Here is a 71,348-nt window from a genome sequence, read left to right as displayed (position 1 = left end):
AGAAATCTGCATATAACTTTTGACTCCCCAAAACCTCAACTACTAATAGCCTGTGTTGACCAGACGCCTTACATAAACAGTCGATTAATATGTAGTTTGCATGTTGTATGTATTATATACTGTAGTCTTAAAATAAAATAGAGAAAAGAAAATGCCATTAAGAAAATCATGAGGAAGAGAAAATGCATTTATAGTACTGTACTGTCCATTGGAAAAAACCGCATATAAGTGGACCCAAGCAGTTCAAGCCATGTTGTTTCAAGAATCAACTGTATTGGGGCGCCTGGGTGGCTCAGTCCTTAATTAAGCGTCTGCCTTCAGCTCGGGTCGTGGTCCCAGGATTCTGGGATCGAGCCCCACATTGGGCTCCCCGCTCAGTGGGAAGCCTGCTTCCCCCTCTCCCACTCCCCCTGCTTGTGTTCCTGCTCTTGCTATCTCTGTCTCTGTCAAATAAATAAATAAAATCTTAAAAAAAAAAAAGAATCAACTGTATTAACTTTATTCTTTGATAACAAATTTTAGACTTCAAGGTCAACGAATTATTATCAAATGTTTACTAAAAAGTCTATTATTTATGATATTTCTGACTGCTCTCATAAAAGGCTCTGAAGGGGCGCCTGGGTGGCTCAGTCGTTAAGTGTCTGCCTTCGGCTCGGGTCATGATCCCAGGGTCCTGGGATCGAGTCCCACATCCGGCTCCCTGCTCAGCGGGAAGCCTGCTTCTCCCTCTCCCACTCCCCCTGCTTGTGTTCCCTCTCTTGCTGTGTCTCTCTCTGTCAAATAAATAAAATCTTAATAAATAAATAAATAAATAAAAGGCTCTGAAAAAGGAACAGAAAAAAGATGAGCTCACTCACCTATATATGCACACGTGTTCTCACACCCGCACACACATTCATATACACTTCTATATAGATATTAGAACAGACTGTTTACTTGGGCTATTTTTAACAATTATCTTGAAAGAAGCAAGCGATCTACTGTGGACTTCTGAGGGGGTCCTACCTAACTGAGCTGCTCTCCTTCAGAGAAACATTCTGCATTATGAAAAACAGTTGAATATTGCATTAACAGTTCATGTAGTGGATATTCTCAAAATTTAGTCCTGACTTACAGTTTTTAGGAGCTGAGAGAATGCCCAAACATACTGGAAAGAGCATGCACTCTAAAGCCAGCCACTGGGTAGCATAAAGCTGTCTTCATTGCCCACCGTGTGGCGTTAGAGGCTGGGGATGTGCCCAGCAGCCCCTGGGGGTGGGGGGACCCGGCCCCTTGAGCTCATTCCACCCACCCATCACGTCCTCCCTAGAAAGACTGCATCTGCGTGCGCTGGGCCGAGGGGCCCACATGCATTGTCCAGGAGGCAGCTCGCACACGGAAGCTTGCCCTGTCTTTGAATACGAGTCCCATAATGGTAGCTCTCCCTTATACAGAAGCGTTTACAAGTCAATTAAAAAAGTCTCAACTCAGGCAAACAGGACCAAGTGTCCTCCTTCCCCCAGAGTAGAGGGAGAAAAGAGGGCTCCTACTGGCCTGGCCTTAGGGCCCAGCCCTGCACTCTCTGCTAGCCCCCCTTCCTCATTCTTAGGGAGCCTGTCCCTCCTTGACACCACCCCTCCTCAGCTTTCCAAGTCCCCTCCCAGATCCACGGCCATATGGAATGCTCCTGTATAGCTTTTCCCGCTCTTCTCCAGTCTTTAAGCGTTTATAGCAGAAGACAAACCAAAATCTAACTAAAATGTGATGGCACTTTGTATTCAAAAGTGGCCTTGGCGTTCTTCCCAGCCCAGAGACTCTTCCAGAACCTTACCCTGCTGTATGGAAATATGGAGACCCCCCCGTCCCCATGAACCTGGATGGGACTGCTGACCCCGACAGATAACAGGGGGCAGAAGGGACTCCGGGTGGCTTCTGAGGTCACGTGGTCACCATGGCTTTGTCCCTCTGTCCTAGGGTGCTCACTGTGAGGAGGCCACCAGCAGGGCCGCGGGGAAGCGCAGGTTCGCCCAGGCAAAGGGACGCCCGGAAAGGCCTGTCTGGGCAGGAGCTGAGAGCCAGCAGCAGCCGCCGGCCGAGGACCTGGGCCCCCGGGGCCGTGGCCGATCCCCGCTGAGGCCCGCCCTCATCCAGAAGCACAGCCTGGTCATCCTGCTGTGGGGCCTGTCTGAATGGATGACCCACAAAGCTAGTGAGTCTAATAAATGGTTGTGCAGGCCACTAAGCTTTGTGTCTTTTGTTGCACAGCCTTAGAAACTGGGACAAATGGGCCTCAGCGGAGGGAACAAAGGAAGGAGACTCTGAGAGCGATTGCCTTGCAGATTTAACTTCAGAACAGTGTACATGTGACATAATTGTGCAACACAAGTTAATTCTTAGAAAGGCAGCCCCTAAGAACTGAAAGCAAAGTGGAAGAAATGGGTGTAGGTAGGGAATGGGTGGCATAACCACACAGTCCAGAATTCTGTGAAGTTACCCTAAACCCTGTAATTTGACTGTACTGCTCAGTAGGACACATCCTACTGGCAGAAAGAACTGGAAAGGGACTGAGCTGTGTCCACTGTCCATTTTGTTAGCAAGTGCCCAGCGTTAAGAAAATAAATCAACGAAACAAGTAAGGAATGAGATGAAAGCCACTAGGGATGTTTTAAGAATGAGAGAAAGCCATTGCCAACCTAAAAATTAAAGAAAATGAAGAAATGTACTACAGGGCGCCTGGGTGGCTCAGCTGGTTAAGCAGCTGCCTTCGGCTCAGGTCATGATCCTGGAGTCCCGGGATCGAGTCCCGCATCGGGCTCCCTGCTCGGCGGGGAGCCTGCTTCTCCCTCTGACCCTCCCCCATCTCGTGCTCTCTCTCTCTGTCTCATTCTCTCTCTCAAATAAATAAATAAAATCTTTTAAAAAAAAAAGAAATATACTACAAATTAAGTGGAAGTTCTGTCAGGCTCAGTTTGAATTGCGAACCTCATTACAAACCCGTGATCTATTTTCTGTAAAAAGGAGACACAGAGCCAGCCAAACAGAAACCTTGTTTCTGAAACCTCTCCACTGAAAAGTCCCGGTAGCAGTGAGCGGCTGGCACCAACAAGCACCGGGGCTGTGGTCTCTACAGGCAGGTTCTCACCGGGGGGACCAGGGCTTCTGGGGAATGGCTGCTCCCAGGCTGGAGGGGTCACCACACCCCGCAAGCCAGAGCATGGCAGGAAGAGGAACGCTGTCCAACACGGCCAGGCCGTGCCACGCAGCTCAGGAGTGTACCTGAGGGGCTCCTGTTGGCAAAAGTCACATTTTTTTGAGCATCACACACACAAAAAAGATAACTATAACTGCAATGGATTGAAACTCATCAAATACATTAAAATCTGTGAATGCTTAATGGCACCTCCCTCACAGGGAACGAGCCTCAGTGGTCCTTTGAGGACCAAGTCTAATTCTGAACACCTGTGACTAACGAGTAAGAATCACTCGTCCACTCTTCCCTGATGAAGTGCACATCAATCAAATCATTGATCAGGAAAGTTCTTCTGCATAGAGTTCCAGCCAAAACATGAAGAAGGAATAAAGGTATTACAATATTGCCATTTTGCAACCCCAAGTAAAATAATGGATCTTGGTGATGATCGTCAACAGAAGCCAAACCATTGGAGGAGAAGCAGAGGGAAATTTACAGGGGGCAGATGGGTGTGGTGACCCCCGCAGCCATGGTCCATGCTAACATCACGGGAGACAAGCAGACGGGGTCTCCTCTGGGCTCGAGGTGACAGGGCGCACACCACACCGCCCACGCCACATTCTCGCCATGGTCTTGCATTTCTGTGTATTTTGCTTTGAGTTGTTTGGTGCTACAACTTCACGTTTTCTTTATAAAACTCCCAGTTATCATTAGGAATGTTTCCCTATTTCTATTGTATTTGCCTCAAATTCCACATCAGTTAATACACATTTTGCTACTCCTGCCTTTCTTTGTTGAAAGGCACTCTGGATCCTTCTAGGTGGAAATCTGTATTCAGAGACCACAGTCCTGGGGTGAGCCATGGTTTTCCAGGCCTTGCAAAGGCCCAAGCCTAGGAGATAAGTTTTGTGTGTCCATTTGTTTGGGTTTTGTTTTGAAGAAAATGCATCGTGGGTTCATTGGTGAGTCAAATCTAGGATGGAAGGGCTGATTTTCTTATTTTGATACATCTTTGTGTTTCCCTTTCATCCCTTTCAAGCATTTATTTGGCCACAGATGAAAAAGGGGACTCTTTAGTCTAAGTGTTATCTTGTTCCTCCTTCAACACATAGCTAGTCATTAATGCAATTTGCCCTTTCCTTTGGGGCTGATTTGGCCTGGAAGCTGCTCCACACAATAGTTTACCTGGACCAGATTAAGATGGTGACTCATAATTTGTCATAACTAGCTTAAAGTAAACAAGAGCTCATCATAATTTGGCTTTCATCATTGTCTTAAAAAATCTGTGTCATGGGGGAGTCATTTGGCTCATCATTAATTAACCCTCTGTATCTGTGCATAAACACAGCGTCGAACGCAGCAGGCGCAGCAGGGAAAGCGAAGAGTTAGGGCGGCCGGGAGGAGAGGAGGCTGCTTCCTGCCAGGCCAGCAGCAGGCCTGGGGCCTCCAAGTGCACCAGATGTGTGGGCTCAGAAACCAAAATCATGCTCTTTCCCGCTTGGTTTTAACCGTTCTTAACTGTAGCATCTCTGCTGGGAGCCGCTCCCCCTCTGCTTCAAATCCCGTCCATTCAAAATGTACGGCATGGAGGCCACAGTTAGTCACTCCCTATTGCCTCTTTGAAAGTTACTAAGAGAGTAGATCTTAAAGGTTCTCATCCCAAGAAAAAGAACTGTGTAACTCTGTGGTCCCAGATGTTAACTAGACTTACTCCCATGGTCCTTCACAATGTACACAAATGTCACATCATTGCCTCGTACACTGGAAGCTAATATAATGTTACCTGTCAATTATATCCCAATAAAAAAGGAAACAAATCCTGCCATTCATCAAAACTCAAATCAAGTTTCATCTTTTTCCTTGAAACTTGGCCCCTTCATGGAATCCTTCCAATTCCTTAACCGAATTCGAATTTCTTTTAGCCTAAAGCCACTGAAAATATACTCTCAGATATGGACGTTGCTACTCACTCTCTGACACGAAATTATGAACTCCCCAGGACAGAGCTGTGTCTGGTGATTCTTGTACGTGCTGTGCTGTGGCTAGGGGAGGCAATTAACAGACACTTGCTAATTAATAAATTCAGCCCTGCTTCACCCACTCAGCCAAAAGCTAAATTGTTCCCCTATTTATGCTTATAAACAAGACAAAACAAATAACCTCCATTTACATAGCAACATCTGGATTCGAAAGCATTTTACTCTAATTATTTAGTCTCTGACAATCCAATAGGTAGACAAGCAGGTGTTTGCGTCCATTTCTCAGAGGAGGGGCCTGGGGCCGTGAGAAGGTCAGCAGGTGTAGAAGGAGATGGGTCCTTGCTGGGGGAGCCCAGTGTCCTGAGTCCTCAGAGACTGTTCTCCCTCCTACACCATAGACGTTCTGGAAAATATTTAAGAAATGTTACCTAAGACTTGGAAATAATGCAGAAAACATCATTACAGGCCCTTGCAATGTCATCCTGGAGCATCATTTTACAGGCCTGCCCAAGGATTACTTTATTCTCGAAGACAGCATTTCTTTTCTTTTCTTTTTTTTTTAAATTTTTTTATTGTTATGTTAATCCCCATACATTACATCATTAGTTTTAGATGTAGTGTTCCATGATTCATTGTTTGTGCATAACACCCAGTGCTCCATGCAGAACGTGCCCTCTTTAATACCCATCACCAGGCTAACGCATTCTCCCACTCCCTCCCCTCTAGAACCCTCAGTTTGTTTTTCAGAGTCCATCGTCTCTCATGGTTCGTCTCCCCCTCCGATTTCCCCCCCTTCATTCTTCCCCTCCTGCTATCTTCTTCTTTTTTTTTTCTTAACATATATTGCATTATTTGTTTCAGAGGTACAGATCTGAGATTCAACAGTCTTGCACAATTCACAGCGCTTACCAGAGCACATACCCTCCCCAGTAAGATAGCATTTCTCAGACTTTTTGGTCTCAGGATCCCTGACATCCTTACAATTATTGAGGACTCCAAGGGACTTTTGTTTCTATGTGTTGCATTTAATATTTACCTTATTTGAAGTTAAAACTGAGAACATTCTAAACATTTATTAATTTAAAAATAATGATAAGCCCTTTATGCATTACCATAAATAACATATTTTTAATACAAATTACAATGTTTTTCAAAACAAAAGCAATTTACTGGGAAGACTGGCATTGTTTTTACATTTTTGCAAATCTCCTCAATGTCTGGTTTGATGAAAGAAAATTGGATTCTTTTGTTTCTGCATTCACTCCGTTGCAGTGGGTTGCTTGGTTAAAGTTTATAAAGAATATCCAGGCCCACTCACATATGTAGCTGGAAAGGGTGGGAGTATTTTTAATAGCCTTTTAGATACTGGACAAAAATTCTAGAACATAAAATTTAGAAAAGATTAGCTGCAATGCAGGATTTGAAACTACGTCAATGAACTTTGTGCCCCGTTTCCTTAGGATCCATTGCTCTACTCAGAATTCTGAATACATCATTCATCATGTGTGGTAGGCAGAATAATGGTCCCTGGAAGGCATCCACGTCCTATTTCCCTGAACCTGGAAGTATGTTACCTGACTTTGCAAAAGGGACATTGGCTGATGTGGTGGTTGGGGACGTTGAGAGGGTGATGTCAGGATGGAAGAGTCAGGGGAATGTGACATGGAAAGGACTCAACCCAGTGTTGCTAGCTTTGAAGATGGAAGACGAATTCCATGAGCTGGGAACGCAAGCCTGAGAGGCTGGAAAGACAAGGGGACAGATCCTCCCCTGGCACCTCCAGAAAAGACCTCAGTCCAACATGGTACCTCGGTCTCAGCCAGGGAGACTCAGTCACACTATAGTCCAGTTCTTCCTGCCCCAACTTTGCCTGTCACGGCAGCAGTGGGAAACCCCTGCACCACGCAGGACTCTGGAGAGTTGTGTACTGGGAATTTGGAAAGTAATGGCTCACTGGGTTACATGTAGATTTCCCCAGTGTTGACGTGTCTCATGATACCATATCAAAGAATCATCTTCATTAATGTCACACTGACCTCTGCAGAAAGCTCTTTAAACATTAGGAAGCTTTCAAGCAGCCATGGCCAATCCTAGCTTTCCAAAGTTTTCACTTGAAAACTCCAATGTTATCATTGAGGACAAACATGGTCAGCTGTTTGGCTTGAAGGAAGAGCCTAAACTTCATTCATTTTGGGAAAAAAAAAAAAAGTCTTCCAAATATTGAAGTCTGAATAAGCATCGTATCTGCCCATTGTTCCTTCAAATAAGAATGTATTTCAGTTGGCAGTTTGGCCAGCAGCCCGGGCTTCAGGTTTCGCAGGGAGGTAACCTCATGCTGCCCAGGGCGGGGAAGTGCTCTGCGCCCTCTCCCCGGTTTATGTCACAGAACTCTAGGACACTCACACAGGAGGGGCAAGAGTGAATAAAGTTAATACGTTAATCCTCATCAAGGTCACTAGTATGGGAACTGACTTGTCTTGAAATTCATTGTTGTAGTTTAAATTTTAATTCTATTTCATAAAATTGTTTTTTATTGAACTTTAAAATGGTACTTCAAATAGCTTAGTATTGAATAAACTTGACCTTCGGGATCAGGGTTCATTCTCAGCGCTCTTGACACTTTGGGTCAGATGATCCTTGGATGTGCAGGGGTGGAGGCTATATCAGATGGAGCAGCATTGCTGGCTCCTCCCTCTACTGATGCTCGGAGCAACCCCTCGGGTGGGGCAACCTAAAGTGTCTCCAGACACTGGAAATGCACCCAAGGGGCAAAGTCACCTCCAGTTGAGAACAGAGCTCTAGATCCTCTGACTTCAAACACCTCTGACACCTGCCACTGACCCAATTTAAGAAACCATCCCAACCAGGGCTAGCATTTCACTGTGATGTGGGGACTTCAAAGGGTTTTGCTCTCAAACTTTTAAAATAGTTTTGAAAGCCTACAAACCCATTTGCAAGTTTACACGTAAACATTATCATAAATTCAAATCATTATAAAAACATATTTTCTGGTGTATTATATATTTATATATTGTATATATCATCTGTTGCATGTTTAAATATATTTTATTCAGAACCTTAAACCTACGAAGAACTTATTATATTTGAGAGTGTCAGCTGGAAACCCAATCCTGTCCTCAGAGTCAAACCCATCAGTCAACTCAGGCTTACTCTTGATTTGAGAAAAGCTTACCTTTCTAATTCAAGGGAGCATGTTGGGTTCTCACTATCTCTTCTAGTTCTGTGGAGCAGATTGATTGGGAGCCTCAGGAGGAAGAGTCTTTGCTCTCTGGGAAACTCCCTCAGGAGCGGTCCTCTTGAACTGCCCCTTAGTTGCCCTAGAGGGTTTGACACCCCAAGACAGTGCCCCACAGAGAGGGGCTCCATGGGTGGAGGGAACATCTTTTTTTCTCTAGAGCAGGAGAAGCCTTCCTCTTCGGAAGACTCCTTTTCAAGAAGTTCAGGATTAGGAAGAAGAATCCTTGGAAGTTGGGCACACAGATATCAATCATTTTTTTTTCTTAAGATTTTATTTATTTACTTGACAGAGAGAGACAGCGAGAGAGGGAACACAAGCAGGGGGAGTGGGAGAGGGAGAAGCAGACGCCCCGCCGAGCAGGGAGTCCAATGCGGGGCTCTGTCCCAGGACCCTGGGATCATGACCTGAGCCGAAGGCAGACGCCCAATGACTGAGCCACCCAGGCGCCCCGCAGATACCAGTCTTAACTCTCTGGCCCTCCCGACATGGCATCTGGATCCCCTAGGCTGTGAGCATCGTCCAGAGGCTCTGCTTCACAGCTGGAGCGTTCCTGGAGGATGACCTCACACAACGTTTCTAGCCACGTTTATTATTGGCTATTTACTAATTTTATTAAGAGGTCTCTGGTAGAAACGAGGGCTCAGTGTCCGCACAGTGGTAGCAGCAGCAGTGGGACCGGGAACAGTCTCCGTCCACAGTCACGAATGTCCCTTTGATAAGGGAAGCCATGGTTGTGCTCTCTGGGCCATAATTCACTCAAGTTCCAACGCCTGCAGCTGTGTACGGATAACACAGAGCATGAACCTCGGAAGTGAGACGCTTGTGTTAGGAGATCAAAGAAAACTGCTTATTTCCTATCTTCTTGCAGGTGGCAGGTATGGAAGGCCAACCACCAGTTCTTACCCCAGGAAAACTGACTGAAGGTGGCTCCTGCCATGACACTGAGCATTTGGATCTCACCACAAAGGGCAGCTGGGTGTTTGTATTCAATGAGTCCTGCAGAAGAACCAGCAGCTGTGTCTGGGGGTCGGGGCTAAGAACCTACCACCTAACCTGTTCATGCTCCTCCAGTCTGAGGGATCCATTGACAGAAATAATGAATGGTTATTTACTGTTATTAAATACAAATCCATGTGTGTCGCATGAATTGTCTGCAAACCTAAGAGCAAGGAGTGTTGTAGGGTGGAGAAAGAGGTCGAAGTTCTGCACCCAGCTGTGCCCCACACTAGCCCCGGGCTCTTGAGCAGGTGGCTTAGTCCAGGGATGCAGTCCCCTGCTTGCTGCCAGCCCTGTGGCGCTCGTCCATCTGTGGATATGAGCAAATGAAGTCACGCATGGAAAAGTACCGGGTAAATGCAAGTTAGAAGAAAAAGATGGTCTCAGTCATAGGCACCACCGCTTTCCTAAGCCAAAAATCTACGAATTGGCCTAATGCCCTCACAAACAGCTGCCCTGCCATCTTTGGACACATACCTCCAATGCCGTCTAAGAAATACCCCTCGTTCTGTCTTCTCTCCAGGCCCAGGACCATGTCCTAGTGTTTGTGTCACTTTGCTGGGTAGGACCCCATGCTTTGCAGCGTGAGCCAACAATGATCTTATCGTGCCCACAGACTGAGGGGAAGGCCCGTTTGGGATAGCTGTCGCTGAGGCCTCTGGTGGGAAGACTCAGGCCCGTTTCAGTTTGCTCCCGTGGCTGGGCCCTGAGGCGGCTGGAGCCGGAGGGCGCACTAATTATGGAATATTGTTCAGTCATCAAAAAGAATGAAATCTTGCCATTTGCAACCACATGGATGGAGCTGGAGAGTATAATGCTGAGCAAAATAAATCAGTCAGAAAAAGACAAATACCGTATGATGTCACTCATATGTGGAATTTAAGAAACAAAAAATGAGCAAAGGGAAAAAAAGAGAGACAAACCAAGAAACAGACTCTTCTTAAAAATTTTTTTATTGTTATGTTAATCACCATACATCACATCGTTAGCTTTTGATGTAGTGTTCCATGATTCATTGTTTGCGTATAACACCCAGTGCCCCATGCAGAACGTGCCCTCCTCAGTACCCATCACCGGGCCAACCCAACCTCCCACCCCCCTCCCCTCTCGAACCCTCAGTTTGTTTCTCAGAGTCCATCGTCTCAAGAAACAGACTCTTAACTCTAGAGAACACACTGACGGTTACAGAGCGGAGGTGGGTGGGGGGATGGGGGACACAGGTGATGGGGATGAAGGGATGCACTTGGGATGCGCACCAGGTGATGTATGGAAGTGCTGAATCTCTATATTGTACACCGGACGCTAACACAGCACTGTATGTTAACTAACTGGAATTTAAATAAAAAGTTTTTAAAAAAGAATGCTTGTTTTGTCTTAAGCAGCTGATATAAACATTTATGTGTGTATATGTGTGTATATTGACAAAACCCTGAAAACATTTTCCTTGTATTTATTTTATCTTCACTTGTTTTATAATGACTACATGCTACTTTTGTAAACAGCAATCTAATTTTTAAAAATTAAAATCTAGACATACAAACCTGTATTTTCTGGTTTCTTCATGTCCATCCAAGTAAAGTCACACATCTTAGCTATTCTAGAATGTTGGGCCCATAAAAGGATAAGACTTGCTTACCAGTCAAAATCAGGCATGGGGCGCCTGGGTGGCTCAACTCTTGGTTTCAGTTCAGGTCGTGATCTCATGGGTTGTGGGCTGGAGCCCAGAATTGTTCTCCACTCCGTGGGGAGTCTGCTGGAAAATTCTCTCCCTCTGCTCTCCCCCCCCCCCGCCCATTCGTGCACATGCACAAACACACACATTCTCTCTCTCTCTCAAATAAATAAATAAATCTTAAAAAAAAATCAGACATAGAATTCTGATCCAAAGTGGGACAAAGTATACAGAAAAATGTTAACTCCAACCCCCAAGTTAAATTCTTTCTAGGTGCATGAAATGACTATCAGAGTAATTTAGCCTCTGTCATGACATTTGGAAGTCAGTGACCTTGCCACAGGAAAATGACTATAAAATATATATTAAACACAGGAAGTTAGCAAATTGAAAAGTGCAAACTATAATATTATTTCACTTGTTACAATATTTTCACCCACGAAAATATTTTTTTAGGGGCACCGGGGTAGCTCAGTGGGTTAAGTGTCCGACTCTTGATCTCAGCCCAGGTCTTGATCTCAAGGTCATGAGTCCAAGCCCTGCATTGGGCTCCATGCTGGGCATGGAGCCTACTTGAAAAAAAATAAAAAATAAATAAAATAAATACTTCTAAAGAGAAACAAAAGTTTTATATGGAGAGATAAAAGTGGGGCACACTTTGTGTCTGATATTTAAAATACTAATTTCTTGTATTAGGCTTTTAGTTCTGTTAAATGTTTACTTGGGTGAATCAGGAAGAGTTCTGAGGCACACACTGCCGTCCCCAGCCTTCTGACTGCTCACTCTTAGACTTTCCCCGCATCACTTGGAGGCATCCCAGTGAGGGAAGACAAGGATTTAATGGCATATTTAAATCATCTCCCCCGATTCTCCTCTTTCTTTCCAGGCAGTAAGAGTTAAAACAGTATTAATTATTTACCTCATGTGAAAATGTAAGTAGTTTTTCCTGTTGAGACTAGTTGAATACTATGATTATATTTATTACTCTCTTGCATAATTCTTGCTTTTCCTAGAGGTAATCATTGTTAACTATGGGGCATTCTATCATTGCTTCTTAGGCTCTCCAAAGGGATATGTAAGAATAAAAGAGCCTAATTGCTATCTTCCAAAGGGCCAAGTATATCATCAGAGGAGTTGGTTCTTATTCCTTTAGGCTCATTCAGGGATAGTCTTGCTGCTCCGCTCCAGCTGAGACAGGTTTCTCCAGAAACCTCTGCACACCTGTCCTCTCAAGACTCGCATTTACCTCTCACTTCTGACGTGCGTGCATCTCATCACTACAGCCAGGAAGAATACTCCACCCTGCTGGACCATGTCAGCAGCCCGGGCTCACCTACACACCCCGGACAATCTCTCCACCTCCACTCCCTCTGCCGTCTGGAGAAAAAACACACAGGATCTGGACATCTCTGGGCACCCGTCCTTCTGGCCACCGCACAGCTCTTTTCATCTTCTCTTAATGCATTGTCAGTTCTCTTTATTGGCTTTTATGTTATTTCTCCTCGTTTCTGAAAAAATTTTTTTAAATTCTTATTTAAATTCAATTAACATATAATGTACTATTGGTTTCAGAGGTAGAGGTCAGTGATTCATCAGTCTTATATAACACCCAGTACTCATTACATCACATGGCCTCCTTAACATCCATCACCCAGTTACTCCATCCCCCCACCCCCCTCCCCTCCAGCGACCCTGTTTGTTTCCTAGAGTTAAGAGTCTCTTATGGTTTGTCTCCCTCTCTGATTTTGTCTTGTTTTATTTTTTTCCTCTCTTACCCTATGATCCTCTGTTTTGTTTCTTAAATTCCACATATGAGTGGAAATCATACAATAATTGTCTTTCTCTGATTGACTTATTTCACTTAGCATAATACTCTCTAGTTCCATTCATATCAATGCAAATGGCAAGATTGCATTTTTTGATGGCTGCCTAATATTCCATATATATATGGAATATTATATATATTATATATATAATAATATATATATATATTACATCTTCTTTATTCATTCATCTGTTAATGGACATCTGGGCTCTTTCCATAGTTTGGCTATTGTGGATATTGCTGCTATAAACATTGGGGTGCAGATGCCCTTTCAGATCACCACATTTGTATCTTTGGGGTAAATACTCAGTAGTGCAATGGCTGGGTCATAGGGTAGTTCTATTTTCAACCTTTTGAGGAACCTCCATACTGTTTTCCAGAATGGTTGCACCAGCTTGCATTCCCACCAACAGTGTAGGAGGGTTCCCCTTTCTCTGGATCCCCGCCAACATCTGTCATTTCCTGACTTGTTCATTTTAGCCATTCTGACTGGTGTGAGGTGGTATCTCATCGTGGTTTTGATTTGTATTTCCTTGATCCCACGGGATGTTGAGCATTTTTTCATGTGTCTGTTGGCCATTTGTATGTCTTCTTGGAGAAATGTCTGTTTATGTCTTCCATTTCTGAAATAATTTTTTTTTTAAATTTTAATTATTTCCTGAGTTTCCCACGTCCTTTCTGGCTTTTCCTTAAATCTGAAGTGTCACTTTTTCATATCTTACACCATTTTTATGTCTGCTAACTTATTTTAATTTTTTAAGAAGGATATTTTTTATTGTGGTACAAGTCACTTAAAAATATTATAGTGTTCTTCTGTTTGGAGACAGGACTTTCTTGCATGATTTGTTACCCACAGGGTTGTTTTTTATCTTCTTTTTTTCTTATAAGGACTTTGGGATTTGACCTTAATCCTCTTCTGTTGGTCATCTTTGTATAACACTAGTTTTCTTGAACATGTGGAAGGGAAGACTTATTTAGGGTGGTTTTTCTAATTTCATGGTTCTGTTCTCTCTTCTGTTGTCCATTCACCATTTGTGAAAAATTAATGAAAGGAAATCTTGTTTAGAATGGAGAGGGAGGCCAGTAGGGGGAGCTCTCAGGCCCTACCCCTTGTCAGCAATTGCAGACCCAATGGGAAGAGACCACCTTGCAAGTCCATACCAACTTAGCTATTAATTTATTATCCCAGCAGAGGAAGAAAAGCTTCCTCCTCACCATAGCAACTGCCAGCCAATGAGAGGTGGTCACAGGTCAGCCAATGAGAAATGACGATCCTTCAAACTCTCAGTTTCATCCAATCCACTTTTTGTTTATAACAGGCCCTCCCACAGGCCCTTTCCTCTGGGAAATCAGGCACTTCTTTGTTCTCTGGACCAGCTTGTGGTTTTGCCATAGCTTGGGCGTCCTGGATTGCAGTTCTCTGCTCTTCCTGAATATGCCCTTTTTTTTTGCTAGTAAAATAACTAACAGTTTTTTATTTTTAAGGTTAACGCTCAGACCCGGTCAAAATCCATAAGTGTTTTCGAGGATATCGATACACTAATTTAACATCTGGATGAGTAGCCACAGCATTCCTAAAAGTGAATAAAGTGGAAGATAGCCTTATTGTACCTCAAAACATATTATACCGTTCTAATAATTTAACTGTGTTATTGGTGCAGTTATAGACCAACATAAAACTGGAACAGAATAGAGACCCCAGGGGAAAGCTCACAGATGTTTGGAACTGTGATTTACGTTAGAGACCACATTGCAGGTAAATAGGGAAAGAGGGGCCCCTTCAATATAAACAATGCTGGGATAATTGGTTGTGTATGTGGAAAAATGAAATTTGATCCCTCCTGCACTCCATACACAAAAAATAATTTCAGAGATATTACGGATTTAAATATGAAAAGCAAAACTTTAAAACTTTTAGAAGAACACATAGAATACTTTATTTCTAATCTCGAGTTACTCAAGATTTTTAGAAAATGAAGTCCATAAAGTAGTAACCATAAAAAAGATGGCAAATATAACTACATTAAAATTTAAAATTTCTGACAACATAAAGAAATTGAAGAGATAAGCCATAATCTGCAACACACATTGTTGAAAAAGGATTGGTAACCATAATATATAAGGAACCTCTAGAAATCAATAAGCAAAAGACAACCTACTATGAAAATGGGCAAACAAGAATCTCAGAAGATTAAAAACATACAACTAATAAACAGATGAAAAGACACGCAATCTCAATAGTCATCGGGGAAATGCAAATTTAAAACACAAGTCAAAGGCAAAAAGAGGAGTTTGGTACATGTATATATGCAAATATATATGAAAGACATTTTAAGAGGCTAAGGGGTTCTTTCAATGGATATATCCTGATCTTTGTGTGTTGTGTGTATTTTAATCTTCACAGGTATTTTTTAGATTCACCAATTAAATCAGCATAATTCTTACATCATTTAGATGGAGGTTGCTATGATTTGTCCTGCATAACTGACCACCCCAACCTGCACGTAGGCAGGCAGGTTAAGGAATGTTGTGTGTGAGACTTTTGCTGCATAAGTGACCTCGGGAGCCTGGTTAGTGACATTAGCTGGCCCCCGGGTCAGAACAAAGCCTTCTGGTCTGGACACCAAGAACTTGCCTTGCATCCCCTCTGGCTCCAGGCCGGGCTGGCCCCCTGGAATGGAATCCAGGAGGGGAGGCAAACACACCTAGCCCAGGCTTCTTGAGTATGCAAAAACACGAAAACTTAGGAATGCAGCTCCCTCCGAACTGCATGTAGGCAAACAAATGTTTAACTTCAGACCCATCATTTGCCCAGTAAATATGGCCCTTATGGAGATGGTTAGTTAGAAGTCTCACCTGAGGGGAGGACACTCCACCCAGACCTCTTCACCGGGACTCTAGACTGGCTGTCTCCACAGGCTTCCCCAGATGCTGAGTTTGGATGTTTTAAGCACCCGATTTGATGTGTCTTACTCTCCTTTACTGCTTACTACTGCTCTCATCTATACACAGATTTCCCTTTTCTTCTTTCTGTCTCTATTAGATTTTTATCCTATCAATGAAGTGTTTCTTCCCCTTCAAAACTGAGAGTATGGCTACTGTGAATCTTTTCTTTAGAACAATCTTCTATTTCACTCACATTGTAGAGAATGGATTCACATCCATTTGGGAATTAAAATAGTACTGGCATTTAATGTTTTTTTTTTTTTTAAAGATTTTATTTATTTATTTGAGAGAGAGAGGGGGAGAGGGAGCGCACAAGCTGGGGGAGGAGCAGAGAGAGAGAGAATCAGACTCCCCACTGAGCGCAGAGCCTGCCGTGGGGCCCCATACAGGGCTCAATCCCACAACCCTCACATCATGACCTGAGCTGAAATCAAGTGTCAGATGCTCAACCGACTGAGCCACCCAGGTGCCTCCTAATGGTTTTAATTAATTTATTTTGGTAGAATTCTGAGCTTCAATGTCAAAGATATTTAACTAATGGATGAAAATAGTGAATTATAAATAACAATTCACAGTAATTTTTAAAAATCCCAATTCTTCAAGTATGAGTAGTGTATAGAAAGCTTCTGCAGCACAGAGAATGTGCATTTCCAAGGTCTGAATGTACCATATACTGATCTGGTCCTAAAGCTATGGCTTTGGTACCAATCAATTATGTGTACACATGCACTTTGCAACAAGGTAATTAAATTCATAAAGTGGAGGGGTGCCTGCCTGGCTCAGTCCGTGGAGCGTGAGACTCTTGATCTCAGAGTTTTGGGTTCAAGCCCCATGCTGGATGTGGAGATTACTTTTAAAAATTTTTTTAAAAATTGAGGAGGGCACTTTCTGCATGGAGCACTGGGTGTTATGCACAAACAATGAATCATGGAACACTACATCTAAAACTAATGATGTAATGTGTGGGGATTAACATAACAATAAAAAAATTAAAAAAAAATTTTTTTAAAAGGTCTATAAAAAATCAATTCATAAAGAGGGCTATGCACTGTAAAGCTAAATAAATAAATACTCAGAAGTAGCAGAAAGGAGAAAAAACGTTAATATTGTTCCAGGTATTGAAGAATACCTAATTTAAATGCATCAGTTAACTAGAGGGTCCACGAACTGATATCAGCGGCCATCAGCTTCCCCATCGTATCTTGGAACAGTTAATGAAACTACTGAGCAAGGGGCCCTCGGCTCTTGTCCTTGCGCGCACTGCCCTCTGGTGGCTTTGATCATGTCTTTGGACATGACATTTGTGGAAACCCCTAGGCCACAGAGAACCTCATTCATTCCCCACTTCTGTCTAAACGCCCCCGAGCCTCACAAGCACAGGATGGCTGGCCTCAAGGGAGAAAGCACCACCATTCCTGAGTACAGACTCAGAGACTACTCCACGCGCACTACACACTTTCAGTTCTGGGACCTGAAAGAATCAGGGCTCTTCTTTGCCAAGGACAGTGTGTGTGTGGGGGGGTGTCCGAAGGAATTTCCTTATGGTAGCCTCCAGAATTCACTCTCAGAATGTAGGGAAAGAGTCTGCTTCTGTGGCTCATTCCTGTCTCTCAAACCACCTTCCACACCCCTTCACTTCTGCAGCCTGAGTCCAGACCCTTCTTTTCTTGGAAGGCAAGTTGTCTGCATTTGTTGGTGTCAATCACAACCACATTAAATAAATATACGCTTACACAAAAACTTGACTTTGTGTTGACAGCAGCGGTATTCATGATAGCCCAAGCTAGAAAAAGACCGAAGTGTCCGTCAACCGATAAATAGACACATAAATAAGTGTATCCACCCAATGGAGCAGTACTCTGTAGTAACAGTAACACATTCTCCTTAGTGAGAAACCAAGTACAGCGCTGATGGCCCTTGACAACATGATGCTAAGTGACAGAGGCCAGTCACAGGAGACCCCATGTGACAAGAAGTCCCTGTATAGGGATAGACCAGAAGAGGCAAAATTACAGAGACCTAAAATATATTAGTGGCTGCCTAGGGCTTCTGCAACTGCTAATGGGTGTGGGTTCCTTGTAGTGAGGACAAAAAAATTCTAAAATTAGAGTGTGGTGATGTTGCACAACTCTGTAAATATACTAGAATCATTAAATTGTACACTTTATTTGTATTTATTTATTTATTTTTAGAGACAGGGGAGGGAGGGGCTGAGGGAGACGGAGAGAGAGAATCCCAAGCAGGCTCCATGCCCAGTGCAGGGCCTGACAGTGGGGCTCGATCCCAGGACCCTGAGATCATGACCTGAGCTGAAATCAAGAATCAGACGCTTACCTGACTGAGCCACCCAGGTGCCCCAAATTGTACACTTTAAATGAATGAATGCATGATGTGTGAATTATTCTTCAATGAAGCTGTGAAAAACAGAGCAATTTATTGAGTAGCTTGGATAAAGCATAATTACCAGCTGTGCAGTTGTTTCTTCTTCCTAGTGTTCTCCAATCAAACACGGAGACTAAATTAGTGAATACAACAAGCTAGATGGGAAACAGATAATTAGTCACATTTAAGAGCATCTTTTTCACTGTTTCACTTTAAATATTTTTTAACCTTTAATCCCTCAGCTTTGGTGAGATATGAAGATTAATGCATTATTACCTCTCTTACCTCCCTAGACAATCAGTGAAACGTTTTCCACGTCTTTCTCCTTAATGTAAAGCTTCTTTGGGAATTCTTTGAATTCAGGAGTATGTTTCAATTACTAAGTAGATTTTAAGCAACAGTATTAAAAATCTCACATTTATGAATGTACAGATAGTGACATCTTCAGCCTCAAGTTCCTCAAGGAAATGAGTGTTTTTGGACAGAGCTTCTACTTTACTGTCTTCATGACAGGAAACACACACATTTTAGGGTAAATTCCCCCATTGTCAACTGCTTTCTGGGAGTAGGTAAGGAGTTACATGAACTCTTATGATAAAGAAGTCATTGAAAGAATACCCTAGTGACTTAGAAAGTTATCTTCTAAAGCTGCTAAAAGAAACAAAATGGAGAATTGTGGTTTAGCTGAAAGAGGAACTCTAGTTGTAGACCTAGAAAAGGCTGAATAAAACCTGGCTTCTCCTGGTTAGCTGGTCAGAGCAGTCCCCCTCCCCATCCCCAGCGTCTATCCTCCCCTCCCCCACCACTTCCTCCCTGCCCCTCCCCCACCCCACCACTTCTATTCTCCCCTCCCCCACCACATCCTCCCTCACCTCTCTCTCCTTTCTTCCCACCCCTCCCTCTCCTTTCTTCCCTCTCCCACCACTCTTCCTCTCCCTCCCCTGCCCCATCACTCCCCTCTCCCCTCCCCCTCCCCACCACTTCCTCCCTGCCCCTCCCCCTCCCCTATCACTTCCTTCCCCATCACTCCCTCCCTCCCTTGCTTATTTATTTCTCTCTGCTATGAACACAGTCACTGAGCCCCCGCCATATGCTGAGCACACATTCCTCATGCCCCTCATGCCTCCCTTCTCATTACTTAGCATATTTACTTAGCTCCTGTAACATCCAGCTACTGATGGGCCAGGGTGTCAGGCACAGCTCCTCTCCTCTTTCCCTAATTCCAGTCTGCCAACTTGGTACAGGAAATGGGCTGCATCATTTCATTCCTTCGCTTTCTGAGTACAGATTTAATCTCAGGTACACCTTTCTGAGTCCCAGCTGAGTCACTGTAGTAATAGTAATAGTAACGATAATACACAGGGTTCCTGGGTATCTTGCAGACAGAGTTTACTAATTTCATTTATGGAGCTTAGATCATGGCTCATTGTAGATGTAAATGACAATTTTTTAATGAAGACCCTCCATATACACCCTGGGTATGTGGGTAATAACAGTTCATAAAAGAAATGTATATTGCAGTCTCCAACTGACTTTTAGAAAATTATATTCTTTTTTTAAAGATTTTATTTATTTATTTATTATTATTTATTTTTATTTATGTGTGTGTGTGTGTGTGAGAGAGAGAGAGAGAGAGCACAAGCAGGGGAGGGGCAGAGGGAGAAGGAGAAGCAGATTCTCCATTGAGCAGGGAGCCCAATGCGGGGCTCGATCCCAAGACCCTGGGATCATGACCTGAGCTGAAGGCAGACTCTTAACCTACTGAGCCACCCAGGTGCCCTTATATTCTTTTCTTAAAACAATTTAGAATAATTTAATTTTATTACTTCTTTTATTACGTGGCATGTTCGAAGGATTTTGAGCTCTTTCATACAGAATGAAATTAGGGAGTTTTTCTCCTTGATAGCCAACGAAATAGTGGAACTTACACAGCAAATTTTGGCAAAGTTTGTTTAGAATTCCTGATCATTAGCCTTCTCTTCTGAGTGGAGTTCAGGCCCCCTCTTAGATCCTGGACTAATTCCCTTGCCTCCAGTGTCACTATGTCCAGCCTACCGGCTTTCTCCTACTCTGGACACTTTATAAAATCCAAATGGAATAATACCATATTCCTTTTAAAACTATGTTTAGCACACTATTTCGTACCCTCAAGATAGAAGTTGAGCCCATTTTGTGGGTGGATGAAGCCTTTGGTTACCCAGTGACTTCTACCTCCAGCCTGGCCTCCCCCCTGCCCTCCCTCCAGCCTGGTCTCCCCCTCCCTCCCTCCAGCCTGGCCTCCCCGCTGCCCTCCTTCCACCCTGGCCTCCCCCCTCCCTCCCTGCAGCCTGGCCACCCCCCTGCTCTCCCTGATACCACCCTGCACTCTGGGCCCTGGTGTTCTGGTCTGTTTGGCTCCGTCCAACTGGAAGGCCCCTCAGGGACCCTCCTGGTGTAATCCTGTTGTGTCTCACCGTGAGTGCCCTGAGTGCTGCCTGCTTGGGGAAGCCAACACTGCCCTCTCCCCGACAGAGCCCTCATCCGAGTCTTCATAGGGGTCAGGAGAGTTTGTCATCTCTCTGGATGTCTGTGCCTGCCAGCTCCTTGACTGAAGGAACCTGACCTTGTCTTACCACCTTCCACAGCCAGGGTTCAACGTCAGGTGCTGACAAGTGAGTTTCATACTGCCTTCCAGATATCCAAACCTAGGTTCATCTTCCTTCCCCAAATAACCCACCATTATCTGTGTGGAACCCGCTCCCCCTGTGCTTCTGCCACTGATACGAACTTCGGTTCCATTCCTCAGTTTCCCTTGCCTGCAGCTCTTGGCTTTCCCCCACCTGAAGTCTACGGATAGTCATTTCCTCCCATTTTCCCTCATGTGTGCTGATTCTGACAGATCAGATCCTGCATTTGCCAACGTGGGCCCTACTTCCCAGCCCCTTCTCTTACTCATGTTCACTTTCATAGTTGGAATGACCTTTATTTCTGATTTAATGGCTCTCCTTAAGGCCAATCTCAGAAGCCAACTTTTCATTAAGTCTTTTCTTGATATCAGGAAATAGATGTGATTTCCAGCAAACTGCCTTATTTTATATTACAAAACTCTGTGAGATAGGTGAATACTTCACAGCTAAGGGGTCTGAAGCTTAGAGAGGTCTAGAGGGTTTGCGAATGAACCAACAGTATAAATCCTCGGGTTCAGGAAGCCTAGTGAATGCAAAGGTGTGCTAGTAAATACTTAACTGGCCCTCTGTTAAAAAAAAGAACCCTAATTTGTAACATTTGCTCATCTCCATAGAGTTTCACATTGTGGGGGATTTCTAGCTGCAGATGTGGTATCCTGGGAGTTTCTGGCTCATAAGAGTGGTTTCTACACCATGCCCTAGGTTGCGAGTTGGCTGACTTGAACCTGTCATCTTCTTCCTTAAAACACAAACAAACAAAAAAACCTGACTCCAGAATCTTTAAAATGGCCACTGTGCTCATCTCTGATGCTAGAGAGATGGCCCAAGCTAGCGCCCCCCTTCCGCGCATCCTCCCCTGCTTAGTCCTCCCAGCAAGCTGCTGCGCTGCGTGCCGGGATTGTGGCCACCCCACGTACAGGGGCAGTGGCTCCTTGCTGCCATCTGGCTGGTGGGCCATCCAGTTCCAGAGCCTCATCCCTGGGGAATGAGTCTGGACTGACTGTCTTGCTTCGAGTGCCCCAGAAGTAGACCACGAGATAAGGATTTGAGTGTGGACAGTGTATTCGAGGGGGAGGCCTGGGAAACAGGGGAGGGGGAGTGGGGGCAATGGGACAGGGCAGGTAGGAAACCAGTAAAGGCTGCGCTATCCAGTAGATTTCCAGGTAACGGGAACTCAGACCTGAACCATGGAGGCTAGCAGAGAACCCCGTCCCACTGGGGAGCGAGCTGGGCGGGCGTCCTCATGCACTCGTGGCCTGAGGTGCCCTCAGGAGAGGGTGTTTCCCTGGCGCTTCAGGCCTTCCCCAAACGCAGACAGAGCAGGCTCCGGTGGCCAGAAAAGCCAGCAGGCAAATCATCTCAGGTGCTGGCAGTTGGAGGTGGGCCCATGGTACAGGAAAAAGTCCATTTCAAAGGCATAGCTGATGTGTAGAATGGATAAATGATGATACAGATAGACAATTGAAAGTCACAAAATCCTCACCAGTAAAATTAAAAGTAACATAATTTTAAGAAATAGAAGTTGGATGATAAATTTTCATTCTTTGGAAGGCACCGTTCATGGTTGATGAGTGAAGATGTGGGAGTATAACATTCAGAGTTATAATGAAAAGAAGCAGAAGAACGAAAACAAACTTAATGGTGGGTGGGTCTAGAGTGTGGGACTGGGTGAGGGGTAGGTGAGCAGGAAAGATGTGGACACCGTTATTTTCTTTTAATATTTTCCCATTTTGTTTGGATTATTTTGATAGATTCCTCAAAAATATTTTATAAATACTTAATGATAAATAGTCTGAGTGTTAGGACAACAGATTAAAAAAAATTTTTATTTTAATTCCAGTTGGTTAACATACAGTGTTGTCTTAGTTTCAGGTGTACAACATAGTGATTCAACACTTCCATACATCACCCGATGCTCATCACAAGTGCATTTTGTTCAGATTTTTTTTTTTTTAAAGATTTTATTTGACAGAGAGAAACACAGCGAGAGAAGGAACACAAGCCGGGGGAGTGGGAGAGGGAGAAGCAGGCTTCCCGCCGAGCAGGGAGCCCGATGCGGGACTCGATCCCAGGACCCTGAGATCATGACCTGAGCTGAAGGCAGACGCTTAACGACTGAGCCACCCAGGCGCCCCATTTTGTTCGGATTTTTAACCATCAGTATGCACTACTTGCACAACAAACAGAACCGATGCAAACAAACCCTAATGCAATTACAAAAACTCGTATTTGGAGTACCCCTCAACAGAATACTACACAGGAGTTAAAGAGGAGGTAGAATCTGTGTGTACAAATATCAAAAGGTGGTCAGGATTTGTTAAGTGAATTTGGTAAATTAAAAAGTAAGCCTAGGATGCAAATTATGCAAGGGGAGAACTACGGGTGTATGGAACAGATTTCTATATAAGGTTGTCTGGAAAGACATATACCAATTTTAACAGATGCTGCTAGTGGGGAGAAGAGCCTGGTGAGGCGGAAAATCTCCACTTCTGCTTTCTTCCTTTACACAGCTATCTGCAGACCCCTCCCCCACCACTGGCATTATGGTCACCTGGGGTTTTAAAAAGATTCCTAGGACCTACTGCAGACCCAGGGAGGGTGCCTAGGGTAGGGTTCCAGAATCTGCACTTTTTCTTAATTAGCTTCCTCATACTTTGGGGTTCCCTCACTTTCCCAGCATGTTACTGCAAAACTAAGGAAACACGCGGAGTGTAAAGAAGAGTACAATAGCATGTTGCACATCCATATGTAATCTGCATTGTACTCCAGTGTAAACATGCATGCTTTCTGTGTGCACATGGTCACACACACACCCATGTATTGTTAACATCAAAAATAGAAGTCAGTTTTTTTTTTTACCATCAAAAATGGGTTTATTTGGGAATAACAGAGAACTGCAATTTAGGACATGCAAGCTATGGCAAAACCATGGGCAAGTCCCCCAAACAAAGGAGAGGAACATTATTTTATGGAGAAGGAGGAAATTGGAAGGGGTTGTTTTGAACCAAAGTTGGAGAAAAGGGAGAGTTCAGGGTGGGGATGATTTCTCATTGGCTGAATTGCAGCTGTGGTGGATTTTTTGTAGGAGGTGCAGTGTACGGTTTTCCTTGTTGGGGCCTGTAATTGATGATTCGGTCCTGTGGACCTCTATTCTCCTGAGATCTGTAACTGACTGTAACTGTTCCTGTAACTGACAGTGAGTAGGAAAGCTCCCTCTACCCACTTCAGGCGTACCCAGTACATGCTCCCGGGGCTCTGTGTGAGCGCGTGCACACACACACGCGCACGCGCACGCACGCACGTACGTACGGGCTCTCTCGGTGAGCGTGTGCGCACACACGCATGCGTGTACAGGCTGTCTCTCGGTGAGCGCGTGCACACACACGCATGTCTGCACAGGCTCTCTCTTGATGCGCACATTTACATATACGCATGCATGCCTGTGTGTGCAGGCTCTAGCGCGGTGAGCGGTGCGCACACACACACACCCGCGTGTATGTGCACACATTTCGGCAGCACGGCGGAAACGAGGCCCACATCAGGACTTTCCCAGCTGCAGCGTGCCTGCCCGGGTATCCCGCGCGGCCCGCGGACACAAATCCTCCGCCTGCCCGGTCCCGCCCCGTCCCGCCCCGTCCCGCCCCGTCCCGCCCGGGGCTAGCTGAGCAGGACAGGGCGTCCCTTTCTTTTCTTTTTTTTTTTTTTAAAGATTTTATTTATTTATTTGAGAGAGAGAATGAGATAGAGAGAGCATGAGAGGGGGAGGGTCAGAGGGAGAAGCAGACTCCCTACCGAGCAGGGAGCCCGATGCGGGACTCGATCCCGGGACTCCAGGATCATGACCTGAGCCGAAGGCAGTCGCTTAACCGACTGAGCCACCCAGGCGCCCTAGGGCGTCCCTTTCAACCTGTGCGAACGCGTCTAACGTTCACAGCACACAATTTATTTATGCGTGCGATGCAATACGATTTTAATGACGAGGCACCGCAGTGCTGCGTGGCCACTCTCACCACCGCCCTGGAAGCTCGCAGTCAGCAGAGGCCAGCCACAGACACACGGCCCCGCCCCCGCCGCAGGCCACGCCCTCCACGGACACCGGGGCCCCGCCCCTCTGCGTTTCCCCTCGGCCCCGCCCCCGACGCGAGGGCGGGCTTCGCGCCGGGGCGGGGGGGCGTGGTCTCGGCCGCGTCGCCGCGCGGCGTGCGGAATCTGCGGCGGCCGTTGGCCGTTGGCGCGGCTTGGGCGGTTGTCTTGGAGAAGCAAGATGGCGGCGACGGCGGCCGCGGTGGTGCCGGAGGAGGACACGGAGCTGCGAGACCTGCTGGTGCAGACGCTGGAGAACAGCGGGGTCCTGAACCGCATCAAGGTGGAGCGGGCCGGGCCGCGGGGACGCCGGCTGCGCCCGCGGGCCGCAGGGCCTGTGCGGACGGCGGGCGTCACAAAGGGTCGCGCGGGGTCGCGTCTGGGCCGCGGGCGGGGGGCGGCTCCTTGCGGAGCCGGGCCGGGTCTCGGGGGGCGGGCCGCGCGGAGGCCGAGGGTGCGCTCGCGGCGTGCGGGACGGGAGGCCGGCTCGCGCCGCAGCTGCCGGGCGGTGGCTGGCGTGGCGTCGCGGCCGCGAAAGCGGGGCTGAGCGGCCGGGGCGGGCGCTGGGAGCGGGCCGGGCGGGGAGCGGGGGCTTTCTGCGGGAGGGCGTCTCGCGGTGCATCCTGACCTCTCTGCACCTGCCCGCTAGGCGTTGCTGTCTCGTTAGTTTTCGCTTTTTGGCTTTTAGATGGTGGGGATGGTGCCTGTGGGACTTACGTTGTATACACCTCTTGTCATGAAAATTGCCTTGAAACAATTTTTGTCCCTTTACCCTTGTTTTTTAAAAAAAGGCTGAACTCCGAGCAGCTGTGTTTTTAGCACTAGAAGAGCAAGAAAAAGTAGAGGTATGAAATCGACAGATTTTAACATTACCGTATTCGTTTATGTTTAATTTCTAATGACTTAAACGTTATTCTAAAATACTACATACGTCAGGGTGTAGCCAAGGATGATTTTGAAGTACTAAGGATTACATTTTTTTACTATTGGAAGAGAGGCAACCTTACTCTCTTTTTGTCTATATTTTAGAATTTTGGAGTAGCCTAAAGAAAGTCAAGGTACAATAGTAAGTCTGGGGCCAGTAGTAAATCTTTGGTGGTGCAGATGCCTTTCCATAGGGGAAATCTGAAAAACAAGGTCAGAGGAGCTCCGTGAAGAAAGGGCTCCATTGTCAATGAGTTTGCTGCAGGATCCTGCAGAACCTGTAATATGTCAGTATGTATATATTGTGAATGCCCACAGGTGGGGGAATATAGTATGTAACTTTTCTCAACTATCTGACCACCCAGTTATTTTAAAATCATGTGCTCTTTGTCACTGTCAAAGGTCCAACCACTTCTTTATGTAAGTGCATATAGTTTTTTTTCTCTACCTCAAGTCTTCCCACCACTCTGAATAAATATCCTGGAACTTGTCAGCAAGAATTACTCCATAATCAGGGTCTTCACCTTGCTCCTGTGACAAATCCGTCTAATCTCCTCCTCACTTTAGACTTAGGTGTCTGCTCCTCTTTAACTTCATGAAGTGCTTCAATTCTTGGCTCTTCTGTGTTTGTCCAGGTGTCAGTTTTCTCTCGGCTGCCCTCTGTTCTTGACTTGTCTGGACTCTATGGTCCATGTTTAAGAAACCCCAGCTTCCTTGCCTTCCAGCCATACTTGCTCTGGGAAAAACCGCAAACGTCATTTAATTGAGCAACCTAACTCCCCTCCCTGCTTTTGCCGTGTCCGTCCTAGAGCAGTCACCCAGCACTGGGCTGCTGCTGTGACTAGCTGGCGGGTGCGTGCCTCAGCGCGGGTCTGAGCGGGCCGGGAGTCCTCTTTACTCAGAACTCTCACTTAGCTGCACTCTAGCCTTCCACCTCTCCTGTTTGCTGCACTCTTAGCAGCTGGCTATAGGGGCATCAGGTCCTGACTTTCTGTGTCTTCCCCTGCAGATCTGTCACTCAGCTCAGAAAAAGCTGCCCTGCATCTGTATGTACCTCTACCCCTTCCTTCCTGCTTTGGTGGAGGATTCTCTGTCTTGTCCAAGAATAGTCACTTTCTCTGGGTTTTGCCTTCCAGGTACTCTCAGCTCCTCAACGATTTGCTGTGTCTTTGGCCTCTCCCTTGCTGTTGGTTCTTCTCTTGAGCATAGAAACATGTTTGTATCTCTCTCAAGGAGAAAACTGTTTTCCTTAACTCATGTTCTCCTTTTAATACCACTCAATTTCTTCCCCTCACAGTCGAATTTTGAAAGAATGTGTATGTCTTATTTCTTATGTTCCAGGCACCCTTTAATACATTAACATCTTAAATCCACTTAAGTTCGCCTTAAATCTTCTACATCTAAGGACTTCCCTTTGCTGGGGTCAAGAAGAATCTCTTTATATTGAGTATATTTTAGTTCTTACCTGTGTTAGTTCTAACTTAGTTGTTCTTTGTGGCATTTGACATTCTTAATTCTTCCCTTCCTTCCTGAAAATCTCCCTTGAGTTTTGGGACTTTTTTCTGTTCTCTTCTTTTTTCCTTTTGAGCACTCCTTGGTTTCTTTAGCGTGATCTTTTTCCTCTACACCTGACTTAAATCCTTGGTGTATTTTCCAGTAGCTCTCATTCTGTGCTCTCTCCCTGGATGACCTTAATTATACCAGTAACTTCAGCCCTATATCCTTGATCCATATCGTGAGCTTCAGACCCATATGTGACCCTGCCTGCTGCACTGATCTTGCTTATGGGGACTGCTTTTTATCTAAGCAAGAAATCGGAGAGTTGCCTGGACCTTGCTCCTCTTTCTCTGCATCCATTCGCTCGCCTGGTTCTGTCTGGCAGCTCTGTAGCTGAGATGTCTAAGGAGGTTCTCTGCTGCCCTCTTACTCTATGCTGAGCTATTTATTTTGCAGGTTGCTTTACCCCTTTCTTCTCTCCAGTCTCCCTTTTGCTTTTGTCCCTCACCATCTTCCTGAAGTCCTTTTTCTGCAGTGCTCCTAGCTTGGCTGTTTATAATACACATCTGCTCTTGTTCCTCCATTTTCTTTAAATATTTCAGTTGACTCAGTGTCTTAAAATTTCCTAGACCAACCTACTAAGGACCTTTGTGATCTTTGCCTTCCTTGTCTTTTTTGGGTTTTTTAAAAAACTTTATTGAGGTGCAATTGACCTGCAGTAAATTCAATATACTTAAATGTATGGTGTGTTACATTTTAACACATTTATGCAACCTTGAAACAGTCAAGATAGTGCACATATCCTTGACCCTTGAAAGCTTTTTCAAGCCCCTTTGTACCACCCTCCCCCACCACACACCCCAGGGCCACCCATGTATTTAAGAGCCATACATGTGGGATCCTACCGCACAGACTCTCTTTTCTTCTTTGATCTGGCTGCATTCATTCAGCATAATGCATTTGAGATTTGTTCATATTGTCCTTTGTATTAATGGTTCATTCTGCCTTTCCCTGTGTAGTGTCTATTGTATGGATATGTGACAGTTTGTTTAGTCATTCATCTGTTGATGAGCATTTGGCTTGTTTCCAGTTTCTAGTATTATAAATAGGGCTTCTGTGAACATTCAAGTACATGTCTTGGCTCGGATCTGTGCTTTTATTTTGAGAAAATGCCTACAGATGGGTCATATGGTAGGGGTACTAACTCTTTAAAACTTTACTGGACTACTTTCCAAAGTGATTGCACCATTTATAATTCCATCAGTAGAATATGAGACTGTCGTTACACCTATAATTCATTCAGTCTGCTTAAAGAAGCTTGAGTGAGCTAGAAGTGTTTTTTCTGTATTTATTCAAATAAACGTCTAATGGCAAAAATAAGTTGGCCTATGCACTACACAAAATCATGTCACATACTGCTGATGAGCTGCTAATAACAAGTGTGTAATTTGAGTCCTTGCTCACAGTAAGCATGCTATAAATGGTAGATATCTATGATGACAAAATGTCAACATGTACTTAGAATAATAAACAGTTGTTTTTGTAAGTAAATGTATTGCCATTTCACATGAGTATCTGAAGATCTAGCTTCTAAAGTAGTTTAATAAACAATTTGTGGCATATTTAAAAATTAAAAATAAATACAAATTCTCATGTGTGGTTTCATTTTATTAGCTTTGAGATATTAAATAGCATGAAAGAATTCCTTTAGTAATCAATAGTTGTGGAGTGGGTTTAACCGTAATTTTATGAGTGACCGTATTTTACTTATATCTCTGCCAAAAAATTAAACTTTAAACCACATTTTGTAGTTGTTTTTAGGATAAATGCATGACATAATATTTCATTTTTTAACAGAACAAAACTCCTCTAGTCAATGAGAGCCTGAGAAAGTTTTTAAATACGAAAGATGGTAAGATGTTCAGTTTGTTCTTGTTTATTTTGTCTGTCTCCGAATTTTCAAATGTTGACTCTATTTAGGAGAGATGAGGAGTTTCAGTTTTTTGTTTTTTTTTTTTAAGATTTTATTTATTTGAGAGAGAGAGAGAGAGAGCACATGAGGGGGGGTGGGGTGACAGAGGGAGAGAGAGAAGCAGACTCCCCTCCCTGAGGCAGGGAGCCTGACCCAGAGCTCGATTCCAGGACCCTGAGATTATGACCTGGAGCCAAAGGCAGACACTTAACCAATTGAGCCACCCAGGCGCCTCAAGGAGTTTCAGACATTTTTTGAAGTCTGTGATTCTTATAGGTTCTCCTTTTAAAATCATATTTTATTGTACAACTGTTAAGTTGTTTTGAATATTTTTGGTCATGGGAAATTGGTTAAAACCAATTTTACGTAAGAAGCAAAATATTCTAATCCATTTTGAAATGTTATGTTGTTTTATTAATAGTTAGCTTCAAACTGATGATCCTAATGAAAACACGGGACTCAGATTTGCATTACTGGTGTTCTTCAAAGATAAATTTATAATTTATATTTAGAAACCTCTTTTCTTCAGTTAATTAATCTTACTCCGTGGTGTTAGTGAAGGGGGCTTCAGGGATCTCACAGGTGTGCTCACCGCCTCTCACGTTTCGCAGGCCGGCTGGTGGCTAGTCTTGTTGCAGAGTTTCTCCAGTTTTTCAATCTTGACTTCACCTTGGCCGTTTTTCAGCCTGAAACCAGCACAGTAAGAGTCATGAATTTTTTACATCTATTCTTTGAAACCATCCTTGGTACAAATGAGTTCATTATAACCTGAAACTTAACAACATTTGACACTTTATAGGGTCTTGCATATAGATTATTTTTTGTAGTTGATTATCTTTTTCTTAAAAGCCATGTGAGCTGTAGATAGCTGGTACCCATGCTGCTTCGTAGAACTTTGAAAGGAGTGTTTTGTCAAATTAATTTGTTCTGATGTCAGATACATCCATTTTTGGATGTAGAGACTTGGTTAAAAGAAATATATAATTTTTTAAATGGGCATTTTATTCATTATAAAAATGATCTCTCTGTGTTTAGAGAGATCTTTAAGTCCCCAAAATATTTTTCTTTAATCTCTGAAAATAATTTGCATACTTCTCAGCATTTATATCTTGTTCTATCTTACCTCTTCTCTAGTTTCAAGGTCTTGAAGGTCGAGAGAATTTAGCCCGAGATCTAGGTATTATTGAAGCAGAAGGTACTGTGGGTGGACCTTTATTATTAGAAGTGATCAGACGTTGTCAACAGAAAGGAAAAGGGCCAACCAATGGGGAGGTAAGTATAATTCTAGCCTCTGTTATCTTTTTCTATTTTAATTATTGGCTGCTCAGTGTAGCCATGCAGAGTTTTGCATACATAGTGCATCAAAGTTTAAATGGAAAGAAGCTATTCCTTAAAAACAAAACAAAACACAGTCAGATCACATAAAGGCACATTTTGATGAAAATTGGAGACGCGGCAGCTGAGTCTGGTGCCGCGCCTGTTCTGCAGATGGGCACTCGGGCGTCGGGGTCAGGGGTCCGGCTGTGTGGAACCAGCCGCGCTCCTCCACTGGCTGCCTGGCTTCGGACGTGCAGGCCCCTCCCCGGCTCCCCCTGTGCGGCATCGGGGGAGAGGCATCGGGAGAGCGGGGCCTCGTGGCCATTGTGAGGCCTGAGGCACGGGTTAGTGCTTGTCAAGTGCAGAGAACACTCAGCTCCTTAGTCGTACTCTTGTTACCACTTTAAACAGAACAGGGCTGAATTAGAGGCTACTTAATAATTTTTTGAACTTGAGGGCTTTTTAAAAATAGACTTAAAGCTGTTTAAGCTATTGATTGTGCTTAGTTTCTAAACATTTTCAAACTTCTGCTTTCTTGATTAGCTACTGCTTTTCTTACTCCTTTTTAGAGATCTGCTAATGAGATTAAGTCTGATTCTTAGTTATTAGTTACAAACGTTAGTTTCACAGAGAGATACCGTTTCACAGACGTGGACCATGTGGTAGCTGTCTCAGACACCCGGTTAAATGTGTGCTTTTAGTCACTGGTTTATAAGTAAGAATGTGGAGGGTTGTGCACTTGCTGTGCTCTGTGTGGAGAGCCTCAGAGCGTGTTTTGTATTAGAATCTTTGAACATCAGGAGAGCCTGACTGAGCACCTGTTGCATATAGGGCATAACAAACAGGTGCTTTGAATGAAAAGATAAAACAGTTTCCTGGACTAGAAGAATTGAGAGTTATTAAAGATAAAATGTGTTCCCATAAGGAAATGGACGTGTAAGTGATAGCTTATGATAATAGAGGGAGTGTACAGTAAATGGTTAGTACCACACATTTTAGGAGTCAAATTGGTTTTAGTTAAAGGGTTTTTCAAGTGGAAATTTTCAAGTGGAAATTTTGTTAAACTCAGTCTTAATGTGAGAGTAGAGGAGAGGACTGGGAAGCTGTTCTAAGGCGGCTACGGGGAGCTGGGGCCAGGAGTGGGGTGCCGCGGCTGGGAGCTGGGGTGGGGCACTGGGGCGGGGCGCTGGAGTGGGAAGCAGGGGTGGGGTATGCTGCAGCAGGGGTGGGGCGCTGGGGTGAGAAGGGGGCCCTGCAGCGGAAAGTGGGGCATGGCGGGGGCGGGGGTGCTGCAGCAGCTCTTGGGTTCAGCTCTCTGAGGTGCTGGTGGCCCCCGTTCTCTGGTGTGCTGTCCCTGAGCTCACGAGCACGAGCGTGGGCTCTGAGCTAGGATGCTTGGGGTCACATCCCAGCTCTGCCGTGTCCTGTGTGTGACTCTCTGAAGACACTTAACCTCCACGTGCTTTAGGTTCCTCACTCACGAAATGGGGACGATGGAAGTAACAGCTTTGCGGGTGGTGGTGAGAACCGAGGGGAGTCAGGGTAGCTTGTGCAACCGTGCTTCGCATGCAGGGATCTGCGAGTCTTTGCCTTCATCATCATCGTTGGTGGTTCTATTCTCATTACTGTTTGATGGCTCCTTGTGTCCAGCTCAGTCCTTTCCCCAGCGTGAAACCAGAATCTCCAGCTCTTCCCCACACATACCCCTTGTTAACTCACGAACACATTTGAATCCTGTGTGAAAAAACAGACTTCACTCTAACAAAGTGTGAAAAATATGTGTCCTCCCAGATAACCACCCAGTTCCAGTTCTTGCTCCAGATTTCTGTGTCCGTGTTGATTGTGCTTCTGTGACTCCTCGGTTTCAATCCAAGGAGCTGCCTCTCTGTGCCCTCGGTTCAGGCTTTCTGTCAGGAAGGAGTCTCTCTCCCGTCTGTACCAGCAGCACGATGGAAGAAAGCAAGCTTGGTTACTGGGAAACTCCGTTTGCTGCTAACCGGGGCGTCTGCCTCAAACTGAGGCCCAGTAAGAGGTTTCTTGTCTAGTTGGGTTGATCTGAAAGTGAAAACTCAATAAACGTATTCTTTTTTTTTTTTTTTTTTTTATGTTAACTAAGTTTATTGTGCTGATCATTGCACAATATATACCGTATATCAAATCCTATGCAGCTTAAGTTTGCACCCGCTTATGCCAATTCTATCTCAGTAAAGCTGGTTTTAAGGAAGCATGGAACCCATACGCTTTTTTTTTTTTTTTGATATAATGGTAATTTAATGGTAATTTAATCACCCAAATGTTTTTTTTCTTTTTTTTTAATTTTTAATTTTTTATTCTTATGCTAATCCCCATACATTACATCATTAGTTTTAGATGAAGTGTTCCATGATTCATTGTTTGTGCATAACACCCAGTGCTCCACGCAGAATGTGCCCTCCTCAATACCCACCACCAGGCTAACCCATCCTCCCACCCCCGTCCCCTCTAGAACCCTCAGTTTGTTTTTCAGAGTCCATCGTCTCTCATGGTTCGTCTACCCCTCCGATTTCCCCCACTTCATTCTTCCCCTCCCGCTACCTTCTTCTTCTTTTTTTTTTCTTAACATATATTGCATTATTTGTTTCAGAGGTACAGATCTGAGATTCAACAGTCTTGCACAATTCACAGCGCTTACCAGAGCACATACCCTCCCCAGTGTCCATCACCCAGTCACCCCATCCCTCCCACCCCACCCCCCACTCCAGCAACCCTCAGTTTGTTTCCTGCAATTAAGAATTCCTCATATCAGTGAGATCACATGATACATGTCTTTCTCTGTTTGACTTTCAATAAACGTATTCTTTATATGTCTTTCTGACTGGTGGATCCGAAGCCTCCCCAGTCAGTTTACCCTGTTTCAGAGCTGGGTTTCTGTCAAACGGACACAGGAGAAGATTTTTATAGCTTCAAGAAGTCATTGTTTTACTTCTTTAAAGTTTGAAACCATTATGAAATACCCACTCTTTGCTACTTTTCTCCTCTGAATATTGGGGTATGTCCTTTTAATTGGTTGTGTGTATGTGTATACACACATAAATTAGTGGTCAAATTCATATTTAAAATAGGGAACTCACAGGTGTCCATTTTGGCTTTTCCATCTTCACTAGTGTTTATAACTTTGAGAGGACACCTTTCTTTAGGTTTTATTAACCTTTGACGTCTGATGCTGGAGAAGAAAATTAGCTGTGGATTCAGCCCATTGAACTCCGTTAGTGATGCTTTTGCCAAAAGTGCATTTTCAGACCACCTTAAGAATCAGGTTGCTATGCCCCACGTCCTTTACCGTGACTTTGAGTTGATTTTGCAGGGTGTTGGATGTTCCCCAGCGTGGAGAATCCCAGCACTTGGTTGTTTGCCGCGCTGCCCCGGGTGAGCCCCCTCCCTGCCCGTGAGCACCTTGCAGTCACTCCGGTCCTGCTTCCCAGCACCCCTGCGGGCACGGCCAGCAGTCACTCTGTGTCCTTCATGCTTGTTGACTTCATTTTAAGGTTCAGCCTTTTATCTGTTCCTTTCCACTTTAAAAATTGCAATCACTGCGTAATGGCAACTAGATAGTTTCCAGATTCCTCAGCCTTGATGTTAAGATCCTGCGTGATGCGGTGCCTACTCATCTTTCTAGCCTTATGCCTTTATTTGAAACGTGAAACCTTGTGCTTCAGCCAGACTTGCTTATACTTGAAAGTGGCTTTTGCTTTCTTGCCTTTTCCTCATCTGCTCTCCACCTAAAATGGTGCATCATCCCCATACCCAGCTGTGGAATGTTGTCATTCACGGTCTCTCTTCCACTCTGCCTTCTGGGATGTTTCTTCTTGTTCTTCCTCTCTCTCTGCTGGCAGCTGTTGTAACTGAGTGCCTGGCTCTGCGTGGGTGTGGCAGCCCCCTGCTGTTGCCCGTCCCTCCCCACGTCATCCCTTGGCTGGGGACAAGGACTTGGGCTCACCTTTGTATCCTTTGCAGGGTCCAACCCAACAGGGATTCTTCTTCTTCTTTTTTTTTTTTTTTAAAGATTTATTTATTTTAGAGAAAGCACACATGGTGGGGAGGGGCAGAGGGAGAAAGTATCTGAAGCAGACTCCCCGCTGAGTGCAGAGCCCTGACAAGGGGCTAGATCCCATGACCCTGAGATCATGACCTGAGCCGAAACCAAGAGTTAGACGCTCAGCCACTGAGCCACCCAAGTGCCCCCAACGGGGATTCTTCACAGATAATGTGTTCAAGGTCAGTGGGAAGCTTTTGCAGACTTTTGTACAGAGGAAGTACTTGTTTGGAAGATGAATTTGTGAAGGTTAGATGGTGAAATTGGGAGAAGTTTCATGACTGGGAGAAGTGAAATCCACTAGAAGGCAAATTTAGACAGGAATGATTTTGGAAGTAAATGCAGAAGCAAATGGGCAGATAAAGATTCCCCTTTAAAGGAAGAAGCAATAAGACTTGGTAAATTACTCCCTGCTCAGCGGGGAGTCTGCTTCTCCCTCTGACCCTCCCCCCTCTCATGTGCTCTCTCTCTCTCTGTCTCTCTCTCTCAAATAAATAAATAAAATCTTTAAAAAAAAAAAAAAGACTTGGTAAATTAATATTACGGCAGAGGGTTGGGGTCTCAGAGGGTAATATGGGAAGAAGAAAAATTTGCAAAGGTGAAATGAGGTTTTCTGCCTGGGAGAAGATGATGCCATACCAGAAGTCACGCTGCTCGAGGGAGGAGCAGAAGGTATGACGAGCAGCACATTGTCGTATTTAAAGAGCTGTAGACATCAGTAGGATTTTTAAAGCAAAATAACCAATATTTAATATGCACACAGTGCACAGAGCTGCTAATGATGTAGTGGATGAATTTTAGGTCACTTCCATTCCATTCCATTCACTATGCGTTTAGCATAGCGCTGAGAAGTGGCCAGCGGGTGCCCTGAACGTGGTGGGTTTGTGATGCTGCCGTGCCCTGCGGTGGCTCTGCGTTGCGGTTCGGTCCCATGCGGCGCGGTGCAGCCTGGTGCGGTGCGGTCTGGTGGCCGTGCAGTTCGGTGGCGTGGCCAGACAAGCCCCCGTGCTCGAAGAGATGAGAGAGTGGCATGAGCGTGCAGAGGAGGAAGGGGAGTGTGGTCCTTTGAAAAGGGGGACGTGCTTTCCGACACAGCCGCTGTTTGATGTTCTGGAGACAGAGTGAAGGAGGCCGCGAGTCTGGCGAGGGTGAAGGAGTAGATGTGTACGAATCACAGGACAGGGCTGGTGCGGACCGCCGGGTCCTGAGCGAGGGCTTCGTCTGGGCACCTTGACCCTGCGACTGAGCGGCCTGTTCAAGGTGACTGGGTCAAATACGTAGGTAATTAGAATCTAAGTGTGTTTTGTTTTGTTTTTGTTTGAATAAAATTGGGGAAAATCTAGTGAGAATATTTACATAATTTAGAAAGAGTTAAAAACATCAGTATTGTGTAGTGGTTTTCAATGCTAAAATGCTGTTGAGGCTTAATAGTGTATTTATGTTTTATTTTAAACTATGCTTTAATCTTAAACTGTGAAATATTTTAGGGTGCACTAGATCTATCTGATGTACATTCTCCACCGAAGTCACCAGAAGGCAAAACAAGTGCTCACAGCAGTGCCAGTAAGGTGAGTAGGCCGCGGGTACGAGGACTTCTGCGCTCAGACTCCACGGGGCTCTGCTTTTCTCACCCTCGTCCTCCTTGTTCCAGGTTTTGTTTTGTAATGAAAATGCTGTGTAGTTTCTTGAAATTGCTTTTCTCCCCTTAATGAAGCATATATTTATAACAATTATTTCAGTTTGTTGGTAGTTTTTTTGAATTTTGTGTCATAGAAAGGAATGCACTGCTGAATCACAGAATTGTGAGATATTTGGACTCGTTTGGTACTTTGAAAATTTTCTTCCTCAGTTGACAAGAGGATTTATTTTTCATTTATAAATCCCTAGCTTGAGGATACTAGGTTCCAGACTGTTGTTCCAGAATATTGTGGTGTTGAATATTGTAGATGGATGACCAGTTTAGAATTGTAAATTATAGTGGTTTTTTTATATTAATGAGCTATTTTGAGGATTTATAAGAAAATACATGTGCCGTGTGTGTGTGTGTGTGTATGTATGTGTGTGTGTGGTTTATGGGTTGTTAAAGTTAAGGCTGTCTGATTGCCGGAATTTGGCATACTGGAGAAAAATGCTGAGTGGAACACTGGAATTTCAAGTCCAGGATCACAGGAACGGTGATCGTTAGGGGATATGTTGTCTCGGGACTGGTTGCAGCGCCCTGTGTGTTGGTACAACCAACCGGTTGTACCCAAGGACGGGTTTGGGTCAGGTTGTGCCGTGACGGCTGCTGTGACTCCCATTCTGCAGGATGCGGGTGGTGCCTTGGGGCACGATGGTGTTGCACTGACTTGTGGGCACAGCGGTACCTCTTCAACTAGGTGGCTTCTAGAGGGTTTCTCTCTCTTTCAGATGCCTGGGCTCAGACACCAGTGAGTGGTCCCTGTTGTTTTGTCGCTGGGTCTTTATGGTGTTGCTCCTTTTCATTTTTTTCAATTTGGAAATCAAAGGATTTTACGCTTTATTTGCAGCCGAGGGAAGAGACCATCATGCTGTTTGTAGGTGTCCCTTCTCTCTGAGATCTGGTTAGCCTTCACTGTGGGGAGGGCTTTCCCTTGATGCTCATGGGAGGCTGTCACCATGGTTACAGAGGGAGCAAGGTTGTGAGTAAATTTAAAAAGTCCCTTTAAATGAATTGTCAGATATAGGAGCCTTGGTAAAAAAGCTTTGCTTTCTGTGAACATGTCTGGCTGTGAAGGGGTTAAAATTAATGCTTATTCCACAATATCAGTACCTATAGAATTGAGCTGTTTGGAAGTTCTCTTTTTGGCCAGTTATTATTTTGTAAAGCAAATTAGCAACATGAACCTTCTACATGTGATGTATCTTCAGGATAACAGATTAAAGTCTTTGACATACTTTCTCTACACAAATTTTATTTTCAAGATCTTAAGAATTACGATAGAATCTTTTAAGTCAGGAAATGTTGCCTTAAATACAGAGAAGTGCCGGTAGTTACCAAGGTGGGTTTGGAGAGCAGTATGCTGTCCTCCAGCTGTCCCCTCGCGCTCACCTCCTCCTGTCGGCTCCCCGTGCGGCGGGGAGGCCCGTGGGGCAGTGGCCGTGTCCGCAGGGCCGTGGCTGACTCGTGTCAAGAGGAGGCCTTTTGCTGGCAGGTGAGCTGCAGTTCCCTGTAGTTCTGAGGATGTGGATTTGGGGTTTCAGCGCTTTCCCCACCTGTTTCTTGCCAGCTCTCTTTTCTCTCTCAGTGGTCTTTGAATCATCTTGGGCTCTCAGGGTACCTTGTCAGGCTGCGTGCCATGGAGAGCACTCGGGGCTCTGGGGCTGTGGGACGTTGTGGCCAAGCCGAGGGTCCTGCCCGGCCTGCAGGAACCCGCTTTGTGTGCTCCTGAGCAAGGCGAGGCCGGGGCCGCTCTTTGGGGAGGCTGCTCCGGAGGCAAGGCCTGGCTTTGCTGTGGAGCGCCGGCCAAGGTGTGGTTCTGCACTAGGCTGCCGGGGGGCGGGGCGGGGGGCGCGGGCCCAGTCACTGCGAGGCATGGTAGTTACACGCAGGGTGAACCACTGCAGGAGAAGAGAATTCAGGAAGGAGAAAAAAAATGTGCGTTTCAGAAAGGAACATATTGATTAGGTTTTCCATTCTTAAGACCTTTTCTTTCTTTTTTTTTTTTTTTTTAAAGATTTTATTTATTTATTTGACAGAGAGAGAGAATAAGCAGGGGGAGTGGCAGGCAGAGGCAGAGGGAGAAGCAGACTCTCCGCTGAGCAGGGAGCCCGATGCGGGACTCGATCCCAGGACCCTGAGATCATGACCTGAGCTAAGTCAGACGCTTCACTGACTGAGCCACCCAGGTGCCCCCTTGAGAGCTTTTCTAATAGGAAACTTTATTAGTTTGGTTATGGATTAGTTTCTTTGTAAAGATTTATACTTTTTGGTAAAATGTCATTTTATTCTCATGCTCAGATACCAAGGTATAAAGGACAAGGTAAGAAGAAGACAAGCGGGCAGAAGTCTGGTGCCAAGGTAACATGCATGAGGGCAGAGGAAAAAAGCAGCCTCTGCCACAGCAGACCGCCAACTCTGTGGGCTCCTAGCGGGCACTGAATCCCTGTTGGCCCAGGGTTCAGTTTTCTGTGCCAATGTCACTGTCTTCCAGCTGTAATCAGAATATGATTGAGTCATGGGGCGTAAAACAAAAAGTAATTTGACTTTTCGATTTTTATCCAGGTGAAAATCATACTGTTGGATTTTAAAAATGTGCTGTCAGTTTTACTTTGAGAATTCCTTGTTTTGTTGGCAATAAAGTTGAAAATATTTTCCTTTTGAATGGATGGTCATATACATATTCTTAACGTTATGATTTTTATCTGAGGTAAATAGCGTATCAAACTACTTTTTGGGTAAGTTTCAATTGATAAAGGCTAAACTTAGTTTCTTTCAAGACATTTTTGTTTGTGTTGAGCATTTGGCGGTGTATCAGACCATTGCACATCGGTTAGCCTTCCCTGGAAGCCCTGGCTCACAGGAGACCCGTGGGGACACGCAGGGCTGGGCGAGCTGATTCTGCAGTGGTGGGGCCTTGGCTGCTTTTTTTTTCCTCCCGAAATCATGACAAAAATCAACTAAGCCAGTAGATTAGCTGCTTTTAAAATTTAAGTATTACAGGTCTTAGAAGCACTACTCGTCAGTATACTTTTCACATTTGTTTAGAATAAGATACTTAAGATATTTAATTTTTAGTGCTGTAAGAATCTTCGGTTCTTGTTGAACCTTAGGTTATGTATAGATTATTGAAGAGCTTCAAAATCAAAGGGTTTTAAAAATTGTATCTGCTGTCTTAGCTGGCTTTACTTCTAGTGGTTTCACTGGTAGATTCCCATTATTCTATTTGTTACATTATTTTTATGTGTTACTACACGAGAAGACAATTTAGAGCATTAATTAGCAAGTATGTGTGACCAGTTACCTGGTGGGAGTTGCTGTGTGAAGGGCTGCGGTCAAGACAGAGTCACTGTGGGCCCCACTGCGGCAGGTGACAGTCTAATTGGAGAGGTGAGACCCACCTTAAGAAAGATGACTAAGAAAATAAAACAGCATATTTTTAAAGATACTTTCAGTCAATTTCTTGGACTTTTATTTAAGAAAGTTAAAAGCATATTTCACAGTATTAAGTTTTTCTCACTTATCGGTTAAAACATTTTGAAGTCTATACATTGTCTAAACCAAAGCACATTAAAAGACGGATTTTCACTTTTCACTTCCCAGCACGCAGCCGTGGTGCCCCAGCAGACTGCCAGCTCTGCCGCGGGCAGGCCGCATGGGGCTCCCCTGACCTCGGGGGTGACTGAGGGATCTGGACGGGCCCTGCCCTGCAGTTGTGGGCTCTCCGTCCGGCCCCTTTTATTTCATTTTTTGTATTCTTGACCCAAGATACTTAGTCACTTTGGAACCTTTTTTTCCCCTCCACTTCCTTGGTTTTTTTTCTGAATTGCCTTTCTAAGTCTGTATTATACCCAGCATTGCCTGTTTTCCAGCCTGGCAGGTGAGCCCGTGGCTCTTCATTCCTTAGCCTTTTTTCTTTGCCTCAGGCATGCAGTAGGTTTGCAGATCCTTAATATCCTAACATTCTTAACATCTTAATATTTGAATGCCATGCTGCATGTGGTCATTGAGGTACTAGCAAGACTCCCGGGGGAGCTATCCACAGGGGAGCTACGTGGCATTTCCCAGTTGTGCAGAGCTCTAAGTGGTAGTAACCCTGCCTGCCATGAGCCAGGCGTGCAGTGAAGGGACCATGAGCGGGGCAGCAGGAGAGCCCAGGACATTGAACAAGGACTGTTGATGTGTCTTGTTACTTCCTTTGCGTACAGGAAGGCACGGTATTAATGGCTCAATCAGAGATCCTTGGTGGCTTTCAGAGAAGTTATATTCATATCAGAAATGAACTTTAAAGATTATTCATATATATATATATGTGCGTGTGTGTGTGTATAAATAATTGATTTGTACTTGCTATTATAAACTTGTCAAAGTGCAGAGCAAAATACAAGGTTTTTGAAGGAATTTAAGTTGGGTGCAAATAAAAGTTTTTGTTACTGTTGTGAGACAGTAAAGGATGGGTGGGAGAATTGGAATACTCGGTGGAGAAGTATTCGGTGGGAGGGCGTTTCTTTAAACATTCCAAGTCTATATTAACACTTACTTCCAAGGTATCCTCTGTAGTAGTCTATTTCAGTGTAAACCCTTTTGTTCTACCAAACATGGTGCCAGTTGTCTGAGGAAAAAAAATGCATATCAAAAATGGCAACAGACTTTTGGTAGGTTCTACTAATTTAGGTTTGTTATTTAAGATGTTATTAAATGTTTTTTGTTTGTAATACTTAGATTAAGATGCTTTTTATCACTACATTAAATAGGAAAGGTCATCCTTTTTGTAATCAGTTCTCAGGTATTTTAAAACTAGTGTGTGTTCAGGTATTTTTTGCTTCCAGTTCCTTTAAAAGGACTTTTTAAATTTGTTATTCCTTGTTTTCAAAATTCTGGGGTAAGCTGATTAAGGGCAGTGATGAAGACCACAATGTATATATGTTTGGGGGTGGGAGGGCAGGCATATTTGTGGGTCTTTTCAGTCTAGACATGGCTTTCTAGATAAACCATTCACTGTCATTCCCTTATACACACACACACACACACACTCTCTCTCTCTCTCTCTCCGGGATGGATGAATACACTTGGGTGAACAGTATTCCCAACCCTTCGCCCTTGTGCCTGACCAGCTCCGCATTTCCAGCTGCTTCAGATCTGAGACTGGACAGTGGGCATTCCCTGCTGGCCCCCAGGCTGCTGGCTGGACCGGGTGATGGAGCGGAGCATCTGTGCAGAGGGTCATTTTCAAGTCTGGTGTCAGAGCCAGAGATACGAATCTACAGGAATTACAGATAGTCTGTAGAGCATACAGACAGGATTTCTAGAAACACTGAGTTTTTAGAGGAGTTTAAATGTTTGTTTTCTGGTTCTAGAATCCTACAGTGTTTATGTTCTAGGTGAATAAATTTTAAATATATGTGTGTTACAGCTGTGGTAGAATTGTTTAAACCATGGGTCAAGAAAAGGCCTTTGGTGGGGTGGGAGAGGAGAGCTGGGGCCTTGAGATGTGGGTGGGGAAGGGAATTAATACCCATGCATTTTTTAAATACTTTTGCAAAACTAGGGTATTTCTTTAGCTTTGATGTTTCTCTGTTATGAGCTTGGAAAAACAAAATTATTATTTTTTTTAGGTTCTTAAGATGCTCTAGTGATAATTCATGTTTTGGCACTGGGAAACTTGTAGTTATTTTCACGGTGAAACTCTGTGAGGCTCATTTTCTGTTAATCTAGAAATGACTGAAATCCAGATGTGTAAGTGTAGTTGTAGACCATTAAGTATATGCTCAAACTTTCTTACAACTTCACAGTAATTCACCATGAAGTTTTAGTCTTGAGATTGGTCCAAGGGAATGTAACAACTGCTGTTCAGTAGGTTTCTCGGTTTTCTGAAAAGACAAACTTTATTATAGGTTTTAGTTATTTAATATAAACACCTATACGTAGGGCTGCCGTGAGAAGGTACACAAACTTGGTGACTTAAAACAACAAGACATTTAGTGTCTCGCGGTTCTGGAGGCTGCAGGTTTGAAATCAGGGTACTGGGGCAGCAGGCTCCCCCTGGGGGCTGGGACGAGAGTCTCTTGCTGGCAGTCCCAGGCGTTCCTTGCCTTGTAGACCCATCACCCCATCCCCGCCGTCCCGTTCACATGTGTTCTCCCCACGTGTCCTCTCGTTGGGTACTGGGCACAGTGGATTAGGGGCCTGCCTCCTGCAGTGTGACCCATCATAACTAGTTACATCTGTCGCAACCCTATTTGTAAGTGAGGGCACGCTCTGAAGTACGGGAGTTAGGGCTTCATCTGTTCCGGGAGACATCGTTGAACCCGTAACTGCTAAGGCCTGTGAGGCTATCCAGGGAATGAATGCCAAGGCAAGTCTTTGTTCTATACACATAACATTATTTACTTGCCTTACTACCATTTAGATGTGGATAAACTGGAGCTAAGTTCAGGAGGAATCTAAATAGTTAAAATTAAGCACTGTTTGAAACAAAGGTGTGTAACAAAAATCCCCGGACAATGCCTTAAAACTTAAGGTTTTTAAAACAGATCCCAGGGTTTATGTCATGACTTGATTTCTTGTTGCCCAAAAGATTTGGATTTCCTGCATGGAAATTGCTCTTAAAGTTCTGTAGTACTTGAGTGTTAATTTATAGATGTTATGATAAATCTTTCTCTTGGTGTGAATTTTTTTCTAACCTAAAAGTGATTTGGAATACAGTTTAGTGAATTCCTTAGTAACCCAACTGAGTAACGGTCCTATTGGTAAATAGTTAGCCATAGTTAAAATGACACATTTCCGTGTGGTTTAGAAATGGATTTTGAAAACAGTTCCGAAACAGATCAAGTGTTTTTAAATTTTACTCCCTAGATAACTAGAACTATAGTTTTAAAGCAAACTAATTATTATTTTTAAAAATACATACTGTGCTGAACATCAGAGTGTGCTTGTCCATGAAACTTGTCTTCCTCAAACTAGTCTTTGTTCCTATAGCAGGGGTATGGCTGAATGCAGTCAAAAACTAGTCATGGGTAGATGTTAGTTACTAAGTTTAGATAGTTCATCATGTGGACTTAAGTTATGTTGGTAATGTGTGAATTCATGGGGAAGGCAGACTTTATTGGAATAAGTGTGGTTTTTTTGTAAAGTTGCTTTACATGTACATTACATTCCATTTTATTTCACACCAGTCTGTCCTCAATTTTCTCAGGAGTATTTTGATGGAGAGACTAGATCTCTCAGGATCTATAATTGTAAATGGGTTTAAGTATCACAAGACTTGGTATTTATTTCCAAATGCATATGTCTTTGAAAATCTATAAATCCAGTTTTCAACATTTATAAATCATAAATTACAGTGGCCATGAATCTAAGGAATATGTAAGAGGGTAGTGCTTCTCTGTATTTGATCATACCAGGAAAATTTCAAGAAAGTTGTAAAATGTATCTGCCCTTGGAAAATATCCTGTGTTGTCTAAAAGATGATAACTTGGTGTTTATTTTTCCAGACATGTCTTTTACAATAATTAATTTCTGTACAAGGCCCTAGAAATTGTATAGCATATGTCTTGCCTGCTCTCGGCTAATGCTGGCCTCTGCCTGTTGTAAACGTGCGTCTTCATACACGCTCCATTCTGTCTCTATGCATACTGAAAGGGCAGTCCTCCTCAGGGAGTGTCTTCTCCAGAAACTTCTCCCCAGCTGCACATGCCTTCTTTCTTAGCTCCCAGCAGTAGCCAGGTTTGGAAGAGCCTGCTCTGGTTGAATTCTTGGGGACACTCAATGCCTGCAAACAGGCAGTTCCTTAGGATCGCGTGGTTAGTCGTGGGGGATGGCCGGCCTGCCCCCCGCACCGCTCAGGAGAGTCTTCTCTCGCACACCACAGGCCTTGTACACAGCACGGCCCTCTTCAGTGTGCAAGGCTGAATCTTGGGAAATTGTCCGTTTTAACCCACAGAAGCTCTATTTTCACACGACTCAACTGAATAGCGTGACCTAAGTGTTACGAGCTAAGCTCTGGAATCAGACTTCCGTATTGACCTGACCCTTTCACTTTCTGGGGACCTTGGCACATGACTGTAATGTCTGCATGCCGCCTCTTCCGTATCTGCAGAGAAGCCAGAACCTGTTCCTCCCGCACCGTAGGCTGCTTTTGAGAGTGAGAAGGACGTAACCTGTAGGAGGACCGGAAGGCGCTCCAGAAATGTCAGCTCCCTCTGTAGTGACGAGCATGGTTGTTTGTGTTTGCTGTTACTTTTGTTATTGACATAGACAGTCTGACCAAGCATGGAGTAAAAAGGCCTTGTGCAATGAGAAATGCACTGGGCTGTTTGGTGCCAACATCACCGGATCAGCGGGATGGGTGTAAAAATGCTTGAGTATTTTGTATGATTCAAGATGCCCGGAGACCTCCATGGCGCAGGTCCCTGGGCACGAGAGGAAGTTATCTGAGAGTCTGAATCCAGACCAGCACTTTCAGTAGCCAGTCTACCTTCGGACGGCAGTGGGAAAGGCGACATCTTTCACCCTGACACCTGTCGCATTCGCCCTGGGTGGAAAACTGCTGTTTTTACTGATGGACGCTATAGTACTTGGTTCATGTATGTGAACTACTCTTCCTCCGTTACTAGTAATGCCTTCTCTTTTCTGCAAGTTGGAAATTTACTCATTTTTAAGATAATTTTCGAAGGAGTGATGTGCACTTAAGAGGAAATGCAGAAGTTGTTTATAAATGGAACAGGTAAAGATATTTCCATTTAGGGCGGGAGACAAAGAATGGCCTGAACACATCATTATGGACATTTTCTCCTTCAGAAGTCGGCCATGCTATGAACTGGGGGTGAACTCTTAGGTCCTGGAGTTACTCTCCCCTTCATGCACTTGCACACGTAGACACAGATTTGTGTATGTTCATGTGACATTTTGCTATTTAAAATAGCTTATTAATGTTTTATTTCACCAAGGAGGCCTCTTCTCTTTCCCATTTCTTTTTCTAGAAGGTCAGTAATGATGCTAGTCAGAGTGATACGAGTGTCTCCTCATCAGAACCAAAGAGCAAAGGTGGTCTCCGCTTGCTGGCCCACGAAACGAAAACTGGATCTTTCTTAAGTAACAAAAGTCTAGATGTCCAAGACAAAGCGGGTCTTTGTCCAGATGAAGATGATATGGAAGGGGATTCTTTCTTTGATGATCCCATTCCTAAACCAGAAAAAACTTACGGTTGGTGAGTAAACTCTTTTTGGATTATCAAACTAGGGGCTTAAAAATACAGTTTCTAAATATTTTATATTTAAAAAATGAGCTGCTAAAACTTCTGTAATTATTGAATATGTAAGTCTGATTTTCTGTCCGTAAAGCCTTTTATGTTGTAAAATAATTCCCGCTGGTAAAAAGCGTAGATATTCGTAATTTCTGTAGGGAAGTGTAGACTGAGTGCCCGTCATGTGCCAGGTGCTGTTCCAGGCGCAAGCTGTGTGGCCAGAACACAGCAGAGCCCCTGCCTTCAGAAGCTTACAGGCCTGTGGGCAGAGGCAGCGAGAAGTGAGAATCCCCACACGCTGTGCTGGGTGGATGCAGCCAGAGTGACGGGTCGGAGCAGGGGCGGGTCGGGTGAGCGTGTGGAGGTGCGTGCTGTTCCGTGATAGTTAGGTCAGGGAGGGCGTGCCTTCGAGGGGCTGGTTGAGCAAAGAGCCCAAGCTTGTGAGAGAGTCAGCCTGGCGGATACCGGAGCTCCAAGCAGCGCAGGCAGAGGTGAGCGACAGGTCAGAGAACGGCTGGGGGGCGCTGTGGAGCCGACTCCGGTCGGGGCGGTGCTGACTCTAGCAGGAGTGGGGCTTTACCCCGAGGGACACTGGGGGCCCCAGGGTCTGAGCAGCAGAGTGACTGGCTCACTGGGCTGCTGGGTCTCCAGCTGGCAGCTGTCAGGATTCTTCTCCAGGTGAAAGATGATGGCAAAAGTGGTGAGAAATAGATGGTTTGGGGATGTCTTTTGAGGTTAGATCCAAAAGGATTTGTTGTTAAGTGTTAAAGAATAAAGTGACATCAAGGGAAGTTCAGGGTTTTCAGCTGAGCAACCAGAGGGTGGAAAACACCACTGACAGGTGAAGCATGGAGAGCAGGGTTGGGCTGCACAGGTGGGCCAGGTGACAGTCTAGAACTCACTTCTGATGGGTCAGGTGTGGGAAGGTTGCTAACGCACGGTGAAGCCGGCTTTAGGGAAGGGGTCTGGGCATGAGGGGCGAGGTTTCCGTGTTCGATTCTGCTGCCAGTGGAGCCTAGGGGTGGTCACCTGGGAAGTGAGTGGCACCTGGAGATGAGCGAGGGGAGGAGGAGGAGGAAGAGGGAAGGGGACCGAGAGGACCCAGGAGAGGTGTTCTGGAAGGAGGAGGCCAGAGTGAGTCCTTGAGCTAAGTTCTGAAAGTCGGCCACGGCGCACAGCAGCTTGGAGGCAGGGATGATGGGATTGTGGGTTGGGGGTGGGTAGGGGACAGGGTATCAAAGGATTAGAATGGGTTTAGGAAAGGATTGGGGGGATTGTAGGTGGGGAGTGCTTTCCTGGTGAGTTGTGTTGTTCAGGGGTGTGGGGGAAAAATAGCGGGAAATCACAGTGCGCATGTCTGCTGAGAACAGTCCTGCGTTAGGAGACGAGTGATGTGCAGGGGTTGCTGTGCTTGGGGGCGCAGAGCACCCCCTTGCGAGGCTGCTGGAAGGAGGGAGGTGTGGGCACACTGTGGGCAGGTGGGGGGGGTGTGCGGGCAGCAGCCTGTGAAGGTTCCCACCTGAGTGGGGGGTGCAGGGCAGGGTTGGAGAGGAGGCCTCTGAGAGGTAGGAAGTGGCGGGAGGGGGTGCGCAGGAGGGCAGAGCGCAGGGCTGTTGGGGAGATCAGCTGGTGGGGCTGTGGTGCCTCTTCCCCACGACATGGCTGCGCGGGTCACCTGTGCTGTCCCCTGCCTGCATTGCTGGGCGCTGGAAGGGGCCTCTGATAAAAGTCACGGACACTGAAGATGGCAAACAGCGATATCATTTGGGAGCTGAGCGGATTTCTCACTGATAACTTGCCCCGTGGATTTGTGATGACACTCAGCCTGCCTCGCCTTGTAGGTATGCTTGATGGTTTTGAGTCTACGAAGCGTATAACCTGTCTTTCCCAGCACTGTGTGCATGTACGTTGTATTCACGTTGCTTATGTCTTAGTGGCCGAACGTAAGTGTGACCTTTAACTGTACGCTTGTTTCTTGTTAGGAGAAGTGAACCTAGTAAGCAAGCAGGAAGCCTTGCATCACTCTCTGACGCACCCCCCTTGAAAAGTGGACTCAGCTCCCTTACCGGAGCCCCCTCATTGAAAGACTCTGAAAGTGAGTGCCTGGAAGCCCCCGGGTCTCCTTACTGAAGACACGGACTTGGGGGACTCAGGATGTGTTTTCTCTTAAATGCTATGTGGTCATTGTTTATTGTTCAGGAAAAGCCCATAATTTTACCAGTGATAGTTCCTGTTCTTTGCTCTTTAATAAGGTTGTGTTCACTTCATCGTTTTGTCTTGTTTTTCCTGTGCCATCAAAATACTTTTTTTTAGGAAATTGACTTTTTACCTGCCTTATATAGTAAACATTTTTAAGTCCTTTCTCTGTTGTTGGACATTTAGATTGATTTGAGTAGGATTTAAATTCAGTTCTTAAGAACTTGTTTTTTAGATTCTGTGATACCACAGTAATTATCATATGAATGTTAAAATATTCATCTTTTAGCTATTGGATCTGTTTTATCTTTTTTATTCTACTTTGGATATTGGCATCACTTTCTTCTTGTGTGTATGTTTTGATTTTTTTTTTTGACTCAGGATAGTAGGTTTATTTTACTTTTTTTTATTATGTTATGTTAATCACCATACCTTACATCATTAGTTTTTGATGTAGTGTTCCTTGATTCATTGTTTTCGTATAACAGCCCGTGCTCCGTGCAGTACGTGCCCTCTTTAATACCCATCACAAGGCTAACCCATCCCCCCATCCCCCTCCCCTCTAAAACCCTGTTTGTTTCTCAGAGTCCATAGTCTCTCATGGTTTGTCTCCCCCTACGATTTCCCCCCCCTCATTCTTCGCTTCCTGCTATCTTCTTTTTTTTTTTTTTAACATATAATGTATTATTTGTTTCAGAAGTACAGGTATGTTTGATTTTTTAAAATATTTTTTCATCATGATAAGTGCATGTTTTAATCCCCATCACCTGTTTCTTAAATTCCACATTCCAGTGAAGTCATACAGTATTTGTCTGTCTTTGACTTCACTCAGCGTTATACTCTGTAGCTCTATTTATGTTGTGCAGATGGCGAGATTTCATTCTTTGGGGTATGAATCTGATGTGTTTACGTGTAGCAGAGAGGTGGGGTGTCAGGCAGACATGGAATGGCCATACGACTACAGTTTACTTCCTACCCCCTCCCCACACACAGATGGCACCAAGACCAAGGATTCGAAAGCACAGCCTTAAACACGGAGATATGTGCGTGAACTTCATTTACTGTATCATAGTAAATGTAGATTTCATCAGCAGCGTGTTCACAGCATAAATGTGCCTCTTTTGAGAACATTTCCTAAAAAGCAGATCTTTATTAGGAAATTGTGGTATGAATTTGTGTAATTTTGCAGTATTTATTAACCTTTCTACGTCATGTGTTGGGGCAGTAGGATTTGCCGGGACAGGCGAAGGAGATGATGTGTGGCTGCTTTTAGCCGTCTGGCAAACTTGCCACATGTTTGCTAATGCGCCCCATCAGTTTCCCTCTTGTTGTCCTTTCTCCTGGTCTTTGTCACCTGCAGTAGGAGTCTAGCATGTCATGATCACATCACTCTTAACACTGATCAGGGAAGAATGATGTGGACAGGACATTGAGCACTTGGGACTGAAGAAATAAAACCAGTGAGGTCAGTTGGGTAAATGGAATAGCAGTTGAATTAAAGCAACATTGAGAAGTTCAGAGGAAAGTAAGATTGATGAGAGTAATTAACTCATACCCGGTGAGGCTTGTTATGATGGTGATGCCGAATAGTTGGGCCAGAAAGTATTTTGGTGGTCAGGTTCCAGTAAAGACTACATGTTTACGTGTGGTTACGTGTGGTGACCAAGGGCATGCAGTGCATGATGTCAGCATCATCAGAGCTTGTAATTCTTTCTTGGTGTTTGATTTGGACGTTTTAGTCATAAACCCTATGCTGAAGAAAAGTGGTACAGTTTAGAGATTGTTGTATTCTCAAAGTCAATTTATGTGAATATTTTTCTTCACAGGTAAAAGAGGAAACACAGTTTTGAAAGATCTGAAATTGGTCAATGATAAAATTGGATCACTTGGATTAGGTAACTAGATTTCTAATTTTAGCATTGATGGCCCGAAGGTGATTATTTTTTAGAATAAAATCTAAATTGAAGTGGCTTAGCCTACAGTGAGCACTTTGTAATTAGATGTTTGGATGGTCTTCGTGAATCCAGGGTTACTCCATATGCCAGGGGTGGATAAAACAGCCAACCACAACAGACTTTCCTTGTGGAGCTCGGATTCTAGTAGGGAAGATCTGCACCAGACAGGTCCCTACAGATACTTGGAGTTGAGAGTCCATATGCAGTGGTGTGAAAATGGATAGTAGGGTGACTTACCCTAGCCTAGGCATTCCGGAAAGGCCTCACCTAGGAAGTGACTTCTCTGCCAGGACCTGATGGGTCAGGGCCAAGGGGAGAGGTTTCAGCCCACACTGACGACAGTTTGTGCAAAGGCAGTCACTTTTTTTTTTAAGATTTATTTGAGAGAGTGCGTGAGTGGTGGGAGGGATAGAGGAGGAGGGAAAGAATCTCAAGCAGACTCTCCACTGAGTGCGGAGCCAGATATGGGGCTCCATCCTATGACCCTGAGATCATGACCTGAGCCGAAACTGAGTCAGTCGCTCAGCTGACAACACCACCCAGGCGTGCCCCCTCCCCCCAGCGCACTTCTTCCTGCAGGAATTGGATGTTACAGAAAATGGAAATTACACATCACTTCCCTGTTCTCTTCCACTCCTGCCCTTCCCCCTTTGCACTTTGGTTAAAGTCCTGAGCATGACGTTCTAGGCCTTCGGTGGCCCCTGCCAGCCTTTCTACTCTTCCCTCCTCTTGTCTCCCCCTCCACCCCCCAGACTCATTATTTTGAGGGTGTATTGGTGTCCTCACTGTTTTCCAAACCACTGCACCCTTCCTGTCTCCGGACCTTTGCATGTGTTTCTTGTGGGAACCCACGTTCCCCAATAATTTGTATGTCTGGTACCTTCTTTAGGTTTTCCCTCAGAGAGTTCTCTCCAGGCTCTCTAACAGCATCTGGTTTGTCTGGCTGTCGGCTGCCTCTTTCTTTCCACGGGCGTTCCTTGAGGCTAGAAACACTGCTTACTCTGGTACTTCAGGGGTCCTGGGAGTCGCACACATATTTGACAAATGGATAAAGTAATCATGGGCTTTATCGGAAGAGGATCAACTTGTCTGACTAGTCTAGAACTTGAATGCCCTCAGGGATGTGTCTGTGTAGACATAGTCTGGTCTGACACTTGGAGGGACTCACGAGCATCCAGGGTTCTCCAAGCCCTGCCGGCCGCTGAGCCGGGCCTCCTCTTCACGGTCTGCACTCTTCCTCTGGCAGCCACACACATGGCCGTGTGTCCTCCCCGTGCCGGCCGTCCCTGGAAGATGGCTCTTGGGGGCCTTCCCCTGTTCCTCAGGTGATGTGGAGGGGGAGGGTGATTTGGAAGTCTTCAGGTGCTCGGGCTGCACGGTCAGACGCTGGTGACGCTGCTCCATTCGTCTGCAGCCCTTGCTCGTCCCGTGGCCTTCTGTGGAGAGCAGACCGTGTCCCAGGCTTGGGTCCAGCACTTCGCACGTATGGATCCTGACGCGAGCCCTGTGTTTGTTTTGTGTGGGTTTGGCCATCTTCACAGCTGAGGAAACGGCCAAGGAAGGTTACCTAGTTCTCCCACGGGCTGACAGCTCTTCACAGGGAGAGCTGGGATTTGAACCCCGTTGCGTCTCACTGAGTGAGATGCTCCTGTTTGCTTTGCTCTGTAGCCTCTTCACGCTTCGTGATACTTTGAAATTGTATATACTATGTTGAGTTGAAAGTATCAGTAACAGGGACGGGACACCTGGGTGGCTCAGTTGGTTAAGCATCTGCCTTCGGCTCAGGTCATGATCCCAGGTCCTGGGATCGAGTCCTGCGTCCGGCTCCCTGCTGAGCAGGGAGCCTGCTTCTCCCTCTCCCAGCTGCTCATGCTCTATCTCTTGCTATTTCTCGCTCACTCTCTCGCTCTCTGACAAATAAAAAACCTTTAAAAAAAAAATCTCAAAAAAAGGTGTCAGTAACAGTTACAATGACTTGCTCTTATGAATATAATATCATTTAATATCAAATGACTTTATAAATGGTAAACATACAATGCAATTAAGCTTTTAGAGACTTGGAATAAAAGACCGGTATTAACTACATTTTATGACATTTTATTGTTTCCTAGGCAGTTTATTTGGTCATTTGCTTTCATATCACATATGTTAAAAATACTATTTCTGATCCTGGCCACTTCTTTTTTACTGCTGCAATGTAATTCATTAATGTAGTTTTTCCTGAAGGAAGTGTGTGTGTGATCGCAGATAAATTGTGGAGCATGTTGGTATAAACATAACATATCTTTTCTTAAACTTAACAGGGACTGGAGAAGAAGATGACTATGTTGATGATTTTAATAGGTGAGAAACATAGTTGGGCAACAAATACAGTGTAAACAGTTTCTGACACAGGAAGTAGGACAGAATTCCATTTGTGCTCATTTTAGTGTATTAGACTCTCCTGTTCGTACTGATTGCAGATGGAGAGAAGACAGTTAATCCAGGATTATACACTGGACTTTGAAGCCTGTTTTGGTTTGGCATTAGAATGTGAACAAATGCGTTACGTCCAGAAAACTTGATAAGAATGGGTCAAGCAGAGGCCCCAAGGAAGGGACGCAGAGTCGCTCAGAGGTGTCAGGTCGTCGGGATCCATGTGCTCTCCCCAAATGCGGCGGTGGGGAAGGCGGGGAGGCACACACAACTTTAAAAATGGCCCTCTCCAGTTATTGTTCTGATTCAGATGACATCGCTTAATACTTTGTTTCAGACCACTTTTTTACATACATAAGGACAGTATAATCCTATGAGTTGCCTAATAGTTTGGAAATAATATTTGTTATGGATACGATTAGAAATTTTAAATTAGAGTCTGAGAATTTTATACAATTGACAGGTTTTTTTTCTTCCCCCAATTGGGAATTTATGTTTATTTTTTAACAGAATAATTTATTGGGCACCTGGGTGGCTCAGTTGGTTAAGCGACTGCCTTCAGCTCAGGTCACGATCCTGGAGTCCTGGGATCGAGTCCTGCATCAGGCTCCCTGCTCAGCAGGGAGTCTGCCTCGCCCTCTGACCCTCCCCCCCTCTCATGCTTTCTCTCTCTGTCTCATTCTTTCTCTCTCAAATAAATAAGATCTTAAAAAAACCACTAATTTATTAAACAGGTTTTTTTGAGGAGTGGCATGATGTAGTAGATGAAATAGTAAAAATCTGGGTTTGCATCTTCCTTGATCGTGTGGCCACGGTCACCTTTATGGATCTTCGTTTTCTAGTCTCTTGAAGTGACTCGCCTGTTTGTGGCTCACTAAGTTACTTTAAGGATCAAGTGAGATAATATGTATGAAATTCATGAGATTTAATATCATTTTATTATATTTTATTTAAATGTTTATATTCAGCGTTCTTTTTTCTTTTCTTTCTCTCAAACTAGTACCAGCCATCGCTCAGAGAAAAGTGAGCTGAGTATTGGTGAAGAGATCGAAGAAGATCTTTCTGTGGAAATCGACGACCTCAATACCAGTGATAAAGTACGGTGCGGGCGCTGCCCGGGGAGTGCTGCGTGTGCCTGAGTCTCTTGCAGTGGTGGACTGCAGAGCTTTAACAAAGTCCTGGCCCCGGCTCTGGAGTCCGAACTGGCCACCCGGTGGTGTAGTCAGCAGAAGCAAGTCGTCCTGTTTGGAGAAGTCAGGATAGAAACTGGCGCAGGTGTAAGAGAGGCGGTGAAGCTGCGTCTCAGCGGGCAGGTCAGCTCAGCCCGTGGGGACGGTACAGCAGAAGTGGACACAGGCTGTACAGTGAGGAGTCCGGCACGGAGGTCCACATACGACCTTTTTATTAGGCAGACAGCGGCGTATACTTCGATGTGTGTCAGGAGAGGCCAGGGAGCCTCTCAGGATCTCCTGTCGTGCCCACAGAAAGCTGCAGCCCAGTCAGGCGAGGGCCTCTCGGGTCGTAGGTCCTTACAGCCTGGAGGTGAACGTTGCTTTCCAGAATGAGGAGGGAGTGCTCCTGACCATCAAGGGATTAGCAGACAGGAAGGCCTTTGAGAGGGGTTATAATGAAATGTTATATTATTTCATTATGGTGTTATAATGAAATGAAATGTTAATAATGAAAACACGTCTGAGCCAGCAATGTCTGGGCACGTGTTCTTTCGTGGGTGTGGTTCTTAGGCAGGCTTTAACCTTCAGTCCTTGGCTGGTTTGTTCGTGCAGTGGAAGTAGGGATGCCTGCCTCCCAGGATTGTTGGCGAGGTTGAGTGAGAACTCCCGACACGTGGTCAGCCTCCACGGTCTGCCTCTTACCTGGCACCTCATGCCGGCCTCGGAGGCCACTGTGTGCTGCGTTAAAGTTACCAGAGGGGCTCCAGACGGGTTATTTTAGCAGGTTTTTGTGTTGTTGTTAATGTAGAGTTTTGCTATTAACTCAGTCTTTTGGTAATACTCACAGATTTCAAAATAGGAAGAGGGTGAGGTAGAGGACTTCGGAATATGAAGCAGTTTGTAGAGTATAAGATATTTAAATTATAGCAATGTATTTTAAGAATTGTTTATGACTCTGCATTCTGATACTGGTTCTTTTTTTTTCTTTTGAATAACCAAGCTTGATGACCTGACACAGGACCTGACTGTGTCCCAGCTCAGTGACGTTGCGGATTATCTGGAAGATGTTGCATAGACGTGAAAGAAGGAAGTATTCTAATCAACAAAGGACAAAGGACTCTGATCAGTTCCATTTTTTTTTCCCCCAGACAATCACTCTTTGCTGGAATGTCTGCTCCCTCTTGGTGCCTTGTGTTTCAAAAAGACTGCAGATATTTTTAAAAATTTAAGTTTTCATTATACTAAACAAAAGCTTCCTACTTGAGCCCATGTGTGGAAGATACAATATTCTTAATTTGGTTTGGCTACACATTTCTCTGTGGAAGTTGATTATCTACAACTCAAATTCATTACAAGGAGTGAACCCATGAAAATATGAGTATTAAGAGCTTACTGAAAGGTGTCAATAAAGCTGTAGGTTCACACAACTGTGTGTGTGTGTGTGGCTTTAGCCATCCAGAATCAAAGCATACTTGATACTAGGCGGTTGTGCAGAGAGTTGGCAAAGTGGCCTGAAGTTTATTACCGAAAGTTAGATTTGATATGTCAGCTTTATTTTGTATTTCCTTCCATGTGGAAGGGTTGTTAGACCAGTAAGCTTTTATTAAATACTCCTGTGTGTGCTAGTTTTGCTTGTTTCGAAGAAATCTAGAGGTTGTTTTGACTTGTAATCCATGAATTGTCGCTGACAGCAGTCGTGGTCACCTCCCCTGTCCATAGAAGAAGCTGTTGGTCACAGGCTGTCTTCTTTATTGTTGTAATTTATTGTGTGTAAAGATGCCTGGAAACATACTTGATACCAGAATGCATCTGAAACCACCAAGCAGTGCTTTTATTTCCGATCTGTAAGTTGATCGTATTAAAATCCAAATTGGACTGTCCAGTAGTAACGGCCTCAGACCGTATCCGGAGTGCTGGGCTTTGTGCACTGTCCGTATTTCCTTGCAGCCCCGTCCGGATGGAGGCGGCGCTGGCCCGCGGGCAGCCTCGCTCCCTCCGCCCGAGCCGTGCTGCTGTCCCGGGGGGTCGCTGACCCGCACTGCTGGGGGTGCCGCGTGTGTTCCCAGGACTGTAAGTGAAGCTGTGAGCGTGTGCTACATTTTGTACTTTTTTATTTGAATTAAATTGTTTTTTTATTAAAAGTCATCTTTATTAATAAAGAGTAAGCTAGACCTACTTGATTGATTTCAGTAAGTGAGCAGACTTTGTCGTTCCTGTAGTGCCGGTTTTTCCTATCTGCCTCAGTGTTACAGAAGTCTTTGCCGGGCCCTCGTATGTGAAGGGCAGCGATAACGAAAGGGTTGCGATTATATAACATGACAGTGTGATTGTGTAACATCTAAGTGAAACTGAGCCACGAACACCAAGAGGAAGTCGGACAGAAAGTGGGCCAGTGCGTCCTGGGAGCCGCTCTGTGGGCCTGCCCTCGCTCTGCGGGCTCTGACCTCAGTCCTGGTGGTGTGCTGTGTCCTGTGTGAGTACGCAGCGCCAGGTGGAGATGTAATCTGTTGCTAAAAGTCCCCCAATGTGCTTGTTGTAAAATGCATTTCCCTAGATGTCTTCTCTGTAAACCGTCGCTTTCTATAAAGCTTTGTGTTCTGCTCTGGGCCTCTCGAATCTGAGTCAACTGTGTGACTTATTTTTTATATTATCTGAAAGGAGAGCAGGAGGTGGCTTTTTAAATTTATGGAAAACTTTGAACAGCAGCATCTGAAATTTGTCATTCTTCTGTTACCCAGAGAATCTGACCTTTTGAGGACATCTGGGAGGACGGGCAGAAAGGGCCAAACATGGAGCCTCCTCCATCATCGGCCATATACCTAGTGATGAGAAGTTCCATTTCCACATGTGTATCTCAGTTAGTTAGGTTTTGAGCATGTAACTAGTATTTTCTTTGTGTTTCGAAATACATTTTGACAGACTCATCCATGAAACACATTTTCATGGTAAAACCTGAATTTTACAGTGGAATTTTTCAAGTGTGAGGTGTCATTTTATTGATAACTCAAAGTGAATAAAAAGCTTTTATTTGCTCCTGTTTGTGTCCCTGCCCCTGTTTTTTTTTTATTATTATTATGTTAGTCACCATACAATACATCATTAGTTTTTGATGTGCTGATCCACGATCCATTGTTTTCGTGTAACACCCAGTGCTCCATGCAGTACGTGCCCTCCTTAATACCCATCACCGGGCTAACCAATCCCCCCTCCCCCCTCCCCTCTAAAACCCTGTTTGTCTCTCAGAGTCATAGTCTCTCATGGTTCGTCTCTCCCTCCAATTCCCCCGCCCATTTTCCCCTTCCTTCACCTAATGTCCTCCATGCTATTCCTTATGTTCCACAAATAAGTGAAACCATATGATAATTGACTCTCTGCTTGAGTTATTTCACTTAGCATAATCTCCTCCAGTCCCATCCATGTTGATGTAAAAGTTGGGTATTCATCTCTTTTGATGGCTGAGTAATATTTCATTGTATATATGGACCACATCTTCTTTATCCATTCATCCGTTGAAGGGCATCTCGGCTCTTTCCACAGTTTGGCTATTGCAGACGTTCCTGCTGTGAACATTGGGGTGCATATGGCCCTTCTTTTCACTACATCTGTGTCTTTGGGGTAAATACCCAGCAGTGCAACTGCTGGGTCATAGGGTAGGCTCTATTTTTAAATTTTTGAGGAACCTCCACACTGTTTTCCAAAGTGGCTGTACCAACTTGCATTCCCACCAACGGTGTAAGAGGGTTCCCCTTTCTGCACAACCTCTCCAACATTTGTTTCTTGCCTTGTCCATTTTTGCCATTCTAACTGGTGTAAGGTGGTATCTCCGTGTGGTTTTGATTTGGATGGCTAATGATGATGAACATTTTTTCATGTGTGTTAGCCATTTGTATGTCTTCTTCAGAGAAGTGTCTGTTCATCTCTTCTGCCCACTTTTTGACTTGATTATTTGTTTTTTGGGTGTTGAGTTTGAGAAGTTCTTTATAGATTTTGGATACAAGCCCTTTATCTGTAGTGTCATTTGCAAATATCTTCTCCCATTCTGTGGGTTGCCTCTGTTTTGTTGACTGTTTCCTTTGCTGTGCAGAAGCTTTTTATCTTGATGAAGTGCCAAAAGTTCATTTTTGCTTTTGTTTCACTAGCTTTTGGAGATGTATCTTGAAAGAAGTTGCTGAGGCCGATGTCAAAGAGGTTACTGCCTATGTTCTCCTCTAGGATTTGGATGGATTCCTGTCTCACATTGAGGTCTTTCATCCACTTTGAGTTTATCTTTGTGAATGGTGTTAGAGAATGGTCGAGTTTCATTCTTCTGCATGTGGCTGTCCAATTTTCCCAGCACCATTTATTGAAGAGACTGTCTTTTTTCCATTGCATGTTTTTTCCTGCTTTGTCGAAGATTATTTGACCATAGAGTTGAGGGTCCATATCTGGGTTCTCTATTCTGTTCCATTGGTCTCTATGTCTGTTTTTGTGCCAGCACCATGCTGTCTTGGTGATCACAGGTTTGTAATATAGCTTGAAATCGGGCAACGTGATGCCCCCAGCTTTGTTTTTCTTTTTCAACATCTCTTTGGCGATTCGGGGTCTTTTCTGATTCCATACAAATTTTAGGATTGTTTGTTCCAGCACTTTGAAAAACGCCATGGGAATTTTGCTCGGGATGGCATTGAAGGTATAGATTGCTCTGGGTAGCATAGACATTTTAACAATGTTTATTCTTCCGATCCATGAGCATGGAATACTTTTCCATCTTTTTGTGTCTTCTTCAATTTCTTTCATGAGTGTTCTGTAGTTCCTAGAGTATAGATCCTTTACCTCTTTGGTTAGGTTTATTCCGAGGTATCTTATGGTTTTTGGTGCTATTGTAAATGGGATCGTTTCTTTAATTTCTCTTTCTACAGTTGTGTTGTTAGTGTATAAGAAAGCATCTGATTTCTGTGCATTGATTTTGTATCCTGCCACATTACTGAATTGCTGGATGAGTTCTAGTAATTTGGGGGTGGAGTCTTTTGGGTTTTCCACATAAAGTATCACGTCGTCTGCGAAAAGAGAGAGTTTGACTTCTTCTTTGCCAATTTGAATACCTTTTATTTCTTTTTGTTGTCTGATTGCTGTTGCTAGGACTTCTAGTACTACGTTGAACAATAGTGGCAAGAGTGGGCATCCTTGACGTGTTCCTGATCTTAAGGGAAAGGCTCTCAGCTTTTCCCCATTGAGGATGATATTCGCTGTGGGTTTTTCATAGATGGATTTTATGAACTTGAGGAATGTTCCCTCTATCCCTATACTCTGAAGAGTTTTAATCAGGAAAGTATGTTGTATTTTGTCGAATGCTTTTTCTGCATCAATTGAGAGGACCATATGGTTCTTCTCCCTCCTCTTATTAATGTGTTCTATCACATTGATTGATTTGCAAATGTTGAACCACCCTTGCATCCTGGGGATAAATCCCACTTGGTCCTGGTGGATGATCCTTTTAATGTATTGTTGGATCCTATTAGCTAGGATTTTGTTGAGGACTTTGGAATCCATATTCATCAGGGATATCAGTCTGTAATTCTCCTTTTTGATGGGGTCTTTGCCTGGTTTGGGGATTAAGGTAATGCTGGCCTCATAGAATGAGTTTGGAAGTTTTCCTTCTGTTTCTATTTTTTGAAACAGCTTCAGTAGAATAGGTATTATTTCTTCTTTGAATGTTTGGTAGAATTCCTCAGGGAATCCATCAGGCCCTGGACTTTTGTTTTTTGGGAGGTTTTTGATCAGTGCTTCAATCTCGTTACTGGTTATTGGCCTATTCAGGTTGTCAATTTCTTCCTGTTTCAGTCTTGGCAGCTTATAGGTTTCCAGGAAGGCCTCCATTTCATCCAGATTGCTCAGTTTATTGGCATATAGTTGTTGATAATAATTTCTAATAATTGTTTCTATTTCCTTGGTGTTGGTCGTGATCTCTCCCCTTTCATTCATAATTTTATTAATTTGGGTCCTTTCTCTCTTCTTTTGGATAAGTCTGGCCAGTGGTTTATCAACTTATTAATTCTTTCAAAGAACCAACTTCTAGTTTCATTGATCTGATCTACTGTGTTTCTGGTTTCTAATTCATTGATTTCTGCTCTAATTTTAATTATTTCTCTTCTAATGCGTGGCTTAGGCATCGTTTGTTGCTTTTTCTCTAGTTCTTTAAGATGTAGAGTTAGTTGGTGAATTCGAGATTTTTCTATTTTTTTGAGTGAGGCTTGGATGGCTATGTATTTCCCCCTTAAGACCGCCTTTGCAGTATCCCATAGGTTTTGGACCGATGTGTTTTCGTTCTCATTGATTTCCATGAATTGTTAAAGTTTTTCTTTGATTTCTTGGTTGACCCAAACATTCTTGAGCAGAGTGGTCTTTAGCTTCCAAGTGTTTGAATTTCTGCCAAATTTTTTCTTGTGATTGAGTTCCAGTTTTAGAGCATTGTGGTCTGAGAATATGCAGGGAATAATCTCAATCTTTTGGTATCGGTTGAGACCTGATTTGTGACCCAGTATATGGTCTATTCTGGAGAAAGTTCCATGTGCGCTCGAGAAGAATGAGTATTCTGTTGTTTTAGGGTGGAATGTTCTGTAAATACCTATGAGGTCCATCTGGTCCAATGTATCATTCAAAGCTCTTGTTTCCTTGTTGATTTTCTGCTTAGATGATCTGTCCATTGCTGAGAGTGGAGTATTGAGGTCTCCTACAATTAACGTATTGTTATCAATATGACTCTTTATTTTGGTTAACAGTTGGCTTATGTAGATGGCTGCTCCCATGTTGGGGGCATAGATATTTACAATTGTTAGATCTTCTTGTTGGATAGACCCTTTAAGAATGATATAGTGTCCTTCTGTGTCTCTTATTACAGACTTTAGTTTAAAATCTAATTTGTCTGATAAAGAATTGCTACCCCAGCTTTCTTTTGAGGTCCGCTGGCATGGAAGATAGATCTCCATCCCTTCACTTTCAGTCTGGATGTATCTTTAGGTTCAAAATGAGTCTCTTGTAGACAGCATATGGATGAGTCCTGTCTTTTTATCCAATCTGCAACCCTGTGCCGTTTTTTGGGAGCGTTTAGGCCATTCACGTTGAGAGTGATTATTGAAAGATATGAATTAATTGTCATCATGTTGCCTGTGAAGACGTTGTTTTTATAGATTGTCCCTGTAGATTTCTGTTGTATATCACTCTTGGGGTCTTTCTCCTTTTATAGAACCCCCCTTAATATTTCTTGCAGGGCCAGCTTAGTGGTCACATATTCTTTCAGTTTCTGCCGGTCGGAAGCTCTGCATCTCTCCATCCATTCTAAATGAAAGCCTTGCCGGATAAAGTATTCTTGGCTGCATGTTCTTCTCATTTAGTACCCTGAATATGTCTTGCCAGGCCTTTCTGGCTTGCCAGGTCTCTGTGGATAGGTCTGACGTTATTCTGATGTTCCTCCCTCTGAATGTAAGGAATCTCTTCCCCCTAACTGCCCTTAAGATGGTTTCCTTGGTGCTAAGATTTGCAAGTTTTACTATTACATGCGGGGTGTTGGCCTGTTTTGCTTGGTCTTTGGAGGAGTCCTCTCTGCCTCTAGGATGCGAATGTTTATTTCATTCCCCAGATTAGGGAAGTTCTCAGCTACGATTTGCTCAATTACATCTTCTAGCCCTCTCTCTCTCTCCACTCCCTCCGGGATTCCAATTATTCTGACATTGGAACGCCTCATGGTGTCACTTATTTCTCTAATTCTATTTTCATGGATTCTGAGTTGTTTTTCCCTGGCCTCCTCTTTTCCCTTTTTATCTATTATACTGTCTTCCAGATCGCTTATTCTCTCTTCTGTCTCAGTTATCCTAGCTGTTAGATTATCTAGATTGGATTGGATCTCATTGATAGCATTTTTAAGTTCTGCCAATTCCCCTTTTATTTCTGCCCTTAGAGACTCTATGTTGCCATTAATTGATTTCTCCATTCTAGCCATTGTCCTCACAATTGCTAGCCTGAATTCCATCTCCCGACATCTTGGTTATATCTGCATCCATTTGTAAATCTGCAGCATAAGTCATAATCTCTGAGTCTTTTCTGTTTGGGGGGCCCCTCCTCCTAGTCATTCTGTTGATGGGTGTTTGAGGGAAGGTATAGAGTCCAAATTATTGACCAGAACCCAAGCAAGATGCACCTGTTTTCTTGGGACCTTAGGGTTGCTGGCCTCTTGTTTTCCCAGCCTGTCTTCTGCGGGAGGGGCCTGCCGTGCTGTTACTCAGGCAACCCTGTTTGGGGGGAGTTGCCCTGTGCCCCTGTGGCGGGGGATGGGCTCAGTGGGGATCAGTCTTTGGGGCTTTTGTTCTCTGGCGCCTTTCCCTGGTGGCTTTCCGCGTCTGTTCCGCGAGTCAGAGCAGAAGAGACCGTTTCCAACCCTCTGCCTCAGAGCAGAGAGACCGCAGTCTGTTCTTCAGTGAGCTCTCCAGGCCACACCGTCTCCGTTTCTGTCCCTGCTGCTATAAACTGCAGCAGCCTGGGTTGTGCGCCCCTCCGCAGCGCCCCGAGTCCTGCCTCCAGGTCGGGGCATGTCTCTGCCCTTTGTGCTTCTAAAACCACCAGCCGCTCCCAGTTCACGCGCGCACGCGCATGCGACTCCACCGCTTGGGGTCCTGTCCCGGGGACTGCGGTTCGCGTGTGCGCGACCGTCGCTCCGGTTTCTGTCCGGGGGGCTGCGGTTCGCGTGCACGCGACCCTGCCAGTCTGGTCCTCCACCCCGGGGGCTGCCCTAAAGTCCTTTCCCGCCGCTACCGGTCTGCGAGTCTGTGCCCATCCGCAGCGCGCGAGGCTGTTGCTCACCGGCAGTGTAGGATCCCCACGGCCAGGCACCCTCCTGCCGCCGTTTATCCTCTGATATCTGCCCGCAGAATCACGGCTCCCCTCTTCGTACCTCAAAACCAACCGCCTGCGATATTCTGTTTGTAGAGATCCAGATCCTCTTACATCTCAGGCTGGTTTCGTGGGTGCTCAGAGTGGTCTGGTGGATATCCAGCTCAATTCCGGGGACCAGTTGAAATAGGGTCCCCTACTCCTCCGCCATCTTTCCACCCCCCCCCCGTCCCTGCCCCTGTTGTATCTCGTGTGTGATGGTGACACCGTAGCCTGGTGTGGGCCTGCCGACACCATCACCGTCCCTGTCTCACGCCGGCTCCCTGGGCCTGCACAGAACCAGCATGTGCCATGCGCTACCAAGGTGGGACCTGTCTAGGAATGTTTGCATCTGTCCCTCCTTGTCTGCGTAGCCCTTCTCCAGGAACCGCCAGACTGGCTTGTTTCCCTCTTGTTCTCGGAGACGCTCCAGCCTGAGGGGATGCCTGTTTTCCTTCCCACTGTGTCTGTCACGTTCAGCCCGTGTTTTTTACTCCTCTCATCACTGACACGAGCCTGTTTGTTGTCATAAGCTCCATCAGGGCAGGGACTGTTTGTAGCCACCTAGGTACGTCCTTGGCACCTGAAATAGCATCTGGCCCCAGTGCGCATCCAGGAAGGATCTGTGGGCGCGCAGACAGGCTCTGCACGTGCTGGCAGGGGTGTCGGAGAAAGGTTTCTGGCTGCGCAGCTACGTCCTCAGGACAACATTCCACAGTTGAGGAGATCAGCCATCCTGACCCTGAGCTTGGAGAGGGCCCACCTCCAAGCTTCCAGTCTGCCAGGTGGGTTCATGGTTCAGCTAAGGCCATTGGATGGAACCAAAGCTAATGAACATTCTCCCAAAGGCAGCAGGCGTGGTCCTGTCCGTGGCTCCGCGAGGCTGTCGGCCCAGGGAGTGGGGGAGGGGGCTCGCGGTAGCTGGACTGCCAGCCCCGCCGGACACACGCGATGGCGGCGAGGAGACGCGGCTTCTGCAGAAAGCACCGCCCCACGAGTCCGATGCAAGTCCTGTTCCGTGTGGTCTGCCCGGCCCTCCTGACACGGGCGTGTGGCCAGCCTCCCTGCGAGGAAGGGGCCCGTCGGGAAAGCCACGCAGAGACGACCGTGTGACTCACCCGCGCGCTTCCCCACGGAAGAGTGAACGGCGTGCTGCCGAAGGCCGAGATGCCACATGCAGCAGCCTCTGTTGGCGGAAGCCGTTCAGAGCGCAGAATGATCAGATAAAAACGCAACTATCCTGCTGGAGAATTGAGAGAATTTTGTACCTAAAAGGCCACTTTGAAAAGCTAATTGATGAGAAAATGGTTGCGCTGGGTCCTCCGGTAAAGGGCTGGGTTGCAGGGCGCCCCGCGCCTGCACTGATGCCTCTGGGACCGGGCTCCGCGCGCGGGGCCGAGAGCAGGAGGCGCCGGCGGCGCGGGGATGGCGGGTCGGCGGGGCGGGAGCAGGCCGCGCACGCCCTCACGTGCAGCTCCTTGCCTGCGGAGCTGGTGCGTCCTGGTGAAATTGGGCGGTTCTTAGTGTAAAAAACGACTTCCAAGATTCCTTGACGGGGTTGAGCATGAGGTTGCCTGCACCGGATGCTGCACGTGATGCCAGGACTACAGAGTTAGCAGGGGAAGTGATTTTTGAACACAGGATTTCTATCCGGGTGAGAAAGGAACCCTCCTGCCACCCAGGAATGAATCCCAAAGCAAGGTCGGGGGCCTGGCATCTCCCACATCATCGGGGTGTGCTGTGTTGTCGTGGTTCATGGCTGCCGCCTGGAGCCTGGCTGCGCCCCGGCCATGGCCCTCCCTGCGCAGACCACCTGGCACAGCGCCCCTCACACCCCAGCGCCTCCCAGGAATCAGAAGAGCCCGCGGGGAGGGCGGGAAGAGCCGGGTCCAGGGGATTCCACGGGGCAGCACAGATCGGGAGCAAGAAGCGGGCAGAGCAACAAGGTGAAGGGGTCTATACAAGGGCTGGTACCATGCTCACTTCTGATATTCTAACTTGAGTTGTTTTTAGCAACTTACACGAACTTCAGATTTGGCGAAATCATTTCCCCCACTAATGTGCAATTTTCAAACATTGGTAGTTGCAGTAAAAGCCGATTTGGCTTTATAAGTTGCCAGGTATTGGCTATCGATTTTCATCATACTTATTTTCTTTTGAATCCTTGAAGTTTGTGAAACTGAATGGCAGCTCTTCTGAAATGAAGATTTTTGGTGAATAAGCCCCCTTCCCATTTAGAGTATTCAGCATTTCTCTTGCTGCTCTCTCAATCCATGTGGGATGTGGTTTTGGATCTTCTCTGACTTCTATTTTAAATTTTGATACAGAGAATAATACTCCATGCCAGCACACTGAATCTTGAACCTCGATGCCACGCATTTCTTCAGACCCTCACACACACGGTTGCCCCCACTTTGGACGCACCACCTTCTGCCACCTCTCCATCTCATACACACCTGGGTAATACCTGCAGGGTCTTCCAGGGCCCACGGTGGAGAAAGCACATGTTCTCTCTTCCCTCGGTGCGCCAGGCACTTGTCACTTGTTTGCTTTTACTCCCTGAACACCCCGTCGTGGGGGAAATCTCACCAACAGCTGTTTTCCAGAGGTGGAGGGTGCGGGGCACGCACCTGCACCACAGGACAACCTGGTGTGGCCCGCAGTGATGGGGACCTGGGGAACATCCGTGCACCTGTGCACTGAGGGCTGGAGTAGAGAGAGGCGTGCTGCCTGCTGGGCTGCTTGGAAACCCGCCGGGGACTGTCCAGGAGGAGTAGAAGAGCGTCCCACAGAACTAGCAGCACCATGATGTTTGACGTGCTCTTTGAACTCGGCACCCGGAAACACTGGTGGCGGGTGGGGTCTGCCCAGGACCGCAGAATCACAGGGAATGAGCAGAGGGCGCTTGTGAGAAGCAAGGGTGTCACCCAGCAGGGAAGTGCCGTGTGGGGGGCACAGCCGCGGGGGCGGGACGGTTGAGCGGGCCACTGGAAGCCAGGGCAGATGGGAGCCCTGGATGTGAGTGACCAGGAGTCTCCGCGGGCTCCTCTGCGGGGGTAAATTCTGCGGACCACTCGGGCTCCTGCTGCATCGGGGAGCTCAGGCTGTAGGGCAGGTACCACCGTTGTGGGCAAATACGAGCTCAGTCAGTAGTAACCGTTTTCACTCAGGCCAGCGTCCTAGGCCTTAGCGGTACTTGGATGTGGAGGGAAGGAGAAGAGAGAGTGCCTTGGGGGGTCGCTCAGCTTCTGAGGAATTGCTGTTCCTCTTCCGAGGCCTGATGCCACGTCGCTTCCCCTCGCCAGGTTGGCCCCCAGAGTGATGCGCTGGTGAGCCCACTTTCTCCTGTCCCTGCCAGTGGCCTCAGAACTGGGACTCCACTGTCCCTGGAGGGGACTTGGGTACAGTATCGATGTGAAAACCACCAGAGCAGTTACAAAAATGCATGTATGCCATAAAAACTTATATCCTTAACTATGATTTTAGCTCCCCCAAATGCACTGTAGTTCTAGTCTCAAGACGAAAGAAGAACAAGTCTTAGTGGTAGTACATTGCGGACTGAGCTGGGGATGGGCTCCAGTTTCCACTTACTCATGCTGCTAGGGATCTCTGTGATAAAATGTCAGAAATTATCCTGATATTAATCATAACAGAGTGTTTTTCAGATTATACCAGAAATAGTAATTCATGAATTAAATTCTGAATACAAATAATGAATAGGCTCTTGTAGTATTCGATAATCTAATTAATGAGAGGAGAGCATCACGTAAACATGTAAAAATATTTAAACTTATTGCTGATTTGACACAATATCGGTAAACTTAATAAAAAACTAGGATATGCCATTACGTAGAGGACGTTGATGACAAACTGGGGAATGAAGATCATTAAAAGAGTGTTTATATTGTTAAAATGTCACTAGTCACTGAGGAAATTTGAAATGCTGTAAATCCCACACTCACGCGAAGAAGAATATTCCAAAATTTGACAATTCTAAAACTTGCATGACCTCTTCAAAATTATGTATCAGCAACTGAAAAACCATTTTAATCAATCATTCTAGAGTAAAATTATTTAACTCCATAGAGAGATTTTAAAAAGTCGTTCTGACATGAAGAGGAGGCTATCAAAAACTACACCATTAAAACAAGATAGGAAGAATGAATTGTGAAGATAATGTCAGGCACTCTCATCCTTTCTCGTGGCCGTGTGGTGAGGGTCCAACTGCCGTCAACTTACCCATCGTGGGGTCTATGTTGTAGGTGAGGAACCCAAACAATATGAAGCTGGGTGCGTATTTACGTATTGTTCCTCTCCCCTCTCTCCAGGAGGGGAGAGCCCTTGGACGTCCTTGTGAAATGTAAGCACAGACCACGAGAGAGGGGAGTCTGTTGCTCCAGTAACTTGTAAGGCTTGTCCTTTGTCCCAGGTCCCAGTAAAATTTTTTCAGAAAGCTCTAAGCATGCAGAAATATAAAAATACTTTCTCTGCAAGCCTGGGTCCTGGGCATGACCCACCAAAGAACAAACCGGCAAGTGGTGAGTGGAAATAGCTGAGACAAACTGCAGGGCCGGGAGAAGTGTCACAGGCCAGCATGCGGCTCATCCCACTTTCCAGTCGTTAGCAGCTTTCTGGAGCTGTAATTCACGCTCCGTACAGTTTACCCATGGGAAGTGTACAATTCAACAGTTTTTAGTATATTCACAGACTCATGCCACCACAATCCATTTTGAAAGATTATCATCACCCAAAAAGGCACCCTGTCCCCGTTAGCAGTCCCTCCCCTTCCCCTCCCCAGACAACCGCCTCCTGTCTCTGTAGAGTCACCAGCTCTGGACATCTCTTCTAGATGGAATCGTATAATACATTATATTGCCTCTGTGACCGGCCTCTTTCCCTGGGTATCATGTTTTCACAGTTCATCCATGTTGCAGCTGGTGTCAGTTCTTCATTTCTTTTTATTGCCAAACGATATTCTGATTGGATATACTGTATTTCAGGTATCCATAAGTTGGTGGAGATGGGGTGTTTCCAGTTTTTGCTTTGTGAATAATGCTGCTGAGAGCATTTATATGCAAGTTTTTTTGTGTAGATATAGGTTTTTTCTTGGGTGCCTACATAGGGGTGGAATTTCTGGGTCCTGCGATGACTCTGTTTAGTACTTTGAGGAATTGCTAAACTGCATTCCACAGCAGGTGCATCATTTTGCATCCCCAGCGGCTATGGACGAGGCTTCCAGTTTCTGCACAGCCTCGCCAATGCTCATTATTAGCTCTTTTTTTGAATATAGCCATTCTGATGGGTGTGAAGTGGTACCACATTGTGGTTTCAATTTGCATTTGGAGTATGTTTTATGTGCACTTGAGAAGAATGTGTGTTCTGCTGTTGTTAGGTAGAGTGTTCTACAGATGGTTTTTAGGTCCAATTGTTTAATAGTGGTGTTCAAGTTTTCTATTTCCTTATTGATCTTATTCTTAGTTGTTTTATCCTTTATTGAAAATGGGGGTATTGAAATTTCCAACCATTGTTGAATTATCTCTTTCTTCCTTCAATTCTATCAGTTTTTTGCTTCTTGTATTTTGCAACTCTGTTGTTAGGTGCAGATATGTAATTGTCATGTCTTCCTGATGGATGACACTTTTTATCGTAAAATGTCCCTCTTTATCTCTAGCAATTTTGTTTTGTTTTGCTTTAAAGTCATTTTGCCTGATATTACTATAGCCATTCTGGCTCTTATGGTGGCTGTTTGCATGGTGGTTGTTCCTTTCAACGTACTTGTATCTTTGAATCCAAAGTTTGTCCCCCGTAGATAGCGTATAGTTGCATTAAAAAAAAAAATGCAGTCTGGTAACCTCTACCTTTTGACTAGATTGTTTGATCCATTCACATTTAGTGTTATTATTGATATAGTTTGGATTTATGTCTGCAGTTTTTAATTTTTGTTTAGTATATGTCTCATGTCTTTTTTGTTTCTCTGTTCCTGTGCTGCTTTCTTTTGCCATAAGTGAGTGTTTTCTAGTGTAACATCTTTGACTCCTTCAGTTATTTTTTCACTGTATTTTCACTCTATGTTTTTCCAGTCTTATTGAGGATAATTGACATGTAGCACCATGGAAGTGTAAGGTGTACAGCATGACGGTTTGATGTATCTGTATATTGTGGAGTGATCACAACAGGTTCTGCTAACACCCATCCTCTCATATAGATACAATAAAAAGAAAAAAGAAAACTTCTCCTTGTGATGAGAACTCTAGTTTCTACTCCCTTAACAATTTTCCTGGGTGTCCTCACTATGTTTTTAAAGTACTTTCTTAGTGATTGCTCTAGGGCTCACAGTGTACTTCTCAATCGATCTGAATCTGCTTAGGTCTACACTAAATTATTTTCACTAAGCAATGGAAACATCTATTTGGCTCTATTCCCTCTCCTCTTCTTTTGTGCTTTTATTGTGATACTTATTTCCTCTACTTCACAAACCCAAGAATGACCTGTTATAATTATTACCTTATATACTTTTGGGTCCTGTGAAGAACCTGAGACTGTAAAGGGAGGGAGGGAGGAGGAGAGGGAGAGGGGAGGAAGGGAAATTAGAAAAGGGGGGTGTTTGTAAACTCCCACCTTACCGTTCCACAGAGAACAGAGCCCACCATTCTCTCCTTCCACTGGCCAACAGTGAACCCTGGGGGGCACCCCTTTCTGGGACCGGCTCACCTGTTCCACGCGCAGACGTGGTTCTGGTGGCGTCTCAGGTGACTCAGAGTGCTCCCGGGCTGGGCTTGCACTTTGTCGAAGTGGCCGTATGTGGGGCCGCTGAGCTTTGCACAGCGTGGATGACTCCAGGTGGGTCTTGGGGGAGTTTAGGGGACAACTGTTCACAGCTGTCTGTGACCCCTCAAGAGACCGAAAGCGTGCTGGGTGATGGTCCCAAGGACCACCTACTGAGTGCGCTGCGGAGCCTCACAGCCAGAAGCAGAGTCGGGTGCTGGTGAGGAGATGCCCAGGCTTAGAGAGGTCGGCCTACCTGGTTTCCTACACTTGAGCACTTCTTCCCACGGAAACAAGAAATGTCAACGCACTGGCTGCCCAGTGAAGTTCTGAAATGTAATTCTCTCGGAAACTGGAGCTTCTCTTCTTTGCTCATACTCCACACCAGGGGAGAAGCGCTCTGTTATATAGTCAGGATAAATCGTAGTAAATGAACATGTGAATGGCTTCAAGACCCACCCATTACCTTGAAACCAAATAACTAGTTAGTGACATTTAGATATTTCTTAGAAAGTGGCCAAAATATTCTGAGCTTTAAGTGCTAAGTCAACATAGGTGTTGAAAGAAGCCTCAGGAAAAATAACTGGCCAAGTTTTGCCCATGAAAATGTGTGTTCTAGGTGAAATAGCAAATCAACATAATGACTGTGAGCAGATGCTTGTGGGAAAGTGGAAGTGGTCCCATCTGAAGGAAGGCAGCCTGGGTCACGGAGAGAATCACAGCGTCCAGGACCCCGCAGGGCCTCCAGCTCTCCGCATGGTCCACTTCTCTGGAGCCTGCCTCTCCCATCCACTGTGGGTGCTGTTTTTACACTGGGCTGTAGAGCTTCAGGGTGCTCAGGGTGTCCTGGGGGCTGTGGAGAGGAGACTGGAGCCCCATTTGTTCTTCCTTTAACAGATAAACAAGTTGTGAGATTTAAAACTAAGAATTCTCCTTCGCTGCTTTGGGTGAAGTGCCTCCAGCCCCAACCTTCTAGGAGTTTCAGAAGGGACTGCTTCTGTCGTGCACGTGAAGCCGCTAGCCTCGGCTGAGGCGGTGTTGGCCTGCCGCCTACAAGGTGTAACCACCTGGCAGCAAAAACACCACTTTGTAAAGAAGACCAGTGGGAGGGCTGCGCCATCCCCCAGACACTCACCGATGCTCCAGACGGATGGCCGCGGGCTCCTCGTGGGGATGGGCGCTGTTGGGCTCAAAGTTAGAGCGATTACTAAAATTATCTAATGTGTTAAGAACACCACCCAATCAAAAAAAAAAAACCAAAAAAACATGTCTAAAACTACTTGCTTTTCTATTCATATTTAGGTATTTAAATAACTCTGTCTACACAACATGCCCAGTGATGGCAATAAGCAAAATGACGTCATTTACCGAGCTTGCATGTTCAAGTTGTATCCCTGGGAGCAGGGGCAGTTGAACTAGAGCCATTCCCATTTCTTTAAAAAAAATAATTGCCATGGGAGTACAAAAATATTTGGCAGCGTATGTCTTAAGAAACAGCAGGGAAACTTTAAATGTTTTTCCTAGGGAGAAAGTAAATGGAGGGCTTAAAAAACCCGAAAATAGTGTTTAACTGGCCAACTTCATAAGAACAAAAATAAATACTCAGTTGATCCATTGTGGCCAAGTAAGGGTGGAGGGAAGAGGGGCAGAGAGGAGCCCTGGAGCAGGTGCAGGAGGGAAGGCGGGGTGCGGCGGGGCAAGGAGCGTGGTGGGGAGGGCAGGGGCGTGGCAGGAGAGGACCTGGGCCTGCAGAGGAGCTGGACTCGGCGCGGTGAGTCCGGGGCCTCCCAGCTGGGGGACAGGTGAGCTGTTTGGTCGCCTGTGCTGCCGGTATCTGAGCCACGCTGACCCGGCAGGCAGGCCACGCGGCATTGTGCCCTCTCGGGCGGCTGTGGACACGGTAATCTCATCTTGGGGACTTGCTTCCAGACCCCGAGTCCAGCAGGTGCTCTCCAGCCCAGTTCTGAGAACGCTGGACTCCAGAGTGGGGGGGCGGGGGGCACACTTCCTGCGATGCATTTGTGTGCTTAACAGGCTGGTTTGCGGGTGGCGTCTTCTCCCCAACCTCAGAGATCTCAAAAACCGAGTTGATAAAAATCTTCCGAATTCTCAGGGGGTTATTTCTGCATTGAACAAGGAGTGAAGTCCTCAGTCTGGTGAAATCCATTGCTATCTCACTGTTACTGCCAGCGTGCCCATTGGACTGAATCCCACGCCTTCCCCGGGTAGACCGGCCAAGACTCCTGCCAGTCTCCCACAGAAC

General features: G+C 45.3%; 1 protein-coding gene across 3 annotated transcripts; it reads left to right on the top strand.

The window, feature by feature from the left end:
* Positions 1-25,153: 25,153 nt before the first annotated feature.
* CEP43 (centrosomal protein 43) lies at positions 25,154-56,291 on the top strand. 3 transcript variants are annotated; one of them, XM_021693179.1, is made up of 13 exons: positions 25,159-25,260; positions 25,769-25,822; positions 29,256-29,310; positions 29,982-30,070; positions 30,505-30,642; positions 36,247-36,327; positions 38,739-38,798; positions 45,419-45,645; positions 47,664-47,776; positions 49,704-49,772; positions 52,136-52,175; positions 53,248-53,344; positions 54,420-56,291. In XM_021693179.1, the coding sequence occupies exons 1-13, from the start codon at positions 25,159-25,161 to the stop codon at positions 54,492-54,494; spliced, it is 1,200 nt and encodes a 399-aa protein (XP_021548854.1). In that variant the 3' UTR covers positions 54,495-56,291. The 3 variants fall into 3 exon arrangements, with proteins under 3 accessions (XP_021548855.1, XP_021548856.1, XP_021548854.1); XM_021693180.1 differs by lacking the exon at positions 38,739-38,798 and having other exon boundaries at positions 25,154-25,260; XM_021693181.2 differs by lacking the exons at positions 38,739-38,798; positions 49,704-49,772 and having other exon boundaries at positions 25,154-25,260; positions 54,420-54,642.
* The last annotated feature ends 15,057 nt before the right edge of the window (positions 56,292-71,348 follow it).

Source organism: Neomonachus schauinslandi, chromosome 8, assembly GCF_002201575.2.
Source record: "Neomonachus schauinslandi chromosome 8, ASM220157v2, whole genome shotgun sequence".
Lineage (NCBI taxonomy): Eukaryota > Metazoa > Chordata > Mammalia > Carnivora > Phocidae > Neomonachus > Neomonachus schauinslandi.
This window is presented reverse-complemented; position numbering and strand designations above follow the sequence as displayed.

Bases quoted from the DNA above. Each gene is read 5' to 3' on its own strand.
- CEP43 (XM_021693179.1), top strand. From the start codon at position 25,159: ATGGCGGCGACGGCGGCCGCGGTGGTGCCGGAGGAGGACACGGAGCTG. The intron at 36,328-38,738 runs GTGAGTAGGCCG...TCTCATGCTCAG, and splicing joins CTCACAGCAGTGCCAGTAAG to ATACCAAGGTATAAAGGACA. The intron at 49,773-52,135 runs GTAACTAGATTT...TAAACTTAACAG, and splicing joins AATTGGATCACTTGGATTAG to GGACTGGAGAAGAAGATGAC.